Genomic DNA, 72,089 nt, shown 5'->3' on the forward strand with positions numbered 1-72,089 from the left:
AGACATTTTGTGTGTGTGCCTGTGTGGAGTAGGTGCACGAATAGCTTTCAATTAATACGATTAAATTATATATGTTTTTTTTCTTTGTTTTATTTGGGCGTTACTTTAACTATTGTTTAGTTTTGATTTCACTACTTTATGTTCATGATTAGTTCCCTTAACAAAAAGTCTCATGCACATTAATATGTTAAATTTAAATGATGACTATTGTCTAATTTACACATTTTGAAATGGTTAGATAATTTGAAGTTTGAACGGTGAAATATTCGAATGATTAAAATATTAGTTTAGGAACTTATTTTTACCAATCTCATGGAGGCATAGCTTAAATTTGATATATATTGAGTGTAAAAGGTTTTATACTATCATTAAATCATGTAATTGACAAATCATTAGTCAAGCATGAATGAGTTGATTGTATTAAAAACTTTTTATATTAATTATCAACGAATTAAAATTAATCATACACTTCAATCTTGATTCTTGCGCAAATATACTATACACGAGACATTTTTTTTTTGGGACTCCCGTACTTTGGGTCATCTGTCATTTGAAGAGCTGCTCGCCCAAATGAGCCAAAAGGCCAGTCAATTTGATTTTGCTGGGCTGCTCAAGTTGAGTTTCCATGCACTGCAACTATTCTCAAGTCTGTGGCAATGGCATTACAAGCCTTAGGATGGACCTACGGATAAGACGGGTTTGTTGTTTTCATTGATGCAATATTTTAAGGAGAATATATTTATCGGGAGTTGTTATAGTTACTACATCTTCTTCTTCTTATTTTTTTTTTTTTGGTAATCACTCCTTATTATTTTTTACTATTAAATCTTAACCGTTAATTTTCGTCAATCTAACGGTTATAATTTATTGAGTTATACTTATTAATTAATTATTAATTTCTAATAACTTATAACCGTTAAATTAACAAAAATCAATAGTTAAACTTTGATATTAAGAGATACTAAAAAGAAGAGATAGTAACTATAACCCCCCATATTTTTCATGTTACAAAAGAAAATTTTATCTTATGCATACACAAAAAGTGGTTGAGATCTACTTTTTTCCTTTTTCTCTCTTTTTCTTAGTGGGGTTCCACCCACTTTTTTATGTGAACATGAAATAATTTTATCTCATGCAACAAAAACTATATTCCGTTAAATATATGTTCCTAAAAGCCCCTCCTATATACGAATAAATCTTTAGTGTTACTGTTGTACCAAGATTCAGTACAACATATCAATGAAAGCATTACACATCATAGGAGAGAGATAAAATTTGGCAGAGAAAAGAAAACTTTAGCTAACATGTAATATTTCTATTGGTGGGATGTACTGAATCTTTGGTGCAACAGTAGGACCAAAAATTTATTCCCTGTGGTGTTAGCAAAAAAAGATAAATCTAGCAAAATTTTCCTTTGGATATTAGACATGAAACAAACAGAAGGTGATTGCTCTCAAACATGAGATTGGGTGAATCAGCAGATTGACTAATACGCAGATAAAGCGAAGGTGACACAATATGTATGGTTTGTGATGCAAAGACTAATTTGTATTTTTTCTTTCTTTCTTTTTCTATTTGAATTTTATTTTGGTTTGGGTGAAGAGTTTCATAGTCTAGTTTATTTGGAATATGCTTATAGATCTATATGATGATTTGGGTATATCTTGGCACGAGGGTTCCATGGTGGGTTGGGATATCATGCTTTTGTAAATGTTGACTCATCTGAGAGTTGGGATATGTTTCTCATGATATTTGCACATAAGACATACAAAAATCACACAAGCAAAGCATTCAATTTATATAAGTCCATACAAATATTTCACTCAATGCAAAATATTCATTAATGACCAAAAAAGATAAAAAAATAATACCAAGATTCTAAATGCTTCACCCAGATCCTTTCTTGTGTTAATGTTTTCATCTCTAAGTTGTGTTGACTTCTTTTTTTGCTTCTCTTCCGAGATTATTCTGAAGTATTGCATTTAGTGACAATTCATCCTCACCTTCTCATTTTATTCTCCAAAAATACATTGTATATCCTATGCGAAGTCCCTCCCATTTTGAGATTTTGGTGTGTTGATTTTCTCTCTAAATTTTTCTTTTCTTTCTTTCTTTCCAAGAACATAAAAATTCACTTCTTCGTTCTTTTTTTTTTCTTTTTTTTTTCTTTTTTAGAAGCCTATTCTCTCAATATGAATTATACTTTCCTTCTGAAAATTTTCCGTACCCTCTCTTTGAATCTTGGTCCTCCTTATAACCCAATGTCCCTGCACTAAAAGCCTCAATTGGTGCAATATATGCATAATGTTGTGTCCTTTTCTTTGAGTAAAGATGCTACTTGTACTGTCCATTTTGGTGTTCATCTTAATTCTTTGAAGCTATTTTTGCCTTTCTCACTTTTCTTGCTTTTATTTGTAGCTTAAACGTTGAAAATTTTTATTGATATCGATTGCCTCATCCCTATACCAAGTGGAGAGATTTTGACCAAAGACATATCACTATTCCTCCTTTCCCTATCTCTGCTTTGCTCTCTGCCCAATTCGATTGCTCTTATTGAATAACAACAAGAATTGTTAAATTAAATTCAGAGAGGGTACATATAATATAAGAAGTGGAAAAATATCGGTGTTCACAACTGCTCCTCTTTACTTATTTCTTACTAGAGAATATGAATGATCATAGTTTTCATATTATCATTGTTAGGAATAATAAAGACATGAACTCCAATTTTGTCTGAGAACACAAAGGGCGAAGGATCCTAAAGGGTAAGGATATACAATGAACATGAGGGCTAGAAAGATGAACGATAGCAGTGTAGGGGCCTTAAAGGGGAAACTATGGAGCACGAGAGCTTTAACAACGGGGGCCAAAAAGGTGGAAAACAATGAGCATGGGAGCTCTATAGATGTGCAACAACAGACACATGGACGTGAAAGTTAAACAATGACGAGCATAGGAGCTCTAACAACGAACAAAAGTAGACGCAGAAGCCTGAAAGTTAAACAACAATAAGCATGAGAGCTCTAACAACAAACAACTCCAGACATGGGAGCCTACAAGTTAAATAACAACTAGCATGAGAGCTCCAACAATAACAATAGATGCAGGGACCTGAATGTTAAACAACGATGAGCATATGAGCTCTAACAGCTTCTTTACCTGGAGGAGTCCAAAGGTGCAAAAAACTTGGGAGTGTGTACCTGTAGCTTGATGGGTGCCAGCCTAAGAATTGCACTCGGACAATTATGTGAATGGGAACTTCTAAAGCATAATTTTGATGTTCAATATTTTACTTTTTAATTTTGGCAAAAGATGCTAAGATGATGCAATAAGATGCAATGAATGACACCTATATAAATTTGATATTATAACAATTTTGTTTTATAATATTGCGATTGATTAGTTCTTTGCTAAGTTTAGCTCTTATAAAATTACTTCAAAAGAGTGTTTAATCGATTACATAATGTATTTATTTTCTATTAAATTTATTTTAAATAAGTATTATTAATAAAAAAATATTTTGAATAAAAGTTAAATTACACCAGGAATGATCTTTGTATAAAGGTAAATCAAATTCTTAATAGAACACAATAGCAAAAAAATAATTTTACATATGTTGTTTGGTTCAACCTACGGGATAAAATAAAATTTATCGTGAGTAGACAACATAGATGAAGCCAGAACTTATTTTGAATTTATCCAAAAGAAAGATTTTCTCTGTGCATGTTTGTGTCAATTCTAAGCAACCTTGAAAGCAGGGGATTTAAGAGAATGTTGAAGATATCTTTTAATTTCCAGTTTCTTAGACAGATAGTTTGAAAGAGAGAGGTGCAAGGTACTTCTATGTTCTTCTCTTCTCTTCTCTTCTTTTCTCTTTTTTAACTGTCTCAATCTTTATGTTTTGAATAAAGTCTTCTTTCATATTTGCATATGTAAAATCAATTCTTCTTCTCTCATCTCTTCGCGTGAGAGGATCCCTCGCGCTCACTTTAAATTTATTTTTATGCCTTTAATTTCTGTAATTTAATATTACATGCATTAACATACATGTAAGCAGTCCGTCTGCATCCTACTTTCCTTTTCTGCTCTCTGTCTTTCCTTTTCTCCTCTTTCCCCTTCCGCATCCCTTCTGGTATCAGAGCTTGATGGGAAATAGGAATATATGATTAGATCAAAATTATCTGTTATTTATCTGTATGTTAATATTTTAGCATGTGTTAGAAGCATGTATGATTGTATGACAAGAAATGAAAGTCTAGAGAACTTATTCAGATGTAGCAGTAAGTGTCGTGTAGTTGGCAGTAAGTCTAATTTGCCGATGCTGGAAAAGGGATCAAGAAGATCTATGACAATCTGTTGTTTATTTACGTTAAAATCTTAAGATATTGCTCAGTTGATAGAAAATAATTTAGATCTATCTCTATATTGCTATGGAACTAAATGATGGTGATGCTACTATGGGGAATTCATTTAATATCATGTTTAAATCTCTTTCTGCCAAGCTCTCTTTCAAATCTTCTCAACCTTCTTCTTCTTCTACAAGAACATCAAACTAAAAATCCTTCAAAATCAATCTTCAAGGAGGAAATTCTCCTTTGAAAACATCAACCAGGACTTGGATAACTAGAAAATCCCCAAGATTCCTACAAATGAACTGTACAGACCTGAAGGAAGATTTTTTCGAAATCTAATTACATAATCAGAACGGTGAACGAAGTATCCCTATGGACCCTGAATTCGAAGAATTCAAACTCTTTTCAAACTCATCAATCAATGTTCGCAAACAAAGCTATAATTATTTACATATTGGAAGTGTCCAAGTGGTCATCAAACCCCTAATTGGAGAAGGATTAAATGCATCTGGTCTCCTTTGTCTTGGAGACACAAGTCATAACAAATTCTCATGCTCATTGCTAGGAACTGTTGAAACTAGTTTAAGCAATGGTCCAATCTTCTTCAATTGTTATCTTGATCGTATGGTCAGTCTTTAAGATAGGAATATCTTGGATGCCTTTGTCTTAAACATCAAGATGCATGGTCTAGATATGAAAGCCGGATCTATTCCCGCTACTCTAATCTACAGAATTCAGTACAAGGTAATGAATTCTTGAATCTCTAGGGTTCTTAAACCCCAAAAAATTTGGAGAGACAACTCTGTTTCTCACTAATATGTCTCGTGCAAACATGACTATTCCCAAAACAATCCACTGGACTGACGTAGTTTTTCCAAAAAAGTGGCGTCTAGAGAAGGCAACTCCAGTTCAACCTAGAGTCACTCCCCATTTCAAACAAATCAAGCAGTATCCTTTTGGGGCTGTTGAAATTATTTTTGACAGAAGAAATTCTTCCAGTTCTGCGAGTTCTTCCAGATTTGTCCAAACTCAAGATTTTCGTTCTGAAGATTTCCAATCAGCTCTTTCAAGAAGATCTTTCTCTACAATCTTTGAGCCTAGTAGGTTCAATCTTTATCTTCAAGGACTAGATATACTCATTCTTCCATTCCTAAACCAACTTACCAAAAGGATGAAGAAGACAACAGCAAATCCATTCAATCTCCACCCTATTCCTCTATGAATGAACTTTATAGTGTTATATGAGTTTATAATCGATAAAGAATCCCTTAGGAAATATTTTATTTTGAGGATCAAACTTCTCAAAGAGAAAGATTTTTCCAAAATTATAAAGGAATTAACAGAATACTAATTCAAGAAGAATTTTGTAACTTTCTTAACAAAGCAAAGTTAAACATTCCTTTCTTTGATTAGTTTCAAGCTTATTCTGTCCAACTGGACATTAATTATCCTTTCAAAACTCCACAATATGCAAACGTCACCACTGTTTGGCATCTGAAGGAAGGAGAAATTCTCAAACATGAACTTCCTCCAATTGTTCCTTTTCAACTCCCAAACTCTTGTGACGACAAGCACAGGCCTACCATGGCTTCACCTTTCAAATTTAAAGACGAAATTAAAACAATCTCTTCAAATGATATTAGAAATCTGGTGGAACAATAAAATTATATTAATAAGTATCTTCAATCTTTAGATGAAAAACTTAATAAATATGTTAAAGGTGAATCTTCTTCTTCTGACAAAGTTTTATAAAAACTTTATTCAAACATTTCAAAATGACTGAAAAACTTAAGAAAGATTTTGCAAAATTAAAATCTTCTCCAACAACCAGTCAAACCCAATCTCAAAATGAATTCTTAAAAAAGATTGACGAAAAATTAGTCTCTCTAACAATCGCTAATACACCTCAATCCTCTGAGCAAGAGACTCAACAGTCTCGTCCTCTGACAAGACTATATTCCAAACAAAACTTACCTTCTGTTGTCAACTAAGCTATGCTCATTTGCTGAATTTCACATTAGATTGGTTAAAAAGCCAATAAAACTTGCATAAATATACTTTCTAAAATATATAATTATTTGATTGTTTTCATCTTGAAGACTCACACGAGATCATATTTGGTTTCAAACTTCTTGAAATAATACGTGTACTTTATTTCAATCCAAGTAAAATTACAAAAAATATCAAATCTATATTATATCCTCTTTTTCCTTTTATTAAATCACCTTAGTTTCGCCGCTTAAGTAAATTTAATTCAAAAGAAACGGTTCCTTTACAACTATGCACCGATTAAATATTCTTGTGTCAGGAATTGTATAATTTTGGAACCGTGCACTTTAAACTGATAGGTATACTTTATTGAAGAAAATGCATAATAAATAATTGCAATTTTTATAAAATATAATTTTATGTATAATAAATTACATATATGCAAGAATTAAATATTTTATTTATAGTCAACAAGTGCTTAAAGACAAGGAATAAAAAAATAAAATATTTAACACAAATTATAACATTTAATACAGCCAAAACCCGCTCTTTGATCTAATCTTACCTTTTTACTAAGTAAATTATAATATAGTTTACATTTTGGTTTCTTCATAATCGTATTAGGAAAAAGTGTCTGTTCTTTTAAATGATACAATTTTTGTCATTTCACTCTCAAAAAGAATTGGAACCCATACTTTATTTTTTTATCGACTTTCTCTCCAATGATATATCTCTTTCTCTAACTTAATAACATAATTTATATCTTTTAAAATATCACATACTTTTCCCATCATATTAAGGTCAGTTTATTAAAAAAGAAAGTAACTTGGTTTTGTTTGAGAGTCCCAAGTCCCAACTATACCAATCAGCCTTGTTCACATGTTACCTTAAGGAAATCGCTCTGTCAAGTCTAGCATAGCTAAGGGAAACAGTTTTTTGCAATGATTTCATTTCCAAAATGATTTATTTATTCATTTTTTGCAACAACGGTTTTCACAACAATTAAACAAAAACAAAAACAAAAAGACTAATATAAAAATGGATAGAGAAGTCGAATTTGGCATTTTGAGGGTCAAGACAAGATAAGCATGAATTTTTTTTTTCTTCTAATAACTCCAATTTTTCTAGCTAAAGCACCCTTATACAATAATTGGGCAAAAAAATTGCCTAGTTAAAGTTGTTAGAATAATTTTTTTCAAATTAATGCAGTTAAACACATCATGAAACTTTATTGGACTAGTTTTGTTCTGAATTTAACGGGACTGATGTCATGTCAGCGCCACATAGGAAGTCACATCACCATAAAATTTTGGAAGACCATAACTTTTGACTCGGATATCTAAATCAGGTATTTTATTTTTTATTTCACATAACTTTTCGAGATCTATACAATGACATCTCATTTGGTATATTTTATCTCCCACAAATATAGTTCAAATTTGCAACAATGGTTCCACAATCACAAGAGCATTTAAACTCTGAAGCTCCCGAGTTCTTTCTGAACCAACACCATGAGTTGCAGTACTTGCCATCGATTTCTTGGCCTAGTTTTCCCACGATTAGCCTCTGAACCAATGATTTTTTCAGCAAAAGGATCATTACTTTAAGGCTTTTCATAAGAAGATATGTTGTTATCCGTTGTTGTCTGTGCGCGTTGATGACTAGAAAACCATTGTCATGATTAAAATTTTTTGGGATACAGATACCTACTTATGACAAGTTGAATAAGTTTTACATAATGAGTCATCATTCTCATAGATAAAACATGTCAATCGATGACATGTGCTGCAACTTATAGTGTTGGTTCGGAAAGAACTCGGGAGCTTTTGAATTTAAATACTCTTGTGATTATGGTACTATTGTTGCAAATTAGAACTATGTTTGTGGGAGATAAAATATGTCAAAAGATGTGTCATTGCGTAGATCTCAAAAAGTTATGTGAAATAAATAAAAAATACCTGATTTGGATACCCGAGTCAAAAGTTATGGACTTTGTAAGTTTTATGGTGATGAGACTGCCTACGTGGCGCTGACATGGCATTAGTCCCGCCAGGATCAGTGACGGGACTAGTCCCGTAAGGTTTCATAATGTATTTGACTGTATTAGTTTGAAAAAACTTATCCAATCAGCTTTAACTGTGCAATTCTCTTGCCCAACAAACTTAGAAAGGTGCTTTTGCCTAATTTTTCTCATGTTCTATGAGATACTTTTGTCTCATATACACATAAAAAGTGGACAAGATTAACTTTTTTATTTCTCTTCTCCTTAATGGGTCACATTCTCTTTTTTATATGTTATGCAGAATAAGAAACATAAGGCCTATTTGATTGTGTTCTGGATTTTTGTTTTTCTTAAAATTATTTTATAGAATAGTTAATAAAATAAGTATTTTTATGTTTATTTTGTTTTGAAAATTAAAAATTGGCATGATTTCTAAATTTGATTCTAAAGATTAAAAAATAATTATAACTTTTAAAATTACTTTTACATAACAAACTTTATTAAACATTTTTTTTCTGAAAAAAAAAAAAAAAAAACTGTATCTAAGAACAGAATTCAAATAGACCCACATTCTTCCTTTTTCTTTCTCACTTAAGAGTTAAGACTGAAAAGCAATAAATGGCATATCAATTAATGACCATTATTTCCCCTGATATTAAAGAAAGAGAAAAAAAAAACCTAAATAATTAATAAATTAATGTGACCCCACCCATTTCAGATTTTTATGGTAAGTAGAGTCCAGGCTGCAGTATTTAAGCGTCGTAGTTCACGCAAAACACTCATCTGAAACTGAATCTTAGTTTTCAGTGTCCAATATCAGTTTCTTTTCTGCACTGTCAGAAAACCCACACACAAATACAAAAAACAAAATATCATTATTTTCGCCGATGGAACCGAACTTCACCAAAGTTCCGCCGGAGAATGAGCACATGCAGGCACCGCAACAGAGCGAGCCCCACCATCAAAGCACCAGTACATCTGACGATTCCTTCTGCGTCGACAATAGTTTCGACGAACTGCTCCACTACGACTCCTTCGAGTTTGACATCTCCAGCTTTCCGCCGCCACCTCCGCCATCAGCCACCGAGATGGTCGGGTCATTGGGGGAACCGGCCGATCCCGCGGTGGGGGAAGCCATAAGCTTGTCCGTCAGCGAGATGGGAATGGCCGGGGCCGGCGAGATGTCCGGCGGAGAGAGAGGAGCAGAGCGCCGTCAACGGCGCAGAAAATCCGTCGAAAGGTCGTCCTCGAGGGTGTCGCGTGGGGTTATGTCGTCTTCTTTGGTGAAGAAGGCCATGGCCCCTGAGAAGCTCGAAGAGCTTGTTAGGGTTGATCCCAAGAGAGCGAAAAGGTTGATCTATATCATTTTATTTTATCATAAAAATTTGATTTAATGATATTTATATAAATTGTGCTGACGGTGCTTTCTGAGTTGTTGCAATCGTGTGTTGTAGAATTCTTGCAAATAGGAAATCTGCTGCTATATCAAAGGAGAGAAAAACTCGTTATATAAATGAGTTGGGAAAGGATGTGCAGAGGCTTCAGATTGAAGCAAATACCACTGCCGCAGAATATGCCAGCCTTGAGGTATGTGTTTCATTTCCTATTGCATTTATGCTTTACATAAACATAAATGTGGTAAATTGTGTCTTATAGGTATATATACACACACTAATATATTATTATTATCAGAAAAAGGAATAAACATATTAATATATCTCAAATGATGCAGGGAAAAAACACAGATAAGGCTACTCAGAATAAAGAGCGTATAAGGCGCACAGAGGCTACGTTGCAGGAAGCACGACTTAAAGATGGTATGCATCATCATGCATGGTTGCATATTTGTTAATTTATGCCTAAAGTAGTGGAGTACTTGTGCTAATTAATTTCCCTCATGTCATGTTAAATTGAATAAATAAAAAGTCCAATTGAATTGTATCATGAATCTGCATGTGTCTCGATTTACATTACCACTTTCCTTAATATTTAGAAAGAAAAAAAATTGGTTTATAAATTTATGACGTGAATATTATATATATGATGGATACACTCTTGTGCTTGCAGATCTCGTTAAGGCAATGAAGATAGAATTTGACCGCTTTAAGATAGATTTTGGTATCACTGATGATCATCCCTTTTTTGCTGGGATGTTCTCTCAATTTTCTTCCCAGTTACCTCCGCATATGGTTCCTAATCCTCGATTCCAGAATCAGGTGCTTCAGCAACCACAGTTCAGCATGCCTCCTCCTCCGCCGCCGCCGCCGCCATCTCCACCCCTCTTTGGTGAGCCTTTCGGTGAGGATCGTCCTCCTCCCCTTGGTGAGCCTTTCGATGCTGAGGATTTTGATCCTGACTTCTCGAACTTTCGATGAGGAGAGCTGAACTATCTAGTTCATAATAGCAGCAGTAAATGATTGGTTATAACATGGGGCTTTTGAAGGATGCATGTATATCATTGTGCGGTTCAGTGTCCTTAGTCCTTTATTGTTATTTATGTTTTACAGTTTTAGGGTGTAAAGTGTAAACAGTTTAGCATGAAGATGTACAGAGGGAAGAGTTATTGATAAGATAAATGTAAGCACTTGTTGAGTTAGCAGATTTTGGAATTACTCTGTCGAAGTTTAATACTTCAATTGATTATCTGAAAGAAGTAGAAGCAAAAGGTATCTTCACTGTATGAACTAATTTTGATGATGTGTGTGCCGGCCCATAGCGAAAATTTCTGTTGATTATATTCTTGTAACCTTTGACTAGCATGGGGATTTTTTTTTAAAAAAAAAAGAAGAAGAAAAGAAAGATGGATTGGGGAAGGAAAATATATAGAAAGTTTAAATTTATTTTAATAAATATTGTTACAACAATCCAAAATATTAATTGGGTCCTTTACTAGCACTATAAACAATTGAGTGTACTTCTTTATTGTTGAATCTTGTACAGAATCAAGTAGAAATGTTAAAATAAAACAAAAAGAGAGAGAAATCTTCCAATATTGGAGACAGCAGTAGCATCCCAATTTGGTTAGGTTCATCGCTACCACATTTATAGTGTTTGCAATCACCGCTTCTTTCAAATTTAGCCTTCAAGCCATCTTATTGAAAATATAACTCGATTAGGAGGATGGTTTCAGCTCCTTAAAACCTTGGATCCAAGTCCCAGCTGTAAAGTGATATAAAAAGTCACCACAAACGTGTGTGGATTATTATACGGTTTCACTGTCTCTTTCATGCACGCCGTGGGCAATAGTCACTGTTGGTGTCATGTGCGTGGTGTTGTAACCGTTACGCATTCGTCAGCAACTTTTTGTGCGCAGAGGAAAGTTTCAATACCCTAGCTAGCTCCATTTCCTCAAAGCCTTCCACAATCCACACAGGGGTTGGATGGCACAATGTGACACACAGATTTAAAATAAAAGTACCCATATATAGGTCATTAGAACCCAAGGATTTGGATAACAATCACATTAATGATATGCATTGCTTGTATTAGAGTTGATTCCAAAGGATATAAATTTCCCTTAGCAAGAACTACGTTCAACTTTGATCTCCATGTTTGTTGATTGCCTAAGCCTTTTGCTGTCTAAACATTCGGTTGTATCCTTATATAAGTTCTTGCATGAGTGACTAATAATTGGTGTTTGTTTTCTTTTGATGCATGCATTTCATTTATTCGTATATTCAAGATAAAATAGAACATTTAGATAATATGAAATAAATCTCTAGAAGATTCCAACCCCTCTAAAAACGGGTTCCAAAATAATTAACCAAAAATGGAACGTTTTTGAAGAAATTCACTAACATGCAATGGAGTCCATCATTTCAATATTGATTGCAAAACCATTTAGTCAATTTTTTAAAATCACACACTTATTAATTAGTCAATACATTCCACCCAATGAGAATCAATTATGCACAGTGGCGGAGCCGGGTTCTAATTTGAGACCGGGCCAAAAAATTATATGTGTATTTATTTTTCTTAATTTTAGTTGGTTCATATCATAATATATTTAAATTACATTAAATACATAACACCTGAGCAAGCAGTACTAAGAAGAATTATAATTTTATTAAATATTTTTTAATTTTACTAAAAATAATTTATTTTTTTGATACAATTAGACACATAACCTAATACAACTTACCCAAATCTTTCACCAAAAATATTTTAAGTTTTACACAGGGCCAAATTATAAATTGTAGCCTGGGCTAAATTACAATTTTAATCCGAACCAAATTATAATTAATTATATAATTATATATAATAAGTACAATTTGTTAAAATTTAGCCCGGATCGAGACCACACGCACCTCATACATGCCTCCGCCACTGATTATGCAATATACAAGAACAATTTCCAGCACCAATGTCGTCTGCAAGGCATAGAGGCTTTCTCAGTCCATCTTGGAACCAAATGGATCGTTTTTGAATAAATTCACTAACAAAGGAGTCCAACATTTCAATAGTAACGTGCTGCATCACCACCACATGTGCAATATTTCCATTGCATGCTAAATTCCACTTACGGGCAAAGTCATCATCTAAAGGCCTCTCAAAGACAACCGTACTGCTAAACTCATTCAACATTGTACCAATTCCAGCATCACGAAGTTGATCCACTAAGTAACGTGCATTCATCATGCACTTCTGCACTTCATTCTGGAGTCCTAATAAACCTCTTTTTTTAAGAGCATACCATATGAAGATTGGAGCATGCCCACTTCTGCTACCTGTGATTGTGGCATCCCTAGAAGCGATCACTTCAACATCTCTGAATAGGACATTGGTGTGTTCTAAACGAGTCATTACAACACCACAAGGAATTGGGCATCCCAAAAACTTATGGCCAGAAATGGTTATACTTCCGATAGGCTTCTTGAAGGTAGTCCTGGGAGCCTGTGTTAAGAAGGAGTTGTGTGAATGCTTCAGTTAATAAGTCCGATAATTTTATATGCAGGTTTGCACCCGTATACATTCCTAAACAAAATACAAGAAACATCTGAAAAAGATAAACTAAGACTCACTTGCAGGAAGGGGGTTTTCATGCATGGGTTGATTTGGCTTGGGTTTGGGAGGAAAAAGTTTAAACCAATAAAATTAGATTGGGTTGGTCTTTGATAATTTTTTTAGCCAAATCGGAACAAACATATCCCGTTTAAAATTAGGTTTGTTCGATTTGAGTTGTCGAGTTAAACGCTAAATTGTTATATCCATAGTTAATTACGTGTCTTATATGTTTCTTAGTTTTTCTATCCTCCCTCGCTATATCTTCTTCTCTATCTAGAATTTTGAACTTAATACTAGTGCCAGGTAAAGTAGTGATTTCTATTGTACTAAAAAAAAAGTAGTGATTTCTAAATCTTTCATAATTGAAAACAATAATAAAATAATTCCAAACGTTAATATTACATTTCACTCACATTTAATTATTATTATTTTGGTATATTATTTAATTCATTTTACATGTATACCTTTACGTCTCTATTGATCCCTTCACCGAAATAGCAGGATGACATAGTTGGATAATAAACATAACCATACGTACTTAATAATGGTGGGTACCGGATGAGGGTGTCAAAATGAATGAAAAAGAGGAGGGTCTAATTCTTAATGTTTAAAAAGTAAATTTTGAAAGCTTAGTTTTTTTTTTTTTTTTTTTAATGATTGATAGTCAAATTGGGGGGTTCGAGTAATGAGTTCAGTTTTAATTATTGGGTTCATCCCGTCAATTCGATTTAATGTCAATCGCAGTGGTTAAAAGTAATTATTTGAATTTTAAGATAGAAAGTTTAATCCGTGGAGGATCACTTCTGAGGAGAATTTTGCCTTCACCACACCCTAGTTGAACTGCGAAAACATAATTATATCTTCAACAATTTTTTTTATCAAATCACTTAAATTGAATTAGATCAACTGTGATTTAGTGGTAGATTTTTATTTTAATTCTATGACCCTTGTGATCTTTTTTCGCTATTCTTTCCCTCTATAGCATTTTTCACCATTTATGCAAGGGAAAACATTTTCTAGGAGAAATTTTTTCTCCTACTAGTGATTCATCGCATAAGTGAAGTCCACAAAATAATGGAAAGAATACAAAATTTAAAATGAGACCCATTTATACTATGACTCACTAGTAGAAGAAAAATTTTCTCCTAAAAAATATTTTCCCTTTATGCAAAGTGTACTCTCAAAGTATTACAAAAAAAAAAAAGTGTACTGTCAAAGTAATGCTTTTCATAAACACAAAATTGACATCCATAACTTTTACTTACTTGTTTAAGAAAGGGCAGCATCATTCCGATTAGAGCTCCATCACAATGAATATAGAATCGTTCACGAGGGAAGCCACTTTCCTCAAGTGTTTGTAATACGAGATCAACGTCATCAACAGCTCCTTTCATAGTTGTTCCTAATTTATGTAATAAAAAAGAAAAAAGAAAAAAACTCCTTTAATTTTAGGCAAGTGTCTATATATTTGATCTTTGCACGTGCTAGTGAGGGTGTGAGTGTAATTGTCAAAGATGAGGGGAAGACCTATGTTTAGATTGATGATGGCTGGTTTGTCCTTGTGAGCAAGAAGTAAAGCCTTTAGATGAACACAATCGATCTCACCCGAGACCAAGGTGCCAACCTTCACGCATTGCATTCTATACATTCTTGCTATTTTGAATATTGAATAATGGGAATCCTGTGAGGTATATAGAATCCCATCTGGAAATTTTTCCCTCCTATATATACAATAAACACAAACAAATGGTTATTTATGTTTAGGATACATACTATTTGCAACAATCAAAAGGTTCTAGAAATGAAGTTCAACAAAACTTAATTACCCCAGTAAAATTCCATGAAGATTTCCTTCAGTCCCACCAGTTGTGACGTATCCCCAATACTCACCCTTCTCTATCTCCCACAGGTTAGCAAACCAATCAAGCACGCAAACTTCAAATTCTGTTGAATTTAGACCAAAACTGCTCCCTCTAAAAGGATCCCCAGCATTGTTTAGGTGAAATTGCAACAATGGTACCAATGCATCATAGTCCAAGTCCTGATTAGTGGGGTAGCCTGCTTAGCGGATATATATCATTATAGATGGTCTTGCAACTATATATAGATACATAGGGATAAACGTTCACCATTAAAAAAATAACCATAAAAAGCATACCCAAAAAGTGCAGTTTCTTTTGATTTAGTGTCCCCACGTACTGACTAATTTTTTTTTTATTTTTTATTTTGTAAAAGTGGTGGGTCAAGCCCATAGAATTAAATTGAAAGCTGATGCATGTTAAAGGAAACATGCTCCGTCAGCAAAAACTTACAAAAGTCGCTCCAAAATGGAAAGATACAAGTAGGAGGAGAGTAATATAACTCTAACTCTCCATTCCTACTCTTAAGACCTACCAAAGCTAAACTGTCAGCACACAAGTTAGCCTCTGTAGGAACAAATTCAAAACACGTACTGACTAATTACTTCAGCCAAATTGGGCTGTGTCTCCCCGGTGCACTTGGTGACAGCAAGGCTCATTTGTCCAGTATTCTCTAGAATTTCTCTCTGCTTCTCTTCTTCTCTAGAGGGCTTGGTTTTACTGACCACCCTAGGTAGCCGCTCTGTGGCAGGAACTGCTGGAATAATTAATGACATTGCCACGTTCTTCTCCATTGGATTCACCAATCTTTTTGTATTTATATGCTTTGAGAGTGACACAAAAATAGTGAGAAAGTATTCATAAAGCGATGAATGAACATTAATTGGCATAGAAGAATAGGAAAGTCAAATTGTTTTAATTCTTTTGATTCAAGGAATGAACACTGATATGAGATGAACCAAAGTTCTAGGTAGTTGGTGGTTTCCGCCGTTTATACGGTGGAATGAAATTGAAAATGGTGTGTGGTGGGTTGTAGGGTGCTAGAGTGTGACAGTGCGTAGAGAGAGAGGGTTGCAATGTGTAAATGAGCCTAAGGTCTTTTGCTATGGTGCTGAACATTTGTTATAGTTGGTTAAGAAATATTCCAAAATGTGTGACTTGGAGTTGGAGGGGTTAAAAAATATTCCAAAATATATCACGTGGAGGTAATAATTCGTCAAGCGTGTGAATTATGAGTTGTGCAAAGGGCAATGATCCAGTACAGAACATGATATGGGGCATATAAATTATATCCCGATTACATGTATATTGTAATTACCACCTCACTATTGTACAAAATTTTATTTTGTGAAACTAATATTTATTTTTATTTTTATTTTGTGGACTGGTGAATGGGTTGTTGTTTGGAATTGTATAGTGTGCAAGTGATTGTTGTGTTGTACTGTTAAGACAGATTTCATTCAAGGTTGCTGAAGAAAAGAAGTGAATCAAAGACCAAATTAAGGAAGAAAAGATAATGAAGGGGAAGAATGCTTACCTGGCAGTGAATATATGACACGGGGGTCTCTTTTCCTTCACGTTTCAGATCCACCTTTCTTTCTCTCTTGTTGCTCTCTACTCGTCAGTGTGTTCTGTTCTCGAGCCTTTTTCTTTGTATCTGGATCATATATTAAATTCTGTCGTGCTGCCTAGCAGAATGTAATCCGTTGACACAAGTTGAGCTTAAAATAATTGGGATATGATTTCTGCTTCAGAAGCATAAAAACTTGCCTGCCACGTAGAGATAAAAAGAGTGGCTCTCATCCCCATTTTCCTCTCATTTGTTTATGCTTTCTCTCCCTATCAATTTGTCTCTCCCACATAGAAATAAAAAGAGTGGCTCCCAGCCATATTTTTCTCTTTTATTTTTTTTTTTGTATAAGTATGAAAATTAATATTTTTCTCTTTTATTCCTCTACGTTTTCTCTCTCTATCATTTTGTCTAGCCTGCAGAGACAATTTTTTTTGGCTTTTGAAGCAGGAATCATGTTCCCTAAAATAATATATGATTTTGTTGGTATTATCCTATTGTGTTCAGCACTTAAAAGCAAGGGCTTCTCAGCTGGGCCTCTTAATATTCTTGATATAAGAGTGTTCGAAAAAGTAGATTTAGTAGTAATTAAAAAATGTAGGCATATCTTAGACCTAATATATAATATTTGTTTAATTATTGCTTGTTTTTTTTTTTTTAATTTTTATTTGACTTATAAGAGTGTTCGAAAAAGTAGATTTAGTAGTAATTAAAAAATGTAGGCATATCTTATCCCTAATATATAATATTTGTTTAATTATTGCTTTTTTTTTTAACTTTTATTTGACTTCACATTTATGACAGGAACACAAATTAAATATATAAAATTTTAAAAGTAAACATAGTGTATCGAATGATTGGATTACATGTATATTTATACAGAAAGGTAAAAAGTAATTATATGTAAATTAACTTTATTTTTTGCTAATGATATGTAAACTAACTTTAGTTTGTTTATCTTTTTATTCTAAGTTTTTTTTACTATTATTTAACAAAAAGCAGAATTGTGCGTAGGTCATATATTGCTATTTAATATTTAAAAATTACTATTATTTAAATTTAAAATATATGGAATTTTAGTTTAAAATTGATTCAAAATTTCTTGACTTGAATTAATGTAAGTGAAATCATATTATATAAACTCTACTAGAAAATTATAGTGTAGAGATGAATAATGCTTTGTTTCTATATATCAAGTTATATTTCGGTGGCCCATGAATTTAGAGACGAAATTGGTAACAAATTTACTATAGTATGTAAAAGTGGTCAAATATCTACAACAAAAGATTTGTATCAACATCTAGTATTTTTTTAATAATTTCACGTTGTTTATCTCATAAATACCGATAATCAAATAATCTTACTCTCAAAATATCGAGTTATTAGCTGTCAATAGATCGAGCCTCACCCGTTGATAAATCAAAAAATGAAAATTATTTGATTACCTATTTAAAATAAACTCAGGATTAAGAGCAATCACATAACTATAGTTAACTGGAGATTTAATACCTTATGACAGAAAAAATAATCATAATCAAATTTCTCCTTGATCCTTTCAATGTGAATGTTAATTCACACCAATATTTTATAATGATTCAGACAAAATTATTTCATAAAATATTATAGCCTAAATAAAGCATCCAACTTTATTTAACAACCGCGAACCAATTCATTAATTGTGAGAACCTGTGATCATGTCCTCTATGAACTTATCCAAATGATCATATACTCCACAATTGATCCGGACCTTAATGTTTGTAAATTGTGTGCGCTGAACAATGAATAAAACCTCATTTGTAAAACTCATAAAAAATGATTACATTGTTTTACTCCACGATCACAAAGAACACGATATCTCTCACTCGTATAATGCAAGTATGTGATCCTCCTAAGACCCGAAGAAGTAACATGCCTCTCGAACACAAGTTCAGGCAAACTCTTAGTAACTAGGTCTGCAAGATCCACCTCTAATGCTATCTTAGTTTAGTGAAAAAAGTCATAGCTCGACATCAATTTTCTTGAGTCAATATTTACTTGAAAAACTAAATATATGAAAATTCAACTTTTCAAGACTCCCACCAGAATATACTAGCATATATTCTCTCGTTCTCCGATGATACTTGAGTACATGCTTAACAATAATCTAGTGTTCCTCTAGTTCTAGAATAGTACTGTCTTACTACTTCCACTATGTGGCAGATGTTTGGTTTAATACCCAACATAATATGCATGAGATTACCTGTTGCAAAAGCATAAGGTATCCTACTCATGCATTCTTCCTTCTCAGGAGTCTTTAGAGGTTACTCCTTAGGATATAGTCTAAGGTGATGCCAACAACATATTCTTCTGGTTTCATAAAATTTTTCTACCAAGAATATAATTGGTTTTTCCAATACTATCATACCAAAGTGCTAACTTAGCCAACTCTTTATGCTTGATATTACCTCCATGTTGTTTCCAATAAGGAGCATATCATCTACATAAAATACCAGAAGCTACTGCCTCCTTTTGGATCCTTTACATACAAATACACATCATTCATCAAGATTTTCTCAAAATCAAAATTTTGATAACCTGATCAAAGCTGATGTTCCAAGACCTGGATGCTTGGTTAAGTCCATGAAATAGACTTTCACAACTTGTATACCGTGTGTTCTTGCCTATTTGATATAAACCCTTTTGGTTGTTGCATGTAGATATCCTGACATCCAACTTCCAAAATAAAATCTCATAATTGAAACTTGTAGTAGCAGCTAAAAGAATTTGGATAGACTCGAGCATGGCGTCTGGCAAAAGTTGCCTCCAAGCTAGCTTTGAAGGTTTTCACCTTCCTGTCTATCCTCTCTTTACCTTGTAGGTCCATGTACACCTTGTGGGTCTTATTCCTCTTGGTGCCTTTACTAGAGACCAAACAGAGTTGAAATACAAGATATTCTAGCTCATGATTCATAGCTTTGAGCAACACTTGATCAAAAATATCTTCTAGTGCATTATCATAACTAGTGAGTTAACCATCTTTTTCAATGGTGATAGCTTGATATGATTCACCCGATAATAGATATCTTGCGGGTTTACGAATCAATCTCCCACCACAACTTTACCGGACTTGTTGTTGTGCATCTACAGGAGGATCCAAGTTTGGTGGATCAACAATTTCTTAAGGACCCCATTAGATGGGTTGACCATGCAATTCTTGATTTCGTTCTTTCACAAGTGTTACTTGCATTTCTATAGGTTCCACTTGTTCTTCTACATATAGTACTTGTATTTCTACAGGTTCCACTTGTAGATCATCATGTTGAACTTCTGGTTCAGAATTTGGTTCCTGTGTATGCCTTCAGGTATATGTTTCCCTCTTTGAACAACCACAAACAAAAGTTAGAACTACCTGAGGTTATAAGGTAAAACTTGATCTAAGACAAGCTCATCAAGAATAACCTTACTCTTTGACTTGTAATTTGCCATGTAGTCCTACTATAAGAAAGTCACGTGAGTACTCATTAGGACCTTCTTATCTTTTGGACTATAAAACATCCAACCTCCAGTTCATTTAGGATAGCCTATAAACATGCACATTTATATACGAGAGTCCATCTTATTTGGCTTCTGTTGTAAGACATGTGCTGGAGCACCCCAAATCCGAATATGGTTTGATTTGGGCTTGTACCCTTTTCATAATTTTGTGGGTGTCTTTGAAACAGATTTGGATGGAACTAAGTTCAATAAGTACATGGAAGTTTGTAATGCATATCCCCAGAATGAATCAGACAGAGACGAATAATTGAGCATGGACCTTACCATTCTAAAAGGGTTTGATTCCTCCTTTCAACAACTTCATTCTGTTGGGATGTCCCTGGAGAAGATAGTTGTGAAACTATCACCTCCTTAGTCAGGTAGGACCTGAACTCTCCAGATAGGTATTCACTTCCTCAGTCAGACCAAAGAGTCTTGATTTTAACACCAAGATGTTTTTCTGCCTCAGCCTTAAAATTTTGAAATTTTCCAAAAGCTTAAGAATTATGACACATCAGGTACACGTATCCAAATCGTGAGTAATCATCTGTAAATGTGATGAAATACTCATACTCACCTCTAGCTTGGACATTTATTGGTCCACATACATCAGTATATATCAATTTCAGCTGAAGTGGCATGATTCTCTTTGGCTTTGAAATATCGCTTAGTCATTTTACCGTCTAAATAAGATTCATATACCGGTATCAGTTCAAAGACTAGGGATTCTAAAATTCCACTCTTGACCAAACCTTGTATCATATTAGAGTTAATATGACCCAATCGCAAATGCCAAAGATAAGTTTCATTTGAAATATTTCTTTTCTTAGATAAATGAATATGCTCATCGTCTACTAATTCAACATGATTAACTTCATGGGGTGTAGGACTAAGGAAATAAAGACCATTAAACAATATACCGAAACAAAAAGAAGAAGATAAACTTCTTATTGAAACTGAGGAATTAAACTAAACTGCAAACCATGTTTAACCAAACAACTAACAGAAATTAAATTCATCTTAAAATTCGAAATAAATAAACAGTCTTCCAAAACCAAAGTTCTACAATTATCGAATGATAAACAATTTGTCCTACTATTAGTGCAGACACAAGCTCCCTATTTCCCAGCTTCAAAACTCTTTGTCCTTAACTGATGGACGAGCTATGTTTGAACCACTGCAAAGAGTAAGAAACATGGTTAGTGGCTCATGAATAAATGATCCATTTATCATTGTAATTCTCCATTAAGCAACCCTCAATCACAAGTAAATTACCCATACCTGTTTGGTTCACACGTTGGCAATTTTTCTTCAATGCCTCTTTCCTTTGCACTTGAAGCACTGCCTTTTGGCTGCTTCACTGCAACTGGTTTGGCAACTGGAATACCTGATCTCTTTTTCTTCTTCTTGCTACCTTCTTTGGGTTTCCCCTTAGGTTTAACAAAACTCTTAGCAGCAAAAAATACATTTCCCTGCTTGACCAGAGACTGTTCAGCACTCTCAAACTCGTGCATTAGCTGAGTAATATCGATATTCATCTTGTTCATGTTATAATTCATTTTGAAATGGTTAAATTATTCAAGCAGTGATTGTAGAAAGGGTTAACTTTCACCTCCTGATCAAACTTGATCCCATGGTCATCCACTCGTTTGAAGTTTCCTATCATTGTCAAACAATGATCTCACACACTTCCTCTAGTCATCACAGTTTTGGTGACCGCAGTCAGTGCATTCTGCCTAGCAGAACTTTTAGAAGTAGCAAACATGCCATCAAGAGTCTTGAGCATCTCTGTAACACTCTCAATCAAGTTCACTTGCTCCTGCAGGTGATTGACGAGGCTGGCCAGAATATAGTAGGAACTGTAACATTTGCCTTCTCCCAATTCAAAAATTGTGTCTTAATTGCCTCAAACGCATTTTCTATAGGCTACGTTGGTTTAAGGGTAGTTAGAACAAAGTTTAGCTTTTCATATAGCAGTACAATATCCAAATTGGTTTTCCATTATTTGTAGTTTGTACCATCTACAGGCTTTTGACTCAAGATAGGAGCTAAAGGTTTGAAAAATGACATTTTCTGAAAAACATGCAAAGCACAGATTTTACAAAAAAGAAAAAGCAATAAACAAATTAATCGCAAGCAGATTCTAATAATTACTCATCGTTTATTGTTAACAATCATTTTGCTTTCTTTGCAAGGCTTACGTTGGGCAATTCACTTGTAAAAACTAAAATTTTTATTTGGGTCTTCGGTGCCATTACTAGAGCCTCGTTGGTAGGGTTAATAACTTTACCAAAATTGAACGTAATTAACCATTTCTTAATTTCAAAATCATCATTAGTATCTACGTATTGCCGACGTTTGGCTATACAATACCTTACTAAAATTTTGAAATTATTAAGGTTCAATCAAATAAAATCCGGTCATGCTTATCGGTTAGGGCTTCACATGACCACTTTATTAATGAACCCACAAATGGAGCCGCGTGTTTTAAATTTAAATACTTAATTTAAAACCTTCATCCATTCAATGTTTTAAAATTTAGAATTTTTCAATTTTCAAGAATTGTTCATCAATTGAGAGTAACCTTTGTTTGATTTCAAAATCTATGTAAGCATGCACACCGATGAATGTGCACCGTTTAGCTTACCAGAGTTTTGAAATCATTAAGGTCCTAAAATCTGGTCATGATAGACATCGTGTGATTTACACAATCATGATACATATGCTTATGGTATGCAGCGTGTGTCTAACATATGACCATTTTAGAAGACCCACAAATTTACTCACAAAACAGACAGTTCTCTTAGGAAATTTTTTGGATTATTTGTCTTGATTTTTATTATCCACAATTAAATAATTCAATTATTAATATAGATTTTTTTAAAAAAATCATAATAATTATTAATTAATTTTCGAGGATAATCTAAAAATCAAAATAATCTCATAATAACTATCATAATAGTCGTTGAAGACATAATAACTACTATGCTTATGTAAATAATAAGTTATGCAATAATATGGCACCACTTATTCTATATGGTATGTTATCACATCAAGCATGCATGTTATCAATCATATAATTCATTCATTCATAAAAATAAAGCAATTATAAACTAGACTTTAATCCATAGTTTCTTAGCGAAAAATAAAAATAAAAATTACAAATAAGACAAAAAGAAATTCTTTAGTCTTTCTTGTCCTTTCTTTAGGTCCATAAGAATGTAGTTCAAGTCTCTTTATGGTAAACATGGGCCAAAAAGCACAAATCTTATTAATTTAATTCAAAAAAATTGCTCATGTGTCAGTATACTATATTAATACTATAAAATATATAAATAATATAAACAATTCACTCAATAAAGTATAAAACAATGAATATGAAAAATCAACAAATATAAAGTAGAAAACTATAAATACACAAATAATGGATAAGATTATATAGAAGAACAATTTGAAAAGATGAAAAAAAAACATACAGAAATAGAAAAAATTTGTGCACATAATACTGATTAAAAATATACAATAAAATATATCCTATATATACAAGAATTAATGAAATTTTATTAATAGGCTTAACAATTTTCGAGACAGAAAATAGTGATATTATTAATAAGGTTAACCATTATTATTATTTTTTTATTAAAAAACTATTTTCGACCAAGAGGAAACACGTGATTTATTGTCATTAATTATATAACTTTGATTGTGCAGCATGCGAACCACGAGGTGAGAGACGAAACAATGAATACGTAACTACCAAGAGCAAGAGTTATACTCTTCATAGTGAGCGTGATGTAACAGTGGCGGTGGCAGATTGTGGCTGTCGGTGCAATAATTTTGAAATAGAATAGCGGTAGCTATGTAATTGACGGTAGCTATGTAATTGACGCATATGATAACGGTGTAACCTGTTAGATATATTAATAATATAATCCAAGGAGAATCTGTTTCTTATTTCAAACGACATAAAATTATGTCATTTTAAGAGAGAGGTCGACACAAAAAAAATATTTTTTATTTAAAATTTAAATTAAAAAATTCACTCAATTTTTTTCCTATAATTTTCATTATTTGTGTCTATCTCTCTTAAAATGATATAACTTATGTCATTTAAAATGACAAACAACCAACTTATAATTTAATACTATGTTCACGTACAAATATAATAAATAAAAGTATAGTCACTTGGAGCTATATGAGTTGGAATCCAATAATTTATATTATCTTTAAGGTTTTTTTTTTTAAGTTGGAGATACTGTTCCCAAATCCTTCTCTCTCAAACCCATTATTTCCAGCAGAATCCACCTGCCGGTAAAATTTAGATCTGGCGCGCGCACTGGGCTTGGGTGATGTAATTATTGCAAATATATATTGTTATATATTTAATTCAAAGATAAAGTTATTTTTTTTATAGAGAAGGGATTTAATATCCTGATTTATTTATTTTTATATCAACCGATATTCACAATATTAATAGATCTGATTAAATTAATTTTGAATTTATGCCTCTCCACACTTTCAAAACTTGCTATTTCATGATTTAAGCCCATTATTTAGCTAATTATATTTAAATTTTTTAAAAAAAAACTCAAAAGTTAAACTTAAACTTAAAACCTTGAAAAATGAAGATATCGTTGTCAATGTCCCATTTCATATATTATCTTATTAGTGCTTAGGTGTAGATAATAATTTAACTTCCGATAAAAATAAATAAATAAAGGCGTTTGTTGGTTATACATAGTTTTAACGTAAATATTGTTTTAAAACTTAAGTAATAAATAAATTTTTTGATAAAATAATTTATATAAACTTTAATTATAATTAAAATTGCCACAAATGATATATAATTTCACTTCTTTATATTATTAAATAAAATTCATATAACCTTAAATATTATATAAAAATAAATGATAAAATTTAAAATAAGAATAAAAACTTATTTTTTAATATATTCAAAAATAAAAAAAATGTTATAAGTATAATAATTTTTATACTTACAACATATTTTTGTTTACAACATCTTACAACCATATCTTAACCATTGATTTTCGCTTATAAATGATTATTATTTTTATAAATCAAATTCATTAATTAATTATTAATTCACAATAAATAATAATCGTTGATTGGAAAAATCAACAATTAAAATATAATTGAAAGATATTGTAAACAAAAATAGATTATAAATATAACTTTTTTCTTTTTATTTATCAAATACTTATTGTGTAAAGCTTAGCGAATTTGAACATAATATCCACATGACTTTGTACGAGATAGTCAGACAGAGATAAATGATGGCATCGGTAACCCATTTAATTCGGCAACGGGGTCCGAAGGTTTTTATAAAAATTTATTTTATCTTTTTTATTTTTTTTTCTTCATTAAAAAAATACTTTTTTTAATAACTTTTGTACAAAAGTGTCTCTTTTGTTTTTTTAAGGAGCATAGAAACTAAAAATAAACAAATCAAACGAATACTTAGTAATTAATTTAATTAATATCTAACCGTTAAATTAGGAATTTAAATAATTTAATTATGAATTAAGAGATAAACTCATAATTGACTTAGAATAAATATGGAAAGATTAGAATAATTATCACGAGGGTTTAATAACGCTGAAAGTCGCTTTTCTGAGGAAAAGTGTGAAGACCAGTTCTGCTTCATTGTATAAATGCATACCGATGAAGTATCTCGAAAAATTATAATAAGTAAATCAATATTCCTAGAAAAATGCCTAGGTCGAGTATATCAAGTTTTGAGTCAAAATAATGAGTGCTGACGTCAGAACTAATATCGGTTACGTAAAAAATGCGTACCAGCAAAGTGCTGCGAAAATTATAATAAAAATATGATAAATCATAGAAAAATGGCTAGGTTCAGACAAAAATGATTAGCGGAGTTACTAGTGCTAATAGCGACGGGTTAAACTTAATGTGCATATAAATATACATGGCACAGATTTTTAGGGCATTTGACACCCTCCTACATGCCTCCTTGCTGCAGCATTTTCTGCCACCTTCCTCCATTGTTCTTCTTGCATGAAAAATCCCTCAAGGCACCACATTTTCTATAGATTATTCATCTCTACCTTCTATACACTTAAGAGTAACCTTGGGGTGGGAGAAAAATGAGTTCTTGAGAGAGTTGGGGCTGTCCACATTGGTTGGATGTTGTGGGAGCCTTTTACTTGTTATTTGAAGCTTCAAGGAGCTATTTTGTGGAGTAAAAGACCAAGCTTGATGATTATTTTCGTGGTCTTGTGAAGTCAGAATCATAGAGTTGTGTAGAAAACTCCAAGATCATTCTTCTCCTCTGTTTTGAGCCATTGGTATGCACCACAACCTTTATTCATAAGCTTTCTATGTTAAAGGTTAAGTTTTGGCATGTAAAATGAGATGTTGAAGTAACTAGCAGGAACACTTGTCTAAATGTCTTTAAAGATGCATGCTTTAACATTTAAATGTGTTAAAAACAGAGTCTTGGAAGGATATCTTCGCAAAAATGCAAAACTGCATTCTGTCGCGAAATATCCGGATAAGATATCCGAATATTGGGTCTGAGATATCCGGATATGGATATCCGGATATGTCCCTGAGGAATATCCGGATATTCTGAAAATTTCGAGTTATGAATTGTTCTGTCCAAACAGAAGTGTAGGATGAGTTTTTGGACCCTTAATTGGTTAATATGAACCTCTGTAATAAGTTAACTAAGTCAGAATCACTTAGATTGAAGACTTAAGGCTTTGGGAGAAGCCTATGGTCACTAAACGAAAAACGAGACATTGTCCAAATGTAATGAACTTCTTGATATTGTATATTGATGATGTTTCTGGTATAAACAGACTGTGATTGTGCTGTTTGGTGACCGTGGACTGGTGTGAACTCTTATTTGGGATTGTTAGCTTGCGAGGTAAGCTTTCGTATCCTCGGTTTTGCCCATTGTTGGTTCCTCCATACCACATGGATGGATGGTTATATGCATGATGTGTTTTCTGAAAATATATGATGAATATTGATATGATACTGAGCTGATTTTGAGTGAAACTACAATATGATATGTATGTGGTATTCCACCTAGACGGTAGTCCTTGAGTATGGGGAGACATACAAGATGGTAACTCCGTGGGTGAGGTACAAGAGTACTGTAGGTTGTAGACGTACGTAAGTCCTACCTTTTATTCTCTGGCCAGTAGGATACATACCCACATGACATAGTTATATGCTGCATTGCACAGATTTTGGAAATTATATTGTTGTTATTGTTTTGGAACATATATTGCACATGTAAGTGAGCTTGAGGTGGAGAGTGTAAGCACCTGCACCGTTAATTAAGGAAGTTAATTAATTAATCATGAGAAATTAGAAAATAATTCCATAATTGACTCTAATAATTATTATAAGGCTTAAATAATATTGGTAAGTTATTAATAATGCTGAAAGTCTCTTTTCTGACGAAAAGTGCAGATACTGGTTCTGCTACTCGGTATAAATGTGTACCGATGAAGTATCCTGGAATATTATAATAAGTGCATGAATATTCCTAGAATAATATGTAGGACTTTGATTTCAAGTTTCAAGTTAAAATAATGAGAACTGGTGCCAGAACTGACACTGGCTATGGAAAAGCGCGTACCGGAAAGGTGCTGCGAAAAATAAAATAAAATTACGACAAATCTTAGAAAAATGTGTAGGTTCAGATTGCAAATTTTGGGATTAAAATGCTAAGCGTAGCTATTAGTGCTAATATTGTGTAATTAATCTTTAACCGGCTATAAATAAAGCATTACACAGAACCCTAGGTTGATTCTTTGTGCTCTACGTGCCTCCATTGCATTTCTCTGGTCAGCTACCTTACCACTTTCTTCCCTCTCCATTTAGCAATCAAGAGACCATATTTCCTCTTGATTTCTTCACAAAAACTCCATGGGTGAGTGTATACAAGCTTTGGGAAATAAAAAGGGGGTGCATTTCTGAGTTAGAGTGTCATTTTGAGTGAGGGTTAGGTGCTGAATTTTGGGTTTGGTGAAGTGGGAAGCCATTTCTGGGTGGTTGATGCTCCAAGGAGCAACCTTTGTGAAGAGAGAACCTTTGTGGTGTGCCATTTTTGTGCACCTTCAAAGTCAGAACCTTTGAGGCAGTTTGGTGAGCTCCAAGAGCCATAGTTGCTCTGTTTTGAGCCTTGGGTAAGTTCACCTACCTTGATCATGAGTTTTAATGGGTTAAAGCTTGAGTCTTGGCATGTAATATGTTAAAATGAAGTAACCAACATAAACATGAATCTCTAAGTCTGTAAAGATGCATGCTTTAACGTTTAAAAATGTTAAAAATGGAACCTTTAGAGTGATATCTCGCGAAATGCAGAATTTGCATTCTGTCGCGAAATATCCGGATATGATATCCGGATATGGATATCCGGATATGATATCAGGATATGATATCCGGATATGTTCGTGACATATATCCGGATATTCTGGTGCAGTGGTGAGAAGCACTCCTGAGGAGTGTACTTGGGAGCCAAAGGACGAGCTTCTCCGGAAGTATCCCGACTTTCGAGACAGGTATATTCTGATTTTGAGGATAAAATTCTAAAAAGGTGGGGTGAATGTAAGAACCTGCACCGTTAATGAAGGAAGTTACTTAATTAATTATGAGAAATTAGGAAATAATTTCATAATTGACCCTAATAATTATTACGAGGCTTAAATAATTATGGTAAGTGTTTATTAAAGCTGAAAGTCGCTTTTCTGACGAAAAGTGCAGATACCGATTCTGCTACTCGGTATAAAGGCGTACCGATGAAGTATCCCGGAAAATTATAAAAAGTGTGTATATGTCACTAGTATAATATATAGGACTCATAAAACAAGTTTCAAGTTAAAATAATAAGAATTGGTGCCAAAACTGATATTGGCTATGGAAAAGCGCGTACCGGAAATGTGCTGCGAAAAATAAAATAAAAATATGATAAATCTTAGAAAAATGAGTAGGTTCATAATCCTAAGTTTGGGATTAAAATGCTAAGCGTAGCAATTAGCACTAATACTGTGCGATTAAGATTCATGCACTATATATATGCATTGTTGGCCCAAAACCCTAGGCCATACAATATCCCTACGCGACTTGGTGGCTGATCAGCCCTTCCTCACTGTTCCATTGCCTTCCTTTCCCCATTTCTTGAGCCTAGAGGCCATTTCTTCATGAAATCTTCTCCAAAACACTTGATGCGAGTGAGGTATACCATTGGGGGTGAGTTGTGGAACTTGTTTCTGGGTTGTGGCCACTGCCTTGGTGAGTTTTTGGTGCTGACTTTTGGTTTGGTGGAGTGTGAAGCCATTATCTTGGTTGTTGAAGCTCCAAGTGTCAACCTTTGTGAAGAAAAACCAAGTATTGTGTTCCATTTTTGTGCACCCTTGAGGTCTGGACTTTGGAGGCTGTTTGTTGAGCTCCATAAGCCTTTGCTACTCTGTTTGAGTGTTGGGTAAGTGTCACCAACCATGACCTTGTGTTTCCTTTGCTAAAAATGAAGCCTTGATGCATGTAACAAGCTGAAGATCATAACTTAAGGTTGGGTAAGGTTAAACACACCTAGAAATGCATGTTTAAGCTTCTGTAATCGGTAAAAATAGAACCTTGGGATTGATATCTCGCGAAATGCAAAATCTGAGTTCTGTCGCGAAATATCCGGATATGGATATCTGGATATGGGGTCCTGAATATCCGGATATTGATATCCGGATATGCCCCCGACGAATATCCGGATATTTTGAGTTTTCAAAGAACAGTAGTTGCACTCTTCATTCAGAATGTTGTTATGGGTTTGTGGACCCTAGTTTGATGAAGTAGGACTTCTGTAATGATTAATCTATGTCAGAATCAAGTGATTAAGGGCTCATGGCTTTGTGAGAAGCTTTAAGACGTGAAAAGTAAAGGAAAGACATTGTATTTATGTCATATGCTTGTATGCTGTATATTGATATGATTGTTGGTCCAAAACAGATTGTGATTCTGCTGTGTTTGGGCTTTGAGATTGGTGGACTCTTGGCATTGGATAGTTAGCTTGCAAGGTAAGCTTTCGTGTCCTCGGTTTAGCCATTGTGTGGTTCCACCATACTCCATGGGGGAATGGTTTATATGCATGATGTGTTTACATGCTTTGATAATAGAAAATATTGTTGAGCTTTATGTGCAGTGGCTTTTAATATGTATGTGTTGTTCCACTTTGACGGTTAGGCTGAGTATATGGCGTCTTACAAGACGGTAACACCGTGGGTGGGTGCAAGTGGCGTCTTGCACTAGTATGGGTAATAGACGTATTCCTGCATTCTCTGGCCAGTAGATTAGTATTGACATACATGACATGATTATCTGCTGCATTGCACTATTTTGGAACTTATACTGTTGAACTGTTTTAGAACTTATATTGCACATGTAAGTGAGTTTGGGGTGGAAGATCATTGAGGACCCCTTGCCTTACTGAGATTTCTGTTTAGAGATCTCACCCCACGTTTGGGGCGCTTATTTCAGGTTCAGGTAACCCAGGGGCCGAGACCTCTAGTGGCAGGAGGCCGGAGCTTAGTTGATTATCATGTTTGCTATTTATGCTGATGCACCTGCTTGGTTTTATGCTTTTACCATTACCATGCTGTTTGTATTGAGACTTGATGAGTATGTTGTTTATTTGGTGAGCATGGGGATTGTCAATGCCACATTGTTTTGGCGATGTTTAAGTTTGTTTGCATTGTATAAACTATCAGGGTTGTCCGGTCTACGTGTTGTAGTTCCGTGACTAGATACATATTGATATTAATTTTATATTGAGGTATTTCAGTTAGTTGTCTTTTGCAATTTACATACAGGCAACGTTTTGAAATGAATTAAGTAAGTCAACTTGGTAAGGATAATGATGTCATAATTGAAAAGAAAACGATGTTCCGCAATTTTTATTAAGCATTGCTTAATACGATGACCTGTTAACAAACCGGGTATACACGGGGTGTTACACCGGGCATGAAGAAGGACATAGCGGTGTATGTGTCTAAGTGCTTGATTTGCCAGAAGGTGAAGATTGAACACCAGAAGCCGTCTGGTAAGCTTCAACCTCTTGAGATTCCGGAATGGAAATGGGAGAGAATTTCCATGGACTTCGTTGTGGGTTTGCCGAAGACTCAGGCTGGTTGTGACTCTATCTGGGTCATTGCGGATAGATTGACGAAATCTGCCCACTTTCTTCCGGTGAAAGTGAGCTTCACTACTAAGCAGTTGGCCAGATCGTATGTTCGCGAGATCATGAGACTTCACGGGATGCTCGAGAGTATCATAAGTGATAGGGACCCAAAGTTCACATCTCGGTTATGGGAGGCACTGTAGGAAGCTTTTGGGACTCAGTTGAGACTGAGTACAGCCTATCACCCTCAGACTGATGGACAAACTGAGCGGACCATCCAGACCTTGGAGGACATGTTGAGGGCTTGCACTTTGGAGCAGGGCTCAGCATGGGATAGGTACCTCCAATTGGTGGAGTTTTCGTATAACAACAGTTTCCATGCTAGCCTGGGCATGGCACCCTACGAGGCGTTGTATGGTAGGAGGTGTCAGACTCCTACCTGCTGGTCTGAGGTTGGAGATAAGGAGCTTTTTGGCTTGGACTTTGTCCAAGATACCACCCAGCAGATCCATATGATCCGAGAGAAACTGAAGCAGGCGCAGAATCGTCAGAAGATCTACTACGATGTCAAGCATTGTCCACTGGAGTTCAGTGACGGTGAGCACGTGTTTGTGAAACTTTCACCTGTCACCGGTGTTGGTCGGGCCCTCAGAGTGAGAAAGCTGAGCCCGCGATTCATTGGGCCCTACCAGATCCTTGGTAGAGTAGGACCTATTCCCTACCGGCTTGCCTTACCTCCGAACTTGGCCAACATCCACGACGTGTTTCACGTGTCTCAACTTCGGAAGTACATCGCAGATCCTTCGCACGTGGTGCAACCAGATGATGTGGAAGTTCGGGAGAACTTGAAAACTCCCGTCGAACCACTTAAGATTCTCGATCGTGCGAGAAGAAGGTAAGGAGCAAGAACGTTCCGATGGTCAAAGTGAAATGGACAGGAAGAACTCCTGAGGAGTGTACCTGGGAGCGAGAGGACGAGCTTCTCCGGCAGTATCCCGACTTTCGAGATAGGTATATTCTGATTTTGAGGACAAAATTCTAAAAAAGTGAGGTGAATGTAAGAACCCGCACCGTTAATTAAGGAAGTTAATTAATTAATTATGAGAAATTAGGAAATAATTCTATAATTGACTCTAATAATTATTATAAGGCTTAAATAATATTGGTAAGTTATTAGTAATGCTGAAAGTCGCTTTTCTGACGAAAAGTGCAGATACCGGTTATGCTACTCGATATAAATGCGTACCGTTGAAGTATCCCGGAATATTATAATAAGTGCATGAATATTCCTAGAATAATATGTAGGACTGTGATTTCAAGTTTCAAGTTAAAATAATGAGAACTGGTTCCAGAACTGATACTGGCTATGGAAAAGCGCGTACCGGAAAGATGCTGCGAAAAATTAAATAAAAATATGAAAAATCTTAGAAAAATGAGTAGGTTCAGATTCCAAAGTTTGAGATTAAAATGCTAAGCGTAGCTATTAATGGTAATACTTTGTGATTAATCTTTAACCGGTTATAAATAGAGCATTACACAGAACCCTAGGCTGATTCTTTGTGCTCTACGTGCCTCCATTGCATTTCTCTGGTCAGCCACCTTACCACCTTCTTCCCTCTCCATTGAGCAATCAAGAGACCACATTTCCTCTTGGTTTCTTCACAAAAACTCCATGGGTGAGTGTATACAAGCTTTGGGAAATAGAAAGGGGGTGCATTTCTGAGTTAGAGTGTCATTTTGAGTGAGGGTTGGGTGCTGACTTTTGGGTTTGGTGAAGTGGGAAGCCATTTCTTGGTGGTTGATGCTCCAAGGAGCAACCTTTGTGAAGAGAGAACCTTTGTGGTGTGCCATTTTCGTGCACCTTCAAAGTCAGAACCTTTGAGGCAGTTTGGAGAGCTCCAAGAGCCATAGTTGCTCTGTTTTAAGCCTTGGGTAAGTTCACCTACCTTGATCATGAGCTTTAATGGGTTAAAGCTTGAGTCTTGGCATGTAATAAGTTAAAATGAAGTAACCAACATAAACATGAATCTGTAAGTCTGTAAAGATGCATGCTTTAACGTTTAAAAGTGTTAAAAATAGAACCTTTGGAGTGATATCTCGCGAAATACAGAATCTGCATTCTGTCGCGAAATATCCGGATATGATATCCGGATATGGATATCAGAATATGGATATCCGGATATAGGATCTCTGATATCCGGATATGATATCCGGATATGTCCCGACATATATCCGGATATTCTGGGTTTGCGTGAACAGTAACGGTACTGTTCGTACAGAATTGTGTTTGGGGTTTGTGGACCCTAGATTGATTAAGTTGGACTTCTGTAATAATTAAACTAAGTCACAATCTAAGTGATTAAGGGCTTGTGGCTTTGAGAGAAGCCTAAAGACATGAAACGTAAAGGAAAGACGTTGTCTTTGTGTCTTATGCGTGTTGAGTATGATATTGATATGATGCTGGTCCAAAACAGATTGTGATTCTGCTGTGTTTGAGCTTTGAGATTGGTTAGACTCTTGGCTTGGATTGCTAGCTTGCAAGGTAAGCTTTCGTGTACTCGGTTTAGCCATTGTTTGTTCCACCATAACCCATGGGGGGATGATTTATATGCATGATGTGTTTTCATGTATTGTTTTATTGAAATGCTATTGAACTGTTAAGTGCAATTGCCTTATGATATGTATGTGGTGTTTCGCCTAGACAGGAAGCCATGGGGTGGTCCTGTGGGCGAGTACAACATGGGCGTGTACTGTGTGGGTAATAGACGTATTCCTGCACTTCTCTGATCAATAGAAGAGTTATAACACACATGACATGATTATCTGTTGCGTTGCACTGATTTTGGAGCTGATATTGAATTACTGCTTTTAGAACTTATACTGCACATGTAAGTGAGCTTGGGGTGGAAGATCCTTGAGGACCCCTTGTCTTACTGAGATTTCTGTTTAGAGATCTCACCCCACGTTTGGGGCACATATTTCAGGTTCAGGTAACTCGGGGGTTGAGACCTCTGGCAGCAGGAGGCCGGAGCTTAGCTTATATATTGCTGTTTATATGATGATATGTTTGGATGCTGGATTATATATGCTGATGATATGCCTTTAGCTTGTTATTATTATGTTACTGTTGTTGATACTATGTTTGGCTTAGTTGCCTTATTTGGTGAGCATGCAGATTGTCCATGCCACATTGTTTGATTATGTCTTAGTTCAGATTTGAGATGTAATAATGTATCAGGATTATGTCCGGTCTACGTGTTGTAGTTTCGTGACTTAGTTACTCACAAATATTTATGTATTGAGGTATTTCAGTTAGCTGTCTATTTGCAATTTACATATAGGCAATGTTTTTATGAAAATGATTAAGTAATCAACTTGGCTAAGTATAATGACGTCATAATTGAAAGTAAAAGTTAACAAACCGGGTATACACGGGGTGTTACAGAGAGATCCTTGAGGACCCCATGTCTTACTGAGATTTTTTTTTAGAGATCTCACCCCGTGTTGGAGCAAATTTTTAGGTACAGGTACCTCTGGGGTTGAGATCTCCAGTGGCAGGAGGCCAAAGTTGAGCTGATTATGCATGTTTTATTGATATGCCTGGATTTCTACTATGCCTTGCTATCAGTATATGTTTATTTGATTTGAGACATTGTTGACTATGTTGCCTTATTTGGTGAGTATGAGGGTTGTTCATGCCACATTGATGTCAGTTATGCTTTTAGTCTTGAGTTGTATAATGTATCAGGATATTGTCCGGTCTACGTGTTGTAGTTTCGTAACTAGATACACATATATTGAATAAGGTTTTATTCAGTGTAGTTATTTATTACAATTTACATACAGACGATATTTTGAAAAAGAATAAGTAATCCACTTGGTTAATAATTAATGATATCATAATTGGAAAGAAAAAGTTAGCTTCTGCATTTATTTAGCTGCGCCATTATCATATGTATGTTTAATACACCGGATGCACGCAGGGTGTTAGATAACCTCTTCTATAAGTAGTTAAATGAATTAGAAAAAAATAATAAATTTGTAGTTAATTATTAGAACAAATAATTAACTAATTTGAAGTATATGTTACTTTTATGAAAAGAAATAAGGAAGTGTGTTTACCAACAAAAAAAAAATAAGGAAGTGGCGACTCGATTGTTAAACATCGTAACGTAAATATTTTATTTAAAAGTAATTTTCATTTATTAGCTGAGTATTAGTTAATTTATTTATTTTTATAGTATATTATTTTTAAAAATGATTAAGCTAGAATACTAATATTTATTTTGTGTAAGTATATTTAAGAATTTAGGAGAAGATATGTACCTTGTGATTAAAATACTAAAATTTATAACGGGAGAATAACTAATTCTGGGGAACGTCCGTGATTGTTTCCCGTCAGTAGTGAGACGATAAATTCTTCTAATTAACTGTTGATAGAGATGGCTTGAGATTGTAGAGAAGCACAAAAAATACCAGCATTTATTGTTAGTTAGAGGAGCTTCTTTGAAAATGTTTTCTTTGTGATAAAGGATTTATCATTATGTAGGGACAATGACCATATTGCCACTTTTTAGGCAAAATCTTATCTGATTGTCACTTCTGAAAATTTTTTTGCCAAAATGCCACGCCTGAATCCGGCTGGTCTGACAAGCGGGAATGGACTGGACACGTGTCAGCGTCTGAATGGTCAACCATTCTCGCTGGGCCGCTCAGCTAGAATGGCAGAATACTGACACGTGGCAAAAGTACAGACATGCAGAGAATGCCTGTGCTTTTGCCACGTGTCAGCATTCTGTCATTCTAGCTGGGCGGCCCAGCGAGAATGGTTGACCATTCATACGCTGACACGTGTCCAGTCCATTCCTGCTTGTCAGACCAGCGGGATTCAGGCGTGGCATTTTGGCAAATTTTTTTTCAGAAGTGACAATCAGGTAAATTTTTATGAAAGGAGTGGCAATATGGTCAATGTCCCCATTATGTACGGCATTTTGGACCTGAGTCCATTAAGAAAAAAAATATGATCAGTATTTAAAATAATGCATGATATAACATCTAATTGTACAGTTTAAATATATATTACTAATTTAAATATTTTTACATTATCATTTAATAATTTATTGAAACACATTAATTTTTTCAAACAATAATTAGGATGATTTTTTTATATTAAATAATACGTAATTAAATAGTAACTAAACAATTATATAAAAAGTGCATTTAAATTAAAAGTATAGTAATAATAATTCAGAATTGAGTAAGGAATGATTTATTTTGAAATATCTTGAAAACATCGTATCACATTTGTTTAATTTATATAAGGTTTATTAGAGTACATTAAAATTAAATACATATTTTTATTAATTTGGGTTTTCGTCTCTGTAATATTTTTTAATTTCTATAATTTTTCTGATTCAATTTTAAATTTCTTCTTTTATGTATTAGTACTTATATTTTTCATTTCTTAAGTTTTAGACTCTATAATTTATATTCATCAAAAGTAATTAATACTTCATGAAAAATGGATCCCTAAATTTTAACTTATATATGAAGGTATTGGTCCTTATTAAGTACCCAATAGGGACGTAAAGTCCTTATTAATACTTCATTTTTTTTCTTGATTATTGTGGCCGCAGAAAGATAATAACTTATTCTCCGACAGAAGAAGTTATTATCAATATATATATATATAGATAGAGGAAGAATTTATTTATAATTTTTTTTATAAATTCTTGCAAATTACACTATATACAGTGGTGGACGTAGGTAAGTGCAAGTGTGTGCAAGTGCACACATAAATTTTTTGAAAAAAAGAAAAGAAAATATATTTTGGATCATCAACAAAAATTATAGGATCCAATTTGATCTCTTAAAAAAAGTTGACTCGTGATCCCTTTAAATTCCAAAATAAACCCATGCTAGTCCTTTTGAGGGATTAATATGGGTCTTTTTGAATTTCAGAGGATCATGATTTTGATTATCTGAATCTATTTTTGAATTCTACGGGATCACGAGTAGATTTTTTTCCCTAAGAGATTAAATTGAGGCCCGTAATTTTTAATTTTTGTTGATGACCCAAAATGTTGTATTGTAACAGTTTAGTTGACTCTTGATTACTTTTTTTATATTAAATTAAAGTTTACTTTTTTTTTATATATTCTTTTGTATTTAATATATTAAAAATTTTCTTTAAATTTTTTTCTTTATTCTTTTATTGTAAATGTGCATACATTAATTTTTTTTTCTAGGTTCGCTATTGACTATAATTATCAGAAATATAGTGTAACCTAATGTATTTCGGGAAGTACATATTAATTATAGTTTGTAAAAGTTTACAAATAAAAAGTTTATAAATATAACTCTTCCTTTTATTTATATATATATATATATATATATATATATATATATATATATTCAACTCACGTGATATAAATGATTCCAAGAGATAGATACATACACCAATAATTGAATAATGAGTTGTGGACATAAATGATTCCAAGAGATAGATGTCCTATCTTCAAATTAACCATTGCAACAGTTTCACTTATTTTGTCTATTGATACGTACATCCATAGCTATAAAAGCCAAAAATCTAGAATACAATCATAGGTACGATTTGTGAACAAAAACGTGCCATGTCAGTTGCCTTTGCACCGGAAAGAGAAGAAAAAAAAGTGATTTTTGTAATTTACACACGTAATACATAATATAAATTACAAAAATTGCACCCCGTACGACCTTAGTAGCAAAAGTGCGCTCCTATAAATGGCCTCCGTCACGGTTAAAATGGAGAATCTAGTGAGCAAGAACATAACAATGACTTTCATTCCATCGGCTCATGCCACGGAGCTATTACCTACGCTGGTTAGAAATGCCAAGCTCTCTAGAGAAGAAGACAAACAGTTAGATGCTCAAGAGAATCATGGAGATATGAACCTTGCTATCACCAAATGCAGTGGGGAGACAAAAGCCAATTTGGCTGGAGTAATTACTCGCTACGTGGAAACTCTAAATCAGTACAATTTGCGCAACTTGGGTACGTAAGCTTTTGGTGCTTGTACTTTATCTCTCTCTCTATCTATAATGCTATGTATACTTACTTACGAGACTAAACTAATTAATGACTTCCACGCACAACTGCAGGCTATCCAACTAATCAGAATTTCAACTATGATGCATTAGCACCGTTGCTTCATTTTCACCTCAACAATGCTGGTGACCCTTTTCTAGGGAGCAGTTTTTCTCTAAATTCAACAGCATTTGAAGTTTGCGTTCTTGATTGGTTTGCAAACCTTTGGGAGATAGAGAAGGATGAGTATTGGGGATACGTCACAACTGGTGGAACTGAAGGCAATCTTCACGGGATTTTAATAGGGTCAGTTTTGTTGAACTTGCTAATTTCTAGAGCCTTTTGATATATTACAAACATGGATTAATATTTTTCATATTGTAAGAGATAATTTTATCTCTTATACACACATAAAAGTATTGAACTTCCTCCTTAATGCTAAGCTCAAAGGCCATTAAGGGGTTTGAAAAATCCTAAACTTTAAACTTTCTTCCTCCCCTTTATAAACATTAGTAGTGAGATGATGGTAACCATCTTGCAGGTGAAGCTTGATCTTTTGTAACCCATTATTTTTAGAGTAAGTACCCTTTATAAACATTAGTAGTGAGATGATGGTAACCATCTTGCAGGTGAAGCTTGATCTTTTGTAACCCATTATTTTTAGAGTAAGTACCCTTTTTGGTCCTCAGCAAATTTCACGATGCCCGCTTTAGTCCCTAACAAATAAAAAGGCCCATCGTGGTCCCTAAAAAATTCAAAATGGACCCATTTAGTTGAAATCGAGGTCCCTCACAAATTAAAAAAAGATCCATATTAGTCCCCAAAAGAACTAAAATGGGTCCATTTTGAATTTCTTAGGGACCACAATGGGCCTTTTTATTTTCTAGGGACTAAAGCGGGCTTCGTGAAATTTGCTGAGGACCAAAAAGGGTATTTACTCTTATTTTTATAGTGGAAGTTTGATTATGCAATAATGTCCTGTGAATTTTTACTTCTTCACATTGAAAAATGTTTTTCCACGTTAAAATCTGCTATGTTCTTTCTCTCTCTCTCTTCTTTGTATTATTCGTTTTTCCGCTATGCTGGCCAACCTGTTGATACAGCCCACCTTTGATTGAAGAGTCAAACTCCTAACTCGACGTTTCACTTTCGCAAAAGCTTCTTAGCCAAAATTGAGAGAACTTGATCAGTTCCCAACAAAAAGTGTGTGATGATTATATATATTTTTTCTCTATTCTTTCCACATGGGTCCCACACAACACACTTTATGTGTGTCTAAGATATAAAATTATCTCCTAAACACTAATTCCTTACAAATAATGTGTATCCTAAACACATACATTGATTTATATCTTTTTATATAGGAGAGAACAATTTCCAGATGGGATTATTTATACCTCCCAAGATTCACATTATTCAATATTCAAAATAGCAAGAATGTATCGAATGCAGTGCGTGAAGGTTGGTACATTCGTTTCTGGTAAGATTGATTGTGCTGAACTAAAGACTTTACTACTTGCTCACAAGGACAAGCCAGCCATCATCAATCTAAACATAGGTCTCCTCGTCTTTGACAACTATACACAAATTACAGTTAACAAGCTTATGCACACACTTTTGTGCAAATTGTATATGTAGGCATTTTGGCTAAACTTGAAAGAGTTCATGTTGCAGGGACTACTATGAAGGGAGGTATCGATGACCTTGATCTAGTAATTCAAACACTTGAGGAATGTGGTTTTACTCGTGATCGATTCTACATTCACTGTGACGGAGCACTATTTGGAATGATGTTGCCTTTTATTGAACGGGTGTGTTAAAGTTATTTACATAAACATTATTATATAAAAGCGTTACTTTGAAAGTGTGCTTAGGTATACGTAGGAGATACAGTGGAGGTCGGATGTATGGAGTCCGGAGCATCCCAGCTGAGAAAAGTTTAAAGCAGTGTGATTTGGATTATGGAATCAAATCTTTAGATTCATGAATAGTAGACAATATTTTGGAGAAAAAAAATTATGCTACATTAATTTGTGAAGAAATCTTATTATAATCAATTAAGAACCTTAACTTTGTTAAACAAATTATTAATAAAAAATACTTGAGAAAGCAAATATGTAACTTGGGATGACATATATGACGTCTCATAAATTTTATACTTTTTTTTAAAAATATAAATTCTTATTTGTTAAGTCTTAAAGTTGAGGTCATTAATCGATTATTATTAAAGTCAAGGTTTTAGTACAAAGCTTTTCTCAATCTAAGCTTCAATTTTTTTTTAAGAATGCAAATGTGTAGACCTACCTATTTATCTACATTATTATCTAACTTAAGGATTCAGATGACTCCTACTTAATTATGATTTCATCTACAATATTGTTTGAGTGATTGCACAGGCACCAAGGATTACCTTCAAGAAACCTATTGGAAGTGTAGCCATTTCTGGCCATAAGTTTTTGGGGTGCCCAATTCCTTGTGGTGTTTTAATTACTCGTTTAGAGCACGTGAACGCTCTGACTAGAGATGTTGAAATCATTGCTTCAAGGGATGTCACAATCACAGGTAGCCGTAGCGGGCATGCTCCAATCTTCCTCTGGTATGCTCTTCAAGAAAGAGGTTTGATAGGACTCAAGAAAGAAGTGCAGATGTGTATCAAGAATGCACATCATTTAGTGGATCAACTACGGGATAGTGGCATTGGTGCAATGTTGAATGAATTTAGTAATACTGTTGTCTTTGAAAGGCCTCTGGATGATGACTTTACGCGTAGCTGGAATTTGGCATGCACAGGAGATATTGCACATGTGGTGGTGATGCAACACATTACCATTGAAATGCTGGGCTCCTTTGTCAGTGAATTTCTTCAAAAACGATCCATTTGGTTCAAAGATGGACGGTTTCAACCTCTATGTATTGCAAACAATGTTGGTTCTGGAAATTGTGCTTGTTCAATGCACAAAACATTATCATGATTGAACGTTTATTTACTAATACATATGTGATGTATATAAATAATTGACTCAGTGCGTGGATGCAGTTGTCACTTGTAGTTTTTACACGATTTTTTTTTTTTTTTTAAGTTATAGTATTGTAGTTTTTAAGGCAACACGAATCCGTTAAAAAGATAAAATAGTATTATAATTAGGATGTAATTTTGATATATACAAATTGGGGTTTTAATTTGTCCTTTAACATGATAAGAAAAAATTTCTTACACACACAACATTTTGTGGACCCCGCACTTTATAAAGCAAAAAAAAAAAAAAAAAACTAAGGCACGCAAAACGAATCTCTATAACATTACACAATCACTTTTCCTACAACATAACTCTTATAAAACCTATAGAAATTAGTATAATTATCAACTAATTTCCCAACGTGTCACGTGAAATATTAACTTGTTAAAAGTTTTTAAATTTTAAAGTATAATTTGTATACACAAATAAATTCATTAACTAAATTATAAATGTAATGTTATAAAACTAAGAAAGAGAGACGAGATGAGAGAGATACATATTACAAGATAAGTGAGAGAAGCAAGAGAGAAGATAAGAGATAGATTTCTTATTCTCGTTGATCATCAACATTCTTACAAGTGTCCTGTCCTTTATAAACATAATGAAGGAATAAGTACACTTGAATACATTATTAATGTTGTGGTTACATGGTACATCAAAGGTCATGGGCAAATCCATACATCATGAGGCATTTGAAAAGTCAAGGTCATCCACATATTAAAATATATATTTTGGAACATTCCCCCTTAAATAACTTTATACTATAAATATGCCTAGTCAAAATCTTGCTAAAAAATCTAATGAGATAAAAATTTAGCTAAGAAAAAGAGTACAATATTAACATGCAATTTTTTGTTATATGCTAACTTAGTCTGCCTCATTAAAAACCTTTTAAAGAAAAACTTAGTGGAATAGAAACTTGGTAAAGGAAAAAAAAGTGCAGTGCGTATAACTCCTCCTCAATTAAGTCATATAGCTATTATCGGAGCTAAAGGAGTACAACAACAGTTACAATTTTCCATAATGATAATCTCTTAATTTTCTCTCATAGTAAATCGTAGTAATGTCCATTTATAACATTTTCAGATGGACATCATTGTGCTAATAGACATGCCTAATTAAAATCTTGTTAGAAAATCCAATGGGAAAAATAGCAAGGAAAAAGAGTATGACACGAGTTACCAAAATATCGTATAAATTGTCTCATAAAAAAAACCTTTGGCCAAAAAAATCCTTTAAGAAAAATTTGACAAAGGAAAAAGAGGTAATAAACCTTCAGGGATAGTCATAATAAATTTGCTCCCCTTGATGAAAGTAATCTATTAAGTTTATACATACTTATTCCATATACGATTTTCTCAATTTTCAAAATAGGTAAGGGATTTAGCGAATAAATCTGTAGGATTGTCACTTTTAACGTATCCATCATTCATCTGTGTAATGCAACAGCCTTTCGATACATTGCAATCATAGTTATTAATAACGGGTAGCATCCGGTAGCAGTAAACCTAAAAAATGATATATTGGTATATCGGGTAGCGATGTAGCCGCTACATCGAAGTACAAATAAATTATATACTTCAATTATACTCCACATATAAAAATACTCAAAAATAAAAAATTATTCAGAAGTAAAGACATTCATTCATAATTAATTCTATTGTCACTTTCATTTCAAACAAGGATTTAAAGAACATAAAAGAAATAACATAAATTCATTGAATTTTATATGTTCATAATTGATAACAAAGTCAGAATTTCAATAAAAAATAATAATGTATTAATATATATTCAGATTAATAATATATTTATATTTTTATTCAATATAAAATAATAAAATATATTGATATATTCATATCAATAATATATTTAAATTAATAATATATACTATAAGATATATAAAAAATAGATTAATAATATATTTTATTATTATATATATATATAGATTAATAATATATTTTCCTTGAAGAGAAATTAAAAGAAGCTGCTCACCTAAAAAAAAAGCTAGAGATGAGAGAAAGAATCTTATAAATATTAAGAAGAGAGAGAACGAAGACAAAAAATGAGTGAGAGTGAAAAGGAAACAAAGATGGCACAACTGTGATGCACTTATAAATATTAAAATTGTTCTATCCTAGAGAATCGTAAATGATATATTGTATAGTACGCGTTCAGAGATACCTTATAGAGAGGTATATTGGTTGGCGTATAGCCAATATCTCAATCACTGCACACAAGCAATAGGCTTATAACTGAGACGTGAGTGTGTGCACAATGTTGATGGTAATAGTAAATAGGTCAAAAGTGTGTACCCGGGGGTCTTAAGCCTTGTATTTATAGGGGTTACCTCTTTGCCTATGTAGATCTCCCAGTTATAGTAGGATTCAACTCCTTTTTTGTTGGGATAGAGATTATATCCTTAGTAGCTTTACTATTTCATATTATTAGGATAATTGGGTTATTATCCTTTAAGGAATTTTTGGGTAGGTAGTTAGGATATAGAATACATCCATAACAGTTTCCCCCCAGCTCGGTATTGCGAAGCTCTGAATGCCGGGGTGTTGAAGTATCATCTCGAACTTAGTCTTGCCGAGGTCATTTATGTGATGTTTCGTAGTGATTGTGCCAAAGATTGGAACGTGAGTCTGACATTTAATATGTCGGGTGAGTTATGATTTCGGTCTAGAGAATTTTTCTCTTCCTCTTTTGCCGAGATATCATTTTGTCATTTTTGGTCGTGGTGTTAACCTCGACTATGATGCCATGGATAAGGTCAAGTCTGACCTCTATCATATCAGCTTGACCTTTCGCTTTTTTCCTGCAGTGACAGTTATGACGTTCCTAGTGTCTCATTCTTATTCAAGGGTCGTACGTTGATAAACCTTTAGTTTATCTTATTTTATGGACTAAATTTATATTTATTATCAAGTTAAATAAGTGAAAAATTAGGGTTTTGATATAAAAACATGAACTTTATGAATTATGAATTAAATAATGTATATTTTCTTATTTTGAAGATAATTGAGGCTAATTGGAAGCAAATATGACACTGGGAAGGATAGAGATCAAATCCTGAAGATATGAAGATCTTATTTGAAGAAAAATGAAGAAAATCAAATTCTTGAAGAGGAGGCTAAAGCCTCCAAATTGGAGCTTAAGCCCCCAAAAATTCCAAATGAGCCAAAAGCCACTACCTGAGAGTGCTTAAGCCCCCAACTCAGGGCTTAAGCGCGCTACAAATGAAAAAATTCAAATTCGAAGTGGGCGCTTAAGCGCCCATCAGCGTGCCACGTAAAATTTGCATGCATAATCATGGAGGCTTAAGCGCCCAATAATGCGCTTAAGCACCTCGAAAGACCCAATTTAAGCCCCACTTGAAGTATCCACCTAGGGCACGGATTATTTGCCCATAAAAACACACTTTTGGGGCCAGAATTATACAGTTTTTGACAATTCTTGGCTATTGGAGGCAGAGAGGAAAGCGGAGGAATCACCAGTTTATGTTCTTGAAGGTCGGAGACGGATCGAAACCGAGTCTGCACTGGAAATATTGAAGATTCACCATTCAACTATGGAGTTTGAGAAAGCTTTTCTATTTTCTTTCTTTCTTGATTTTGCCATGTCCGGCTAAGTTTTCATAGTAGTTAGGGTTAGATGGAACTCAATTAATCTGTTATGTTTTGAATAATTCTTGATGTTAATTTTTCTTTTTATCATGAATGAAATTGTCTTTTATTAATGTCCTCTATAAGCTTGAATCTTATAGATTGATCCTAGATAATTGTATGACAATATGAATGTTGGTGCATGATCCGTATCTGACAATTTCACTGTAATCCTTATGATTCTAGGGACAGACATAGGGTTTTGCCCAATCTCATGATTCTTAAACTTAACGCTTAATTTCTAGGGGAATAACCGGGGAACTAGGCTTCTTGCAAGATTGTAAAGATTTAGGGTGTCAAGGGATTGAATCCTAATTACATTAGAAAGAATCGATTGGATTGATGTTAAGGACGATTAAAGTAAAGAAGGAACTCAAACATAATAGAGAGGTTGAGGAAAATCGAAGCCCTAGCTACGTTTATTTTCTGTCAAGTAAATTCAAATCTTTAAATTCTTGTTTTTATTCTTGCTTTTAATTAGTTTAAATATTTTAAATTTCAACTTAAATCTTGTTACAAATACAATTTCAATTGTCCAACTTAAGTAGAAGTAGTGAATTAGTGATTGAGTCATAATCCTCGTGGGAACGATCTCTTACTTAATACATTATATTACTTGTAGGACCGGCGCACTTGCTGTTAGTCCCAACAAGTTTTTGGCGCCGTTGTCGGGGATTATTACTTTAACATTAATAGTAGCTATAGATTCTTTAGATTGGACCTTATTTTCTACTATTTAATTTCAATTTTTAATTTTATTAATCTATTTTCTGGTTTATGCGAGGTACCGTTGACACTGACTCCTTGCACTTCTACCCAGAGATAGAGAAAACAGCAAAAAGAAACAGAAAGATCGCTAAAGAAAGAAAGCAGCAAGAAAAATAGCATCTTTGGTAGTTTGTATTTTTACTGGGAAGGTGGGAAATTTGAGTTGGGAGAAGGAGGCTTTCTCAAAGTCTTTGGCTGATAAGGACGTTCAGTTACAGAAATTGTAGGCCGACTTTGAGGAAGCTCGGACTGTTATTGCAAATGCCGCCATCGAGTCCTTTGAAAACTCCATTGAACAAGCTCGGGTTCTGAACCCTGGCCTTATCACAGAGGGGATGGATGTTGCATATGGCGTGAAGGACGGCTCCATCATTCCTGGGTCTTCGGATCCTGATACCCCTGAAGAGGAAGAGGGCATGACCGAGGTCGATGGTGCCGCTCTTGCTGCTGAAGAATGAAGAGGTCAAAATGCCAACTTTGCAATGTACCTTTTCTGTTTTAGGGGATTGGGTCCCCTCTTTAAATTTGTATGAACATCTTTACCGTTTTATTTCGGCCTTTTAACTTTGATATTTTAATTCGGTGTTTTCGAGATCGTTGCTTTCATTTGAGTTCGCATTCAAGTCGTAATGTGTGATTCATTGTTAATCTCATTTTTATTTTACTCTGACTTATAATTGTCGAGTTTACGAGATCATTTTAATCAATCTGGAATAAGTCTTGTTTATCAACATAGAAATATTCTTCGTCAGGTCGTTAAGCCCGGAGACCTATATTATTAAAAATCAAATTGCTGTAGGATCAAGGTCGAAGCTCGTCTTATTCACATATAACTGAAATCTATCTAATGACGTAGCTTAAAAGCTCATCTTATTTGCATAGAAATAAAATCTATCTACTGACTGAGCTTAATAGCTCGTCGTATTTGCATAGAAATGAGATCTATCTAATGACGGAGCTTAAAAGCTTGTCTTATTTGCATAGAAATGAAATCTATCTAATGACGGAGCTTAAAAGTTCGTCTTATTTGCACAGAAATAAAATCTATCTACTGTTTCTTGGAGTTCGAACTTCAGGTTCAGCTATAATAAGCTTTGAGCTTATCCGCGTTCCAAGTTCTTTTAACAGGATTTCTAGAGATTGTCTCTAAGGTATAAGCTCATTTTCCCAGGTTTTCCTTAACTCTGTAGGGGCTTTCCCAATTTGCGGCGAGCTTCCAATCTCTGGCATTTTTGTTGCCGATGTCTGCTCTCCTTAAAACTAGCTCTCTGTTCTTGAATGACCGTGGCCTGACCTTCTTATTGAACCTCGTTGCCATGAGGCGTTTTGCCATCATATTTTTGTATCTGGCGTTCTCCCTATTTTCATCTAATAGGTCGAGTTCTACAGTCAATGCTTCGCTATTTTATTTTTCACTTCCTTACAATCTCTGCACCCTCCTCCAGGACGGATCTCCGATCTCAATGAGAATCATTGCCTCATAGCTATATGTCAGCTTGAAAGGAGTTTCCTCCGTAAAAGTTTGGGTACTTGTTCTATACCCACATAAGACGAGGTGTAGTTGTTGTACCCAATTTCCCCTGGCATCAAATAGCCTTTTCTTGAGGCCTTATATGATTACCTTGTTAGCTGCCTCGGCTTGTCCTTTGGTCTGGGGGTGTTCAACTGAAGCAAATTGGTGTTTTATTTTGAAGTCGGCCATCAGCTCTTGGAACCTTTTGTCGGCGAACTGTGTCCCGTTATTTGTAATAATCTCGGCTGGAATACCAAATCGACTTAAAAGATTTCTTTCGAAGAATCTTTGAACCCTAGTCGAGGTTATGGTGGTAAAGGGCTCGACCTTAATCCACTTAGTGAAATAATTCACTGCTACTATCAACCATTTGAGTTGTCCTTCAGTCGCGGTAAAAAGCCCTAATAGATTCATTCCCCACTTGTAGAACGGCCAGGATGCCGTGATGGTTTGTAGCTCCTCAGGAGGTGCATGATGGATGCGTGCATGTTTCTGACATTGGTCACATCCATGGGCGACTGTAAATCATTGGGCTTTTTTACAACCGTGCCTTTTATTAATTAAAAAATAATTAATTTGTCCCTCGTCCAAATCTTTTCACCTATTTGCTCATATTTAATCGATTACAAACACGTACATAATCGATTACACGTTAAAAAATAGCTTTGATTGTTGACCCGTGATGTAATCAATTGTTGGCCACGTGATGTAATCGATTACACCACATATTGTAATCTATTACATTACGCCTGAGATGTTTTTTAAAAAGCCCATTTGCCCGAAATGGATACCATAATTGATTAAGGAAAACCCTAAGCTCCTAATTTGTATTTTTGCTTGGATTCTAGTTGAAATCGTGTGGTGGGTTCACAAGACAAGATCATTCACTCATCCCTCTCCCTCATTGGTATGTTTTCTCCTCTCTTTTTTCATTTTTTTTGGAGTTATGAACCCTAATTTTTCTTTGGTTCGATAAGCATGAATTTGTGCTTTGATTCTTCGATTTATTGTTGTTTATGGTAGATTTTGATGAATTTATATCGTTTAAGCTTTAGATTTCATAGGCTTTTTTCCCTCGAATTTCAGAGCTGTTTATTTATTTTTTATTATTTGTGCTTTGTGTTGTTGATGAATTTTCATGTTTGTTTGCAGGTTTGTGTTGTTATCATGGGGCCCATACGAGGTTTGATGAGAGTCTCATCCCAAACCGAAAGACGGACCAAGCAACGGTTGGACCGTCCTTCTTCTTCAAAAACATAGAAACCTGAGCATCTGCCTGATAACCTCCCATTTAGGTACTTGCTTGATGATGATGTTGCAAATTATGCACGATTTATGGCTGATCTTGTTAGAAGACCCGTTAATTATTGAGCCGAAGTCATTGGATTCATAATTTTTTATGGTAGAGGGATTTAACGTACTGCCATTGTTGGAAGCATCATATTTTGAGATTTCTAGCTGAGATATCCTTCCTTTATTCAAAGGTTATGGTGTGGGCCTTCTACTATAACCTCATCTATATACAGGGTAAGCTGAGGTCCCGCGTTTATGGAGAGGACATAGTGATGATGGCTCCGGTGTGGATGGACTTATTAGGACACGACTTCGATGCAGGTGGTGCAATGGAGTATGATGGGGACAACAATGCCCCTGTTCCTGGATATGTGCATGGGGATATTGTGTAAAAGACCAAGAGGCGTGATATCATGTGTGGGCATCACGCGATTTATATTGTGGGCTGCTTAGTGTTAATGCCCATATTCTATTCTACATCATGACCCATATATTGTTCCCCCGAGCACACAACCTTGGGAGGGTGACTGACCTCTTTTATTGGCTATCAGTCAAAGTGTACAGGTGAATTGGAGGCACTACTTGTGAATTAGAGGCTCTCTTTATATATTAAAAATTAATTATTCCATTTTATTATCCCGGCTAAATCGTAATAACATACTATTTCCCTTAAAGTCATATTTATTCCTTTTCAAGAAGTTATTTTTCCACTCCGTCTTATAACTTCCCTTAAATCTTACAACATATATAGTGTATGTAATTATCAATTTCCAATCACGTAGAATTGGAATACATCATCAAAGCGAACCAATTCTACTTCTTATTTTCCTTTTTTTAACTAATAAGAAGTATATTGATGTATTTAAAGAAAAAAAAGTATATTGACGATTGATAAATACACTCTGTTGTAAGATTTAAAGGAAGTTCTAAGATGGAGTGGAAAAACAACTTTTTGAAAAGGAATAAATATGACTTTAAGAGAAACAGTAAGTTATTATGATTTAGCCAGAATAATAAAATGGAATATTTAATTTTTAATATATAAAGAGAGACGATAAGTTAAATGCTTAAATATTTGATATAATTTTCATTAATTTTTTAATTTTAATTTATTGTAGAATTGATTAATTGATTGGGTTGATAGCGGTAGGTTTGAATCATGCAATTGTTAAATGTTTTCCATGCTTGCGTACGCTACTTAGAAAAGCTAATCGTCTTTATTATTTATTATATTTTTCAAAAAGAAAACAAAAAACAAATTAGCATTTATTGGACATTAAATCATTTTTATTGTTTTTCTATGGACACTCCATCTGCACAAGCCACGTTGTATTATAATCTCTGCACTATTCAGCAACTTCGGTCCTCTCTCTACACGTGTCAAAAAAAGCTGGACATTAAAAGCTGTTATTTTGACCACAAAAGTCATTGCACCGTTGGGCGACTTTTGTGCCCTCAATAAATGTTCCTCGTGTCCAAATAATATTCTCTATATTATCCAGCAACTTTGGTGATGTGGCACTTCGAAAAAATATTTTAGGTCTCTGGCATTCAAGTGATTTTTATTGGAAAGAGTGGCAGAAAAATCAATATCCCTTACAAAATACGTGGAAGTCTGTATTAATAAAAAAAAGTACGTGGAAGACGTGCCTCTCATGCCCGTCAAACAAAAATTGTGACTCGCATGGTCCATTTTAATATAAAATTAAAGAAAATATAAAACTTAAGACTTGGAGAGATGGTATAACTTAAATAAATCACGTCTCTCATAATTTATATTTTTTGTTATAGAAAATTCTGTCAGACTCATATAAAAGTGAACGGATCTTTCTGATGCAAGAGAGATAACTAGGAATGTCAATAAGTTGAGCTAGGGTAGGTTTATATAGACTATATATTTTGAGCATGACTTAACTTATTACCATGATGGGGGCTAAATTACATGTCTAAACTGGTTTAAAAAATAAAATAAAAAACATGACATAGCTTATGTGGCCTACAAGACCTACTATAATTTCAATTAAGATAAATCAAACATGAATTGGTTAAAAAATTAGAATACAAGAATAACTCTTATAATTATTTATCAATCACTTCAAAACACTTCTTTATGAAACATATCATTTGGTGGTAGTTTAGAATTGAGGATTATAACAATTGAAATAAGGTGATAAATTAAATTAAATTAAATTAGGTCTAACGTTAAATCTTACTTACTACTTATTGTGTCACATTTTTTTCTCATAATCCACTCATATCTACTAAATTAAAGTATATTTAGTTAAGAAAAAGTTAATTATTCATTATACTCTCTTCCTCTCTCCAAGAGTGACAAGTATTATTTTTATTTTTATTATAAATTTTTTTAAATTCAAATCCTTTTTAATTAACTATTTTTGAATCTATATTTTTTTATAAATTTTGGTTGAATTTAAAAGATCATGTGAATGCATACTCACTAGTATTATTACATCTTAATCTTAAATGCTGAGTTCTTAGACACGTTTACAACCTCGTTAGCCAATAGTTCTTTGGCTTACAAAAAAATATCAATAATATGAACAAAGCAAGGGGTTATATATACTTACCACTAAAAAAGTTTATCACCGTGAAACCAATTTAATCACTTTTGGATCAGAATTAATTAAATCCAAAAGCTCACAATCAATCTTTATAATCCTATTTGTTTATGTTAGGTGTTGCACCTAAGAACAGGACGCGAACCTGTAAAGAATAGGACGAACAACTCCAATTTCTTATTCAATGAATATCAATCCCATTACAATTCTCAGTTATATACTTCTTTACATCAGTAACCACTTAGACACATATGTCTAACTAATTCTCCTAAAATTTCTGTTATTACAACTTGTTTTCCTACTCTATTTCCTATTAGGCATAATCCTTAGCCCAAACAGGTTTATTCTTCTCTCTTATGGGCCTTTTCTCACTTTGGCCCGTAACATCTGTCTCCCCTGCAACAGTGACCTTGTCCTCAAGGGTTAAATGAGGATAAGTCTTATGGAATGCGGCAGCCATTTCCCAAGAAGCATCTTCAGGTACTTTGTCGGACCATTGTACTAGATATTGTAATTGAGGAGAGCCATGAACGTTGACCTCTCTGGTTGCCACGACAGCTACCGCTGTCTAAACAGGTTTATTACTGATGCTATCGCTTGGGAAAGGAGAGAAACTTAACTCCTCCGCAACCCCATGAAAAGGTTTCAAGCTTGAAATGTGGAAAACAGGGTGGATTTGACTACCGGCCGGTAACTGAAGTTGATATGCCACTGGGTTGATCACCTTAATGATGGAAAAGGGCCCAAAATAGCGCTTGGCCAATTTAAGACAAGCTCTCCTAGCAACGGAAATTTGTCTATAAGGTTGGAGCTTAACTAATACTAAGTCTCCTACCTTAAACACAAAATCCCTTCTATGTTTGTCCGCCTGTGACTTCATCCTTTGTTGAGCTCTTTCCAAATGCAATTTTAACTGGGATAAGGCTTCAGTTCGTTGCTGTAAAACTGAGTCAAGGGCATCAATCTTCAGAAACTCATGTGGAGCAGTAGGAATCATGGTTGGAATTTTTTCATAAAGGGCTTGAAAAGGAGACATACCAATGGCAGAATGTATGGAAGTGTTGTAGTGTAACTCAGCCCAACACAAGAAATGGAACCATCTAGTGTGCTGTTCCGAACAGAAGGCCCGTAAATACTGCTCCAAGTATTTATTGGTAATTTCGGATTGACTATCCGTTTGCGGGTGATAGGCCGAACTAGCCTTCAACTTAGTCCCACTTAAAGTAAACAGCTGCTTCCAAAATTGGCTCATGAAGATAGGATCTCTATCTGACAGTAATGATTTGGGAAAACCATGTAGTTTGACTACCATATTGCAAAAAACTTGGGCCACGGTTGCTGCAGTATATGATGATGGAAGCCCCCCAAAATGGCTATATTTTGTTAAACGATCTACCACAACCAATATAGTGGAAAACCCAGCTGAGCATGGTAAGGATGTAATAAGATCCAATGTGAGATCTTCAAATACACCTTCGAGAATTGGTAAAGGATTCAATAATCCCATTGGAGCCTGGGTGGATGATTTAATGTGTTGGCAGATCTGACATTGAGTAATAAATTCCTTCACATCTCTTCTCATATTTTTCCAAGTAAAAGAAGATGACAACCTTAAAAAAGTTCTTTGAATACCAGCATTGCCCCCAATTGCAGAACTATGTGCCTCTTGTATCAACAGGTACCTCAATTCAGAATCAGAACTCAGCAGCATTATTCCTTTCTGGAACAAAATACCCTTCTTACTGTACAATTCTGGATCAGTGTTAGTGTTATCCAACAAGGCTTTATGCTTAGTTTGCAACTCAACATTATTAGCATTTTCTAGCCGAACTTGGTGGAGAATATCAAAGGAAGGTACTGATAGATTGCTAAATAAATTGCTAGAAAGCATTTCCTCGGATTGTCTAGACAAGGAACCTGCCACTATGTTTGCAGCCCCAGCCTTATACTCAATGCTAAAGTCATACCCCATCAGTTTTACATACATACTTGTACTGATCAGGTGTTTGTATGGTTTGCTTCATTAACTCTCGAAGACTTTGGTGATCCGTGCGTATGATAAAATGGGACCCTAAGAGATAATGTCTCCATCTTTTTACAGCTTCAATAACAACAAATAATTCCCTCACATAGGCTGATACTACTGCCATTCTAGGACCCAACTTTTTACTAAAATAAGCAATGGGTTTCCCCTTTTGCAACAAAACTGCACCCACTCCAAAGTTGGACGCATCAGACTCCACCACAAAGGAAGATCCAAAATCTGGTAGGCTAAGAATAGGTGTTGAAGACATACAATTTTCAATTGCTGGAAAGCAGCTTCAGTGTCCGAATCCCAAGCAATTTTATCTACCTTAAGTAGTTCAGTCAAGGGATGAGCAATGGTTGCATAATTCATCACAAATCTTCTATAGTAACCAGTAAGCCCCAAGAAAGCCCTCAACTGCTTAATTGAAGTATTAGTTGGCCAATCCACCATGGCTGAAACCTTCTTTGGATCAGCCTTGACACCATCACCTGATACAATGTGGCGGAGATACCCAATTTCCTTGGCTCCAAACTCACACTTACTGAGGTTAATAAAAAAAGCATTTTGTTGTAAACACTTCAAAGCTTCCTCCAAATGAAGAATGTGTTCTGCCACGGATGGACTGTAAATCAACACATCATAAAAAAAACAACCACAAACTTCCGTAAATAAGGTTTAAAAATCTTATTCATGGCTGCTTGGAAAGTAGCCGGAGCATTCGTCAATCCAAATGGCATTACACAAAACTTATAGTGACCTTCATGAGTTCTAAAGGCCGTCTTTGGAACATCTTCCCTCCTCATTTTAATTTGCCGGTTCCCAGATCTCAGATCTAATTTGCTGAAAACAGTAGCACCAAATAATTCATCAAGTAATTCCTCTATGGTGGGAATAGGAAAAGCAATCTTGATGGTGATGGCATTTAGAGCCCGATAATCAATACACATTCTCCAAGTCTGGTCATGTTTTTTTACAAGGAGTACAGGAGAAGAAAAAACACTATGACTGTGTTGTATAAATCCCAAGGACAACAAGTTAGCCACCTGTTTCTCAATTTCTGCCTTTTGATGGTAAGGATATCTATATGGTTTTACCACTACAGGTTTAGACCCTTATATCAATTCAATACTATGCATCATATCTCTATCCGGAGGCAAAGTAGTAGGAATAGAAAAAATGGAACTATATGAATTTAAAATCTGCCAGATTGGATAGTGTACCTTCTCCTGTAACTGTTGTAGTTCCCTCCAAATCTGTTGCTGCCCACTCTCATTAGATGTGGATATATGCACATGACAAGTTGAAGCCTCCTCTCTTGGCCCATTTTCACCTTGAAGACAGACTTGCTTTCCATTCCAAAGAAATTACGTCGGGTGATTCCTATAATCATGAGTTACCCTGCCCAACATACCCAACCAATGCATTCCCAAAACCAATTGCATATTGGCCAATTCTACTACCCACAAATCCACCTTGAAACGCAGTCCCTGGATCAGTAATTCCACCCCTGGACATTTCTTCTCACAGTTTAAGAATTCCCCATTTCCTAGGAAAACTCGCATTCTAGATGTGCGATAATGAAGCAAGTTTAATTCCTCTGCCAACGAACAATTAATAAAATTGTGGGTGCTTCCTGAATCGACCAAAAGAAGTAACTCCTTAGTGCTAATCTGTGCCGACAACGTTAGTGATTTCAGATCGTTTGAGCCTGATCATGAATTTAAGGCTCCATCCACTCTCGAAACCAGCGGTTCCTCTGTTTTCCATACAATTTCTTCCTCCTCGCCCTGCGGGCTATCATCCTCGTCATCCCCTATCATGAGCAACATCTTAGCTTTACAACGATGTTTGTTTGTCCACTTTTCGTCACAAGTGAAACAAATACCCAATTCGCGCTTCCTCTATATTTCCTCCGATGATAATTTCCGGAACGAAATCGAAGAAGAAGCTCCCGTAGGAGGTGCTGGTAATGCTAAAATAGAAGAATTTGATGGACCTGCAAGTTGCTTTTCCGAAGAGACAAAAGAATATTTGGGAACTGAACTTTTGGTGATTGTTGAAAAAGAGGATTTTAATTCCGTGTGGTGGTTATCATATGCAATGGCTAATTGCATGGCTTGATGTAACGAAGATGGAGAACACAATTGCACCGCTCCTTGCAACTCATATTGTAAACCAGAAACAAAAAGGACCATCAGCAACTCATCGCTAAGATTATCTACCTGATTCATCAATTTCTGGAATTCCTGCATGTATTTCATCAATGGACCTTGCTGCACTAGTTTCGCCAATATCCCCCAGACATCCTTATAATTCGAAGGACCAAATCGTTGTCTCACTACTCGAACAAAATCGGACCAAGAACCGATCGCTCCGCTATTATAAACCCATTGGTACTAGTCGGCAGCGGCATTTTCCATGCGTAAACCAGCAATTTGAATCTTCAAATGATCTGGAACATGTTGTATTTGAAAGAATAATTTCGTTTTAAAGATCCAATTGTTTGGTTCCTTTCCGTCGAACTTCGGGACCTCCATTTTCATGTACCGCAAGATCGCGCGGTGGTCTTCGACATTTCCCCCAAATGCTGTACGCTGAGCGCCAGTATCTAGATTAGGGTTCTCCGAAGAAGAACGGGAGTTTTGAGCCATGAAATCCCAAAATGTTGCCTCCAATGCAGAAAATCAATCAGCGAATTGATCGAAACGTGATTAACCTGGTCACGGTGAGTCGTGAATTCCTCAGCAAGCTCTTGGACTCGCATGTTGGATCAGAATGAAAGCACCCGATGTTAGGAGTTGCACCTAAGAACAGGACGCGGACCTGTAAAGAATAGAACAAACAACTCCAATTTCTTATTCAATGAATATCAATCCCATTACAATTCTCAGTTATAAAATTCTTTACATCAGTAACCACTTAGACACATATGTCTAACTAACTCTCCTAGGACTTCTGTTATTACAACTTGTTTTCCTACTCTATTTCCTATTGGGCATAATCCTTGGCCCAAACAGGTTTCTTCTTCTCTCTTATGGGCCTTTTCTCACTTTGGCCCGTAACAGTTTACCCTTTTAGAGCAATAGCAAGAATTGGGGTTTTGCCATTTGTGCCTAATTGATTTATTCCAATTATTCTCTTAATTCCGATGAAACGAATTGGAGGACGACGAAAACGAAACGATGAATAATAGGAGCTCTTATGGCTATGCGTCATTGTGATTAGTTTACCAAAATAAACTTTACTAGGATGACTAAACTCGGAGTAAACTTGTTTTGAATCTAAAACAACGAGCAGAATCCCAAAAAATAAAAAATTACTTGAAATCAAGCGATATAGTTTATAGAGATTTATTAAAGTATTTATTTTCTTTTTATTCGGGTCAATGAGTTTTACTTTTGTAAATCTGTCAATGACACATTTCTCCGAGAGAGGAGGAGAAACGTGCAGACGTCGATAGAGGAGGAAAGAGTATGAAAGGGTAAAAAGTAATTAAGATTATAAGGTTTGATTGTGAGCCATTGGATTTAATTTTGATCCAACAGTGATTAAGTTAGTTACAAGCGCGATAAATTTTTTGTAGTGTTAAGTATACTCCTCCCAAGAACAAAATCTTTGAAATATTTTTTTCCTATAACCGCTACCATATAATAAAATAATTAAACAAAACTAATAATAGTAAAATTGATGATTGTTTTTCCAATTTAGTTAACAGATTTAATCCCCATGCAAAGTGGCAATAAAAGCTAAAAAGGTAAACGGAGAAGGAACTGTAAATATATATTATTTATGAACTTCCACTACTAGAAAAGTGTGAATTTTCGACGAAAAATATTCCGTCAAAATTAACGACGGAAATTTCGACGGAAAACGTATTTCGTTGATGTTTTCGACGGAAATTATTTTTCGTCGAAGATTTTTCGACGGAATTCAGATTCCGTCGAAGATTTTGGACGGAAAATGAATTCCGTCGAAATTTTTTATAAAAATAAATCGAAAAAGAAATTATATTTATGAATTTTTCGACGGAATTCAGATTCCGTCGAAGATTTTCGACGGAAAATGAATTCCGTCGAAAACCATTACAAAAAAATAAATCGAAAAAGAAATTATATTTATGAATTTTTCGACGGAATTCAGATCTCGTCGAAGATTTTCGACGGAAAATGAATTCCGTCGAAATCCATTACAAAAAAATAAATCGTAAAAGAAATTATATTTATGAATTTTTCGACGGAATTCAGATTCCGTCGAAGATTTTCGACGGAAAAGGAATTCCGTCGAAAACCATTACAAAAAAATAAATCAAAACAGAAATTATCAGATTCCGTCGAAGTTTTTCGACGGAAAAGGAATTCCGTCGAAAACCATTACAAAAAAATAAATCGAAAAAGAAATTATATTTACGAATTTTTCGACGGAATTCAGATTCCGTCGAAGATTTTCGACGGAAAATGAATTCCGTCGAAAACCATTACAAAAAAATAAATCAAAAATGAAATTATATTTACGAATTTTTCGACGGAATTCAGATTCCGTCGAAAAAATTTCAGATTTCGTCGAAAAAATGGACTTTTTTAGTAGTGTTCAAGGCTTGTTTATGTATGATGTATAAGGCCTAATAGTATAAGCTTATACTATACGTTATGATATTTTTAGTTATTTGGTGTGATCATCATATAGTATAAGCTTATATAGCAGAATTTCTTTATACATAACAATAATGTATAACTTAATCACACCTAGGAGGTATGAGATTGATGTATTAACCAATGTAATTCTCTAGAATTAATATATTATTTAATATCAATATATTAACATAAAAAATAATTTTCAATATTACTTTTTTAAAATATTAGAGATTTTTATCTTTTTAAAAATTAATATCATTTAATATATATAAATTCATTATTAAAAGGTAATTTTTGTCAATAATATTTATTTTTATCCTATCTAGTATTATATAGTGCATTCTCAAACATTGAATGATATTATCTTACACAATATCATGTCAAAACAGTGCATAATATTAAAAACAGAAATGGAAAATTGATTATGAGTACGGACGATGTTAGCACCCAAAACATTTAAAAACGGGACAGTGGCCAAAGTGCTACTGTTGGATAAAAAAAACATCAAAATGTCACGTCAATAGTAAATTTTGTCAAAATGTCACGTGGCATATTTCGCTACACATTGTAGCGAAATATGCAACGTGGCATTTTGACAAAATTTACTGTTGACATAGCATTTTGGTATTTTTTTTTTTCCAAGAGTGGCACTTTGGCCACTGTTCCTTTAAAAACAATCAACTTTGTGAATTGTTGCTAAGATATTTTAAAATAAATCCACTAAATAGATAATTTTTATTTTTAAAATCGTGGGAAAAATAATTTTATTTAAAAAATGAATTCACATTGCACAGGAAATAAGATGGGAAGGAAATTTCATTATTATTTTTAAAACTTAACTTTATATTTTTGTAATTTTTTTAGAAAATATTTGATTACACCACTTTCTATAAGGTAAAATATGTGACCAAGAAAGCTGAAAAAGGAAACACGGTATTTTCTTCGGCGTCATACAATTTTATTTTTTATTTTTTCTTTCTCCCAAGTAATATAAGATACACAAGATAATATATATATCAACTAAAGGCAATAAAAATAAAACAGCACGATATTTTTATTTTTTATTTCTTTATTATTATTTTTTTGTCTTTTGTTTAATTCTAACCGCTTTCAAATTTAATTAGAGAAAATCAATTATATTTATAAATTAGTAAACAAAAGTTAAAATGTGAGAATAAAAAAAAAATTGTGTCTAATAAATAAGAGTTAGGATATTTTGACTACAATTTTTTTTCACTACCACTCCATTACCACTCTAATCAACATTGAATTAGAGGAAAAGTTGAATGAAGAGAGAGAAAAGAAAAATAACTTTTGATCCAATGATGATTAAAGTGGTAGTGGAGTGGTAGTAGAAAAAATTGGTAGTCAAAATATCTTACCTTAATAAATAAATAGCCCCCTCACTTATTATTTTTGTGCTGGGCTAATATGAAAACTAAAAAATAAAAATAAAAAAAAGGAGAAAGTGGAATCGTGAGGCAAAATGGCAAAAGCTCGCGGCAGCGTGAATAGTGCAATGGAGAAGGAGACAGCGCAGCACAACATTGTGGTGCTCACGGTGGTCGGTGGCTTACACTGATGGCGGCAGTCATGGAGGTTTAGTGGTGCGGTTACTGTTGGATTTAATTTGTGTCTATATCCCATAAGTTAAGAATAAGAAGTGGGTTGAGGAAAAAAAAAAAAAAAAAGTAAAAGGAGTGTATGGGTAGAAGTTCTACATTGGACAAGATATGAAAAGTGAAGGAGTTCATAAGCTTACATCTTACCTCTCTAATTTGTCCATTGGGTCATACCACTTTTGTGGAGGAGAGACCGACGAGCATGGCTTGATGTGGTTACAGCATAGAAAGATAGAAGAATGTGCCTTAAGAGCACTAAAAATGTTCGAGGACTTGCAATGGAGAATGATGGTTATGAGTTATGACCATGGAATTGTTATCTTGTTTTTCACCCTTTTTGTGATGATTTTTATTCTTGATGGAATGCTTTCTTAAAGGACTCTAAACTCTATGAATGGTTCAAGTATGAATGTGAGTTATGTGCTGGTGAACATTTGTGATAATGGTGGAATGTTTATTATGTTATAGTAACAAGTGTGGATACCAAACCAAAGAGATCCAAGCATTCAAACAAGATCAATAGCATGTTTAGAATTTTACCTCTTTTTTGTGTTCAGCAATTTGTGATTTCTTGTTTCACTCTTTTTTCCATGAATCGCACCATCAGCATGTCATTACTGGCACTTTCAGATCAAAATCTCTCTTAAAACATCTAATATTTCTGTGTTTTGAAGACTTTTTTTTTTCTTTGAGAAGTGTGTTACCTTTCTTCCTGTGATCCCCCCTCTTCCATTTGATTTCTTGTGTCAACTTATAGGATGAAATCTTGGCATTTTTTCCTTTTCTCTTGGGGGTGTTTGGTATGGATATTTGGTATGGAATGACGAAGAACTGGGGTGAGAAATATTTAATTACTATGTTTGGTATGAGTATCGTGAAAAAAATCTCAGAAAATAATTTTTTCAGATATTTCCCTTTTCAACTACACAAAGGCAAATAACTATCACATTGATCCTTTGATATTTTTTTTTGCCTAGGGTCTTACATTCTAAATATAATATGTTGAATCAAAAAATTATCTCCTCAATATTTTATCATCAACCAAACATAACATCAGTAAAACAAACCTAATTTTCCCGGTAAAAATGACCAACCAAACACTTTTTCGTAACTTATCCGGGATAAAAAAATTCCTACTAAATCCTCAACCATCTTTTTTCCAAGTAAAAAAAAATGTCTCTTATACCAAACACTTAGGCTCATTTGCAAAAATGAGCCTAAGTGTTTAGCTCGTAACCCGGTTAAATGAGTTGGTTGGATTAGGAAAAATGAGTTAGTAACTCGAGTCAGCCCGACTCGTTTTAGCTCGAAAAAATCGAGCCAACCCACGGGTCAAACGGGTTGGCTCGCGGGTTATGATTTTTTTTAATATGAAAGTATAAAAATTAATGAAGGTAAAGTAGAAAGCTAAAACCTAAAATTCCAATTCAAAAGACCCAAACAAAAATACACTGCAGCTGCCAATAAGTACAAAACAGTGCATTAAAGACATTTTTTATAGTATATGTAATAGTATGAATGTGGTGTCAACTGCCAATAAGTCAAAGTTTAAATGCAATTTTTTTTATGGTTTATCTGTATAATGTCTTTGTATTGAATGAATTAATAATTTAGAGAAAAAATTTAGAAGTTATAGCATCAATAAAAAATAAATTTTTTTTTTTAGCCAACCCGCGAGTCAACCCTAACTCGGGTCGGGTCGGGTTGAGGTTTTCTAACTCGTTTATTTTTCGAGTCAACTCTAACCCGACTCATTTTTTCCGATTTGAACACAAATTGAATCGGATTGAGCCGGATTATTCCGTTTTGCCAATCCTACAAACACTCCACGGAAATTTTCGGGCAGAGTTAACTATACATATGTCATTTTTGTGTTTCTTTCTAAAACAACTTTCTTTTTCTTTCTGACTTGACTCCATTTTTTTGGTAAAATTTCGATGATGCAAGCCTGTTTGGGCTGTGCACTTAACAGAGATATGTTGACTCATGAGTTGTCATTATCTCATTCTTTTTTTTTTTAATTTTTAATTCATTTAAGAAAATAAAAATAAAAATGGTGAATAGAGATAGAGAGCAAAATATGGTGTTTACAATCTCATATCGCAGGATAGAAATTGTCAACAAGGAAAAATAATAATAAAGAAAATAAAAGTCTTCATTAAAATAATTTTTTCTCCTCGTCATTATTATCTATTAGAGGAGACAATTTCCATTGCTACAACCGGTGAAAAATAAAACCCTTAAACAAATGGCGAAAGAAAAAAAAAGTGAGTGGAGTAAAAAATTATATTTAAGATGAAAAACAACGTTTGAAAAAGAAAATTTTGAATTTTTTTTATTTGAAAAATATAACTCTCATGATACATGCCATCGATTTTTGAGCTGTTTTTCTCTTTCTTTTTTGAATATAAATAATGGTCTCAACAAAAACGTGTGTATAGAAAGCAAACTTTTTCAAAACGGTCATGTCTTCCAGATGATAGAGCTTTAAATTTGTGCTCCCCATTCGCCTACGGATAGAGAAGGAGTGATGAGGAGAGAGAAGAGATGAGAAATAAAAATATTTTTTTACTCAAAATATCATTTTTTTTTTTTCTTGATAACAAAAATATCATCTTTTTAGTGAAGGAATTATGATAGGCTAGGTCGCTAGGATGGATCACTTTAAGATGGGGATGACTGTTAGGTATGGGGATTTTGAATGAAATGATGGGAAATGGGGCGGAGGAAATAAAATTATCATGTTTAGTATAAGAAAAAGCAAAATTATCTAAGGATATTTTTCTCTATGAATCCCTTTTTCTATTATACATTGCTAAAAAACTTTCCTCTCCCACATATGGTATTCTTTTTTTTAAGTAAGAGGCAAAAGCATTTTAACACTTATTAGATTAAATGCCCTTAACAATATCCAAAATGATGGGTATTTTGGTCATTTTAATTCAGATTCTTATCAATATTTTATCATCAACCAAACATAACGTTAGTAAAATTAACTCAACTTTTCTGATAAAATTTTGACTTATCAAACACTTTTCGTAACTTACCCAGGAAAAAATGTTTCTTACTATATTCTTGAAAATATTTTTTTTTCGATAAAAAAATATCTCTTATGTTAAACGCTCCCTAAATTTTTTCCTTATGAGAATGGACTAAACTTTCATATATTTATGTGTGTATCTCTCTATGTTAATATATTTTATTTTATTTTTGATAATCACTCTATGTTAATATATTAAATAAGTGAGATTCAACTTTAATTAATGAATAAAATAAACAAAATTTTTATGACTTTAAAATAAATTATAATTATAAAAACAACTTAATTTCCATTTTAAAATGACATCATTTTAGACTCAAATCTACTTTCACTACATAAAAAAAGAACCCAAATTTTACAAGATCAAATCATATAAAATTTTAACATTAAAAAATCAATTTTTAACTATGTTGCATCGACATTGACATGGAACATCACACTACACGCCCGACACGTTAATTTTAAAAAAATGCTATATTTCGATATTTTAGAACACATTTTGATATTAAATAATATTTTTAATATATATAATATAATTTATATTTAATAAATATAGCAGCCTATAATAAGTCACTAACTAATAATATATTTAAATTTCATAATATAATATAAACAAAAATAAATTTCCGTACCTTGTTAATTTTTCATATCAAATTTCATAACAGAAAAAATTTAATTTATAAATTATTTTTTCATGTTTAGTTGATAAAATAAAAATTAGATTTTAAAAAAAGAGTGTCAAATGCATGTCGGAACATTGATCGCGTGTTAAAAAAAAATTGATCACGTGTAAAAAAATATATGTTAAAATATTAATTACATATTCAAAAATATTAACCGTGTGTCAAACATGGTGTTCGACAGATAACCGACACGCATCATTCAAAAAAATTTGTGTGCCCCTCCTTTGTAGATTTTTGAATATGACAGAGCAGTGGTGGCAAATTGTGCCTGTCGGTGCATTAAATGAAAGAGAACAGCGATGCAATTGACGCATACGATATGGTAACGGTTAATATTTAAATCGCGCGCGCACAAGTGCGTCTGGGTGATGTAATTATTGCAAATATATTCTTAAATTTTAATTCAAAGATAAATTAATTTAAAAGATTTTTTTTCTATAGAGAAAGGGCTCAGTATCTATTTTTCTTTTTTATATTAACGATCCTAATGGATCTGATTCTAATTAAATCTATTTTCAATTTGAACTTCTTCATTAATATTTTACAATACATGATATGATTCATAAATATAGCGATACATATTTTGGGATGTATCCAAAAATAATTTGTATCAGACGATACGATATTGTATCATATATCATATGATATGAAAATTAAAGTAAATTTTTTTATTTTTAATATAAAAGAAAATTTGATTTTTAATTAAAATAAAAAATAAAAAATAAAAAAATATTATTAATAAGAAAATAAAAAAAGATTTGATTTGTGATTTAAATTCAAAAATCAATTTAAAAAATCTGTATTAATAAAGAAAATAATTTAACGAATATTTTAATATCTATTTTTAAATTTTTTATTATTATATTTCTATATTTTACAATTCATGATACACGATACAAAAAAATGAACAAACAATACACAGTATTTATTGTGATTCAACAATATTACCTAAAAATAGTTATACTCAGGATTTAAGTCCACTATCAGATCAAACCCGAGATTTAGCTAAATTACCATATATGTATCCTGATCTATTTAGAATATGGGTTTTATTTATGTCAAGTAACATAAAAATTAAACTCTTTCCTACCCTCACATGGATAAGTGAGTTGCACTCTTTTTTTTTTTGTTTTATGGGTCTCGCTTTTCAATGAGTGTGCAGGAATAGATGTTTGTTTTCTGGTTACTTTTAGGGATGTTCATCAACCGATCCAAACCGTGAAAATCGAACCGAAAAACCGATAACCGAATAAACCGATAATCGAAAAACCCAAAACTGAAAAAAATCGTAACTTTTAATTGGATTGGATCGATTTTCGGATGGGTTGATGAAAACCGATCCAATCCAAACCGATCCAATATATTAATTCTCCTCTACCTACTTGGTCCTTTCCCTAATTATATCCCAAAATTTTCTAAACCCATGACCCATTAACTCATCAACTAAAGCCAAGAAAAAATTTAGTCACGTCTCATCAACTATAGTATTGTTTACTGATATTTTTTGTATTTCGAATTTTTTTTTTACAAAGCCAATATATACAAAAGATGTTATTTGCACAATAATCATGAAACTAATTTTAAGATATTCAAAAAATCGAAAACCGATCCAATCCAAACCGAAAATAATTGGATTGGATCGGATCGGATTTGAAAAAAAATCTAAACCGAAGGGATTGGATCGGATGAATTTTGCTTCCAAAACCGATCCAATCCAGACCGCGAACACCCCTAGTTACTTGATAGTAATAAACCCCTTAGAATATTTATGTTTATTTTTTTTAAATAACTTAAACCTAAAATTAAAAGCTTGAAAAATGAAGCTATCATTGTGAATGTCCCATTTCATATATGTTATCTTCTTAGTGCTTAGGTGTATATTATAATTTAACTTCCGTAAAAAATAAAATTAAAGGCGTTTGATGGTTATACATAGTTTTAACTTAAAAATTGTTTGAAAAATTAAGTCATAAATAAATGGGAAAAATATTTCTGCAGTAACTACAGATAAATTATCTGCATTTTTTTCAAAACAACGTCATTTTGGTATTGAAATCTTAAAAAATTATAAATATAAAGACTATTATAACCCTGAAATAAAATAAAATTATAAAAACACCATGATTTTCGCCCAAAAAGATGTCGTATTGGGCTTACTGCAGATAACTTATCTGCAGTAACTGCATAAAAAGCGAACCCATAAATTATTGATAAAATAATTTATATAAAATTCAATTATAATTGAAATTATCACAAATTATATATAATTTCACTTCTTTATATTATTAAAGAAATCTTATATAAACATAAATATTATTCAAGAACAAAAAATAAATTTTAAAATAAGGATAAATACCTTTTAATATATTCAAACCTAAAAATAAACATGTTAGTATATATAAACTTATAAATAATATATTTATAAGTATATTAATTTTTATTTATCAAATACTTATTATTTAAAGCTTAGCGAATTTGAACATAATATCTACATGACTTTGCTCGATATAGAGAAAAATGATGGCATCGGTAATCCATTTATTTTGGAGAAAAAAAATAAAATAGCAGCTGCATGTTAAAAGGTCTTCGAAGCTTTTCATAAAAAATTCTTTTATATTTTTTTCTTCACTAAAAAAATTACCTTTTTTAATAAGTTTTGTAGAAAAGTGTCTGTTTTGTATTTTGTAAGGAGCATAGAAACTAAAAAAATTAAATCAAACGAATACTTAGTAATTAATTTAGTTAGGTAAATAATTTAATGGCCTTTTCTATAAGTAGTTAAATGAATTAGATAAAATTAATAAATTTGTAGTTAATTATTAGAAAAAATAATTAACTAAATTTAATAACTATTATTTTTTTGTATATGAATAACTAATTTATAATATATGTTACTTTTATGTAAAGAAATAAGGAAGTGGCGACTCATTGTTAAATATCGTAACATAAATATTTTACTTAAAAATAATTTTCATCTCTTAGCTGAGCATTAGTTAATTTATTTATTTTTATAGCATATTATTTTTAAGTGATCAGGTTAGAATACTTATATTTATCTTCTGCAAGCAGTTTAAGAATTTAGGAGAAGATATGTTTTTGTTAGAGAATAATATAAATCGTTAAAAAGATATTTACTCAACACTTTAAGATTTTGGATTGAAGTAATTTTTTATATGGTATCAGAGCTTCTTTTATTACAAGGTCAAGAGTTTGATCCTCACCTCTCTCAATTTGTAAAATAAAAATAAATACAAGGTAAAACAAAAAATTGGGCTATATAATATTCATGTTTCATTTTACCTTAAACAAAATCCAAGTTTCAAGTCCAAAGCTGTATTGCGTGAATATATTAAAAAATAATATAAATTATTAAAAAGATATTAAAAAGATATTTAGGAATCTTTCTGCAAGTGTGTTAGAGAATAATTATCTTTTCCAAGGAGTTTAAGAATTTAGGAGAAGATTTGTTTTTAATACTGATATTTATAATGAGGGGATTGCCAATTTTGGAAAATGCCCGTGATTGTTTCCAGTATGTCATGGGACGACAAAGTCTTCCCATTAACTGTTGATACAGTTATAGTCTTATAGAGAAGCACAAAAAATCCAAGCAGCTATTGTTAACTTGGGAAAGCTTCTTTGAAGATATTTTCTTTTTATGGTAAAGGATTCATGAGCGGACTTTTGAACCTAAGAAAAAAAATATGATCACGCATCATACAATATCTAATCGTACAGTTTAATTTAAATATATATTACTAATTTAAATTTTTTATATTATCATTTAATATTTTATTGAAACACATTAATTTTTTAGAAAACTTCAACAAAAATCCTATGAATTTTTTCAATTATCACTTATTCCCCTCACAAATTTTTAAATTATTTACATTTTATTTAAAAATATTATCACTTACCCTTGATGATAAACCCTTGGTTTACCATGTTTTTAAAGCTAAATTATATAAAAAAATACTTATTAGATTACATGGAATTCAAGGTTTTACATTATAAAATCATAAGATTGGAGATTGAGCTAACGTTGTTTATTTTTGAAGGTAAATCCACATTGATTGGTGCTATGAAGTGATTAAAGAATCATAATGTAAAAGTGCAGCTCAATCTGGACCAAAAGAAGTCAAGATAGTGCAAGTCAATGGTCAATGGAGCACGCTCAAGTGCACAGATGGGCGCTAAAGCGCGTTAGGACAGTTAAAATAGTCAATTCAGGGCGTTCAAGCATCCAACAGCGCGCTCAAGCACCCTAGGAAAACAAAAATCCCCATCGAAGAGCACACTCAAGCGTCCAAATGGTCGCTCGAGCGCTAAAGAGCAGTCAATTACAAGTGGAGCGCTGGAGCGCCCAATGTGAGCTCAGTCAGCCCGATTTTCAGGATCTTAAGTAAAAACAGAAACAAATAAGATTTGATTGAGAATTGATAGAGATTCATGAAGAGATTTGATAAAGAATTAAAAGATATGATCTCAGAGGTTATAAATAGAGAGCTCAGGGTCAAGGGAATGCATTCATTCACACACTACAGAAAATACACAGAGACCCGGATGAGGAATCCTGTTGCGGAGTGTTGGAGCACTAAGGAGCCAAGACGACATCACACCAATGGAGTCTTGGGGAACTATTTTCTTTTCTATTGCTTTTGAATTCAGTATGTTAGGCTAGACTTTTATGTAGTTAGGGGTAGATGGACTCCAATTGAATCTTATGTTTTTGAATTAAATTGTCTCTGAATTCTTTTGTTTTTATATTTGAATAAATTTATCTGTCTTTAATGCTTTCTATGAATTTGTTCCTTATAGATTGATTTAGGGGAATTATATGACAATAGGGATGTTGGTGTACGAACCCTGACTTAATAAATTTATCACAATCCTTGTGATCTAGGGATAGACATAGGATAATTGTGCAACTGTGAATTCTTGATCTTAATGCATGTTTTCTTGGGAAATAATCAGGAGAACTAGAGTTCTTCTAAGATCACGTAGATTTAGGGTAACAAGGGATTGAGCCCTAATTAACTTAAAAAGAATTGATTGGCAATATTTTAATAACGGGTTCTTGACAGTTTAATTCATAACATAAAGAGAAAATTGGGGGAAGTCAAAATCCTAACTACGTTTGTTTTTAATCTTTTAATCAACTCATCTTCTTGATTGCTTTTAATTCTGAATTTGCATGTTATTAAATGTTTTTTTTAATTTTAATTCTTTTCATCTCAAAATTGGTTGTCCAACCACTACTAAAAAATGCTATTTTTTCGACGGAAAAATTCCGTCGAAAATGGTTAAAATTCCATCGAAAACGTTGTTTTCGACAGAATTTTCAACGGAAATGAAGGCGTCGAAGATCTCTTGGTGGGTAATGAATTTTTCGACAGAATTAGAGATTCTGTCGAAAATTTTCGACGAAAAATAAATAAAAATCCGTGGAAAAATCTTGTAATAATTTTCGACGGAAAATGTATGAAATTCTGTCGAAAAATCTTTTAATAATTTACAACGGAAAATATATTCCGTTGAAAATTTTCGACGAAAAATGAATAGAATTCTGTCGAAAATACCAACGAAGACACCTCGTTACATCATTGATTAGAATGTATAATTGATTAGAAATTATATAAAAAAAAAACCATATATCTGTTACATAAACTAAGTAAAAATGTTTCTAAGTTATAATTCAAAACTATTTATTTAGTTTTTTAGTATATATTTGGACGATTCTAGTAATATCTAATTTAAAATTCTTTAAATAAAAAACTAAAAAATAAACTTAAACAAAATTCTTTAGATGTTTATACTTATCTCATAACAACCTTAGTATTAATATAAAATAACTGTATCCATGAATAAGGACAAATTGTAAGAAAGGAAACTCACTGTAAGCACGATGAGCACATCCGGTCCAATCCATGTTGGCAGCACGAGAGGCATCAAATGCTTATGACCTTCACAAAACGATCAAGTTTAATCAGCTACTTATCTGTACAAATAGAAGTATAATGTCAATGCAACTAGGGATGTTCAAATTACAAGTCTAATTAGGTACAGCTATTACAATTCCATCTGTCAAAGCAAGAATGCGGTCGCTCCTCGCCAACGCTGCAGCTACAAGTCGCTCCTTGCCACCGCACAGCTGCACCTCTTTCCTATAACTTGAATTAGGGTTTTTTATTCTCAATTGAAATCTGATGCCCATTATTAAAGTATTGGGCTGTGTTATTTTTTGCCCATTAGTCAAGTATTTACGCCTATTTTATTTAAATTGAGTTAGTTTGAGTTTTAATAAATGGGTTAATAAGATTATTTAATATAAAATCAATAAAGTTCCAAAAAAAATTAAAATTAAAGATATACAGATAAAAATTAATTAAAAAAAATTAAAAATTAGTTACAAAAATTAAAATTGAAGGAGTAAAGTTAAGTATTAATTTATATAAAATCATATTGAAAATTGGAATCAAATTTAGTTTGTGTAATCATATAGAAAATTGGAATCATATATAAAATCATAAATATAATTCTTTATTGATTTATTTTTTAAAAAGTTTTCGACGAAATTTGATTTCCGTCGAAAATTTCATAAATATAATTGATTGGTCATAAAAATTATTAATGACTATATTTTGGTCAATCAATCCAATTGATTTGTTTCCAATCAATCTCATTGATTGATTTCCTTTATTTTCTCCATCTTCAATAAATTTAATTTAATGACTATATTTATATTTAAATTTCAAAATTTAAATCACAAATTCAAAATTAGAATTCAAATTAATTTTATTAATTTAACATTTAAGTTAATTAGGTTACGTTATAGATCAAGTCCAACTTGACCCATGATGTCACCTACTCTCTCTTGGCCCAATATGTGGGCTATTCCAACTTAGGTCCATTATGCCTTATTGGGCCCAAACCATATATGCTAGAATTCAAGACAACTTAAGGTGTTTGTGTGCGACCTATCAGGTCCAATATAGCCACTGACATAAATGGGTTTGAGTCCATTAGGCCCAATCCATCTAATGACAACATAGAGCACTAGCAATACTTTGTTGTCCCAGAGCTAGTTGAGTTCTTCGAATTATCAACCTGTTATACCTACATGGGTCCACCTGACTCTCAGCTTGTCTCTACGACACCTATGTACTAACAATTTTGAATTTTGAATTTTTGACTTTCTAAAAAAATAAATAAACAAACAGATGGAATTGAATTTGAAAACCATTAATGCAGGTCATTAGTTGGATATGTTTGATTTTGTTAACTGTCGAAAAGACACAAATATATTTTATTTTTTATTTATTTTTTTAAAGATTTTCGATGGAATTCGTTTTTCGTCGAAAATTTTCGACGGAAACTAAATTCCGTTGAAAAGTCCAAAAAATATAATTTATTTTATTTTATTTTTTCAACAGAATTTGTTTTTCATCAAAAATATTCGACAGAATCCCAATTCCGTCGAAAACTCCTCAAAATATATTTTCTTTTTCTTTTATTTTTATCAAAAGTTTTCGACGGAATCCAAATTCTGTCGAAAAGTCCAAAAAATATAATTTATTTTTCTTTTATTTTTTTTCAAAAATTTTCGACGGAATTCATTTTTGGTCGAAAATCTTCGACGAAATTCAAATTCCGTCGAAAAGTCCAAAAAATATAATTTTTATTTTATTTTTTTCAAAAGTTTTCGACGCAATTTGAATTCCGTCAAAAATCTTCGACGGAATCCAAAATCCGTCGAAAAGTCCAAATAATATAATTTCTTTTTCTTTTATTTTTTTCAAAAGTTTTCGACGGAATTCGTTTTTCGTTGAAATGTTCAAAAAATATGATTTCTTTTTCTTTTATTTTTTCAAAATATTTTGTCGAAATTTATTTTTTGTCAAAAATCTTCGACAAAATCCAAATTCCATCGAAAAGTCCACAAAATATAATTTCTTTTTCTTTTATTTTTTTTCATAAGTTTTCGACAGAATTTGTTTTCCATCGAAAATTTTCGACGGAATCTCAAATTCCGTCAATTTTTTTTTACGGAAAACAGATTCCGTGAAAAATTCCGTCAATAATTTCAACGAAATTTTTTTCGTCGAAAAATTCCGTAATAAAGACATTTCTAGTAGTGAACTAAACCACGATTAGCGAATTAGTGTTTGAAAATCCAATTCTCGTGGGAACAATCTCGTACTCCGGTACACTTTTATTACTTAACGACCAATGCACTTGTCGAGTCGCAACACCTGACTTAAAGTATTTTTATCACTTAACCCTAGGGTTGGCAAAACGGGCCAACCCGGCTCGACCCGGCCCAACCCGCATTCAGCCCGAAAAAAATGGGTCGGGCCGGGTTGGCTCGAAAAAAAACGAGCCAGAAAACCCAACCCGGCTCGACCCGAGCCGGGTTAGGGTTGGCTCGCGGGTTGGCTCGATAATCAGCTCGCGGGTTGGCTCGTAAAAAAGCTCACGGGTTGGCTCAAAAAAGCTCGCGAGTTAGCTCGAAATGATGCTAGTGGGTTGGCTCGCGGGTTGGTTAGCTCAAAATATTGGCTCGCGGGTTGGCTCAAAAAATTTAATTTTTGTGGTTTGTTCTCCTGTATAAAATTATTGTATTTTGCAGTCCAACTACAAGTAGAGTAGTTTACAAAATCCAAAAACATTAAATGAAACACAAACCACTCCACGAATCACAGGAGTAATTTATCATGATTTTCT

At 33.4% G+C, this 72,089-nt stretch overlaps 3 protein-coding genes across 3 annotated transcripts; 2 read left to right on the forward strand and 1 right to left on the reverse strand.

The window, feature by feature from the left end:
- The first annotated feature begins 9,230 nt into the window (after positions 1-9,230).
- Positions 9,231-10,718, forward strand: LOC133288311 (transcription factor RF2b-like). The gene is made up of 4 exons (XM_061486042.1): positions 9,231-9,694; positions 9,798-9,930; positions 10,076-10,160; positions 10,411-10,718. Exons 1-4 carry the CDS (start codon positions 9,231-9,233, stop codon positions 10,716-10,718), a joined length of 990 nt encoding a protein of 329 aa, XP_061342026.1.
- Positions 10,719-12,651: 1,933 nt separating this feature from the next.
- Positions 12,652-16,000, reverse strand: LOC133288312 (serine decarboxylase 1-like). The gene is made up of 6 exons (XM_061486043.1): positions 15,801-16,000; positions 15,506-15,549; positions 15,174-15,405; positions 14,875-15,068; positions 14,613-14,749; positions 12,652-13,236 (listed from the first exon to the last, which is right to left on the reverse strand). Exons 1-6 carry the CDS (start codon positions 15,998-16,000, stop codon positions 12,652-12,654), a joined length of 1,392 nt encoding a protein of 463 aa, XP_061342027.1.
- A 22,266-nt stretch (positions 16,001-38,266) lies between these two features.
- Positions 38,267-41,497, forward strand: LOC133288313 (serine decarboxylase-like). Its single transcript, XM_061486044.1, has 6 exons — positions 38,267-38,492; positions 38,600-38,831; positions 39,890-40,104; positions 40,139-40,153; positions 40,200-40,336; positions 40,922-41,497. Exons 1-6 carry the CDS (start codon positions 38,273-38,275, stop codon positions 41,495-41,497), a joined length of 1,395 nt encoding a protein of 464 aa, XP_061342028.1. The 5' UTR covers positions 38,267-38,272.
- Positions 41,498-72,089: the final 30,592 nt, after the last annotated feature.

This window comes from Gastrolobium bilobum, unplaced genomic scaffold, assembly GCF_033153095.1.
Source record: "Gastrolobium bilobum isolate Gb01-03AN ecotype WA unplaced genomic scaffold, APGP_CSIRO_Gbil_v1 utg2831, whole genome shotgun sequence".
Lineage (NCBI taxonomy): Eukaryota > Viridiplantae > Streptophyta > Magnoliopsida > Fabales > Fabaceae > Gastrolobium > Gastrolobium bilobum.

Bases quoted from the DNA above. Each gene is read 5' to 3' on its own strand.
- LOC133288311 (XM_061486042.1), top strand. From the start codon at position 9,231: ATGGAACCGAACTTCACCAAAGTTCCGCCGGAGAATGAGCACATGCAG. The intron at 9,695-9,797 runs GTTGATCTATAT...CGTGTGTTGTAG, and splicing joins GATCCCAAGAGAGCGAAAAG to AATTCTTGCAAATAGGAAAT. The intron at 9,931-10,075 runs GTATGTGTTTCA...CAAATGATGCAG, and splicing joins CAGAATATGCCAGCCTTGAG to GGAAAAAACACAGATAAGGC.
- LOC133288312 (XM_061486043.1), bottom strand. From the start codon at position 16,000: ATGGAGAAGAACGTGGCAATGTCATTAATTATTCCAGCAGTTCCTGCC. The intron at 15,550-15,800 runs GTACGTGTTTTG...AAAAAAAATTAG, and splicing joins TTGGCTGAAGTAATTAGTCA to TCAGTACGTGGGGACACTAA. The intron at 13,237-14,612 runs GTAAGTAAAAGT...TTCTTAACACAG, and splicing joins TGCTGCCCTTTCTTAAACAA to GCTCCCAGGACTACCTTCAA.
- LOC133288313 (XM_061486044.1), top strand. From the start codon at position 38,273: ATGACTTTCATTCCATCGGCTCATGCCACGGAGCTATTACCTACGCTG. The intron at 38,493-38,599 runs GTACGTAAGCTT...GCACAACTGCAG, and splicing joins GTACAATTTGCGCAACTTGG to GCTATCCAACTAATCAGAAT. The intron at 40,337-40,921 runs GTGTGTTAAAGT...GTGATTGCACAG, and splicing joins TGTTGCCTTTTATTGAACGG to GCACCAAGGATTACCTTCAA.